Genomic DNA, 72,089 nt, shown 5'->3' with positions numbered 1-72,089 from the left:
TATTAATAACAATAAATAATAAAAGCACATTGGCCATTATACAGGCAGTCTTCAACTTACAACAGTTTGTTTAGTGACCATTCGAAGGTACAATGGCACTGCAAAAAGTGATTTGTAACCATTTTTCCCATGGCCATTTCAGCATCCTAAGGTCTTGTGATCAAAATTCAGAGGCTTGGCAACTTACTCATATTTATGATGGAGATTCCCTTTTGTGACTTTCTGTCAAGCAAAGTTAATGGGAAAGCCAGAATCACTTAACAACCACGTTACTACTACTAATTAGCTGCAATGATTCAACAACTGTGGCGAGAAAGGTCATAAAATGGGGCAAAACTCCCTTGACAACTGTCTTACTTGGCAACAAAAAATTTCAGCTCAGTTGTGGTTGTAAGTCAATAGATCCTAGTTACATGATGCAACCAGAGGTGGGCTTCTACCTATTCGCACCGGTTCTCCTGAACAGGATGTTAATTTTCTGAGCAGTTCGGAGAACCAGTTTTTGGAAGAAATCTTTTCCCACTTTACAGGGCTAATCATGCAAAGGAGGCAGGAAGGAAACATTCTGCTATGCCTGTCTTTCTAGCCTAATTCTTATCTTAATTGCTTTGCTGCTTTAAGTGTTTTCAGAAACTGCCTCTGGGTTAAGCTTGTTACATTGTAAGCCTTATGTCCAGTCTTTCTGTCTGTAGACTGAACTTCTCCTGAGTCGTCGTCGTCCTGTCCCCCCACCCCCAAAGTTTTTTGTGGTACTTTTATTCCTGGGGCTAGACTTTCTTAAAGATTGTTAAAGGGTTGTTTTAAGCTTTTTGGAGTATACTTCCAACACGGCTGGAACAGCTATTTACAGAACAGTTGGCATAGCCATAGAAGAAATGGCTGAGAGGCAGGATGCAAACTTGGCATTCTGTCTGATTTTTTTACTGCCTTTCTTGGAGCATGTGATCTTTCCTTAAATCTGGATGATTACCTAAGGATATCTTGTGAGGTGAGTGAGACCAGCTGGTATCTTCCGGTGGTGCAAATGGATCTAATGATTGTTTCTCCTGGGTGGGAAACTGTGCTTTGTCAATTCACTGAGCAGAGGAGTCTCTTGTCTATGGGGATTCTTCAGTCATTCAGGTCATGGTTGTCTCAAAGGTGCTTTTTTCAAGAGGCAACTGGACTTTCTTGGTTTCCAGAAAGTCCCTTTGCCTCTTGAAAAAGCACCTTTGGGACAGGAGTCTCTTGCATTGCTTCGGCGTGGCCAAGGCACATGATTGCTCACTGATAAAAAGTGGATCCTCCTTCCAATTTGTTATAGTTTGCTCTCATGATAATATGGCACCAATTGTAGAAAGTTAGCACCTACCCCTCTCCTAGAAGAATGAAATATTTTGAGAAATATTAAAAAGGAAGAATATATTTCCCTAAATGAGAAATGGAGAAACATGTTTTCTTAGATGGAGAAAGCAGTCCCCACCTTCCTAAATAGCCCACAGAAGATGTCAGCGCTTAAGAGATAAAGACATAGATAGCTGTATTCATAGGCAAAAATTCCATGCAGCAAGGTCGGGACAAAGGCAGAATGGGATTAGCCCTCACTCAAGATGTTAATTTGTTAATTTGTCTCTTTAGCTCAGCATTTTGTAGCCCAAATATGCCCACCTGCTGGCTCAGGAATTCTGGTAGTTGAGGTCCATAGGTCGTGAAGGGGTCATAGTTGCCCAACCCTGCTCAAATCTATTGTATATTATAATCTTCCATTAAAGAGCACTTTTGAAGAATTCTCCAGTAAGAAGTCCTAGAAAAATGCTGTCAGGCTGAGAAAGTGTCAGATTTGGTTGCAACAATGAAAGCTCTTGCCCCAAGGAAATAATTATGCCTGTGGGTCTTCTCAGCAAGCCTAGATCATAGTAAAAATGCAGCATCATTTGCACTAAGTGCAGGTATTTTTAAAAATGCAGATTCTAAGGCTTAAGACAAGTCTTACTCCATTTCCTTGAGAAACTGATTTCATAGTTAAATCCTTAGGAAATGTAATGGTAACATTCAGTAAGAATCTGCATTTCTGTAACTTGAATCCATTAGTTCAAGTCAGGGATTTTAAAACTGAAGAAAGCCAATTTTGATCTTTTTTTTGGTTGGCATCCTTTGGCATATTTCAAGAAAACCCTGACTAATCTCTTCAGGATTATATAAATCCTGATTTTTAGCATAGTTCTCAGATTCCAGCATACTGGTCATCCTCTCTGGACCTGATCCAGTTTTTCTGAATCCCTTTTCTTGGGCCCCAGAACTGAATCTAATATTTGAAGACTAATGAATAAAATTAAAATTCTTTATATATATATATATATATATTTGTTTTTTCAGGTTTTCGCGGGTGTTTGTATGTAGGTCTTTGGTTATTCGGGTCTTCTCCCACGTAAAATTGGAAGTGTCTTGGCGACGTTTCGACGAAGTCTCATTCGTCATCTTCAGGCTGGTGTTCTCGGCTTCGTGCTTCCAGGAGCAATGTGAGATCGCAGCTGTCTCTTCCTTTTAACTGCTAGTGGAGGTGTGAGCTGATTGGGTGGGAACTTGGCTGTGTTCTGATTGGGTGGAGGTGTGTTCTGATTGGTTAGGGGCTTGGCTGTGCTCTGATTGGCTGGGGTTGTGTTCTGTTTGGGTGGGGGCTTGGTTGTGCTCAGCTTAGTCTGAGTTGCAGGGGGATTTGAGCTGGTGAGCTGCGTTGTTGTTGTTTGGCTTCGTGTTTGTGGCCGTGCGAGCTCTTCATGGTGGGTGTCAGTCTGCTTCATGTATGGATTGGAGGGGTTTAAAGTGGCTAATGATGCGGCTGCGGTCTGGCTTCTGGTCCTTGGTCGTGGCTCATTATCAGTGTGGGTTTGAGTCTGCTTTCTGCGTGGATGTGTGGTGGTGACATCAGGTGTGGCACTCGTGAGTGTGGGTCTGGTGTCATTCGTCGTGTTAGGGACTCGTTTGTCAATAAGGGCGGGTTTCCAAATGGCTGGTAGGCGGGAGGTATCGTCTCGTTTGTTCATGCTGTGTGGGCGTTTTTCTATCTCAATGGCTTCTCTGATTATTCTGTTGTTAAAGTGTTCAGTTTTGGCGATAGTTCTGGTCTTTTTAAAGTCAATATCATGTCCTGTGGCTTTAAGGTGTTGGACCAGGGAAGAAGTTGGTTCCTCTTTTCTGACTGAGTTCTTGTGTTCTTCTATGCGTGCACTTATTCGTCTGTTGGTTTGTCCGATGTATGTGGTGGGGCAGGCGGTGCATGGGATTTCATATACTCCTTGATTTTCTAACTCAATTTTGTCTTTGGGGTTCCTTAGGATGGTGGATATTTTTCGGTTTGTGCAGAATGCTGTCTTGATGTTATGTTTGTGGAGGATTTTGCTTATTCTGTCTGTGGTGCCTTTTATGTATGGGAGGAGGGCCTTGCCGTTTTCTTGTTCTCTGTCTTGGATTTTAGTGGGGGTTTCTTTTTGGATTAGGTTGGTGATCTTATTTCTTTGGAATCCATTGGATGTGAGTACGTTAGTGAGGGTGTGTAGTTCGGTTTTTAGGTGTTGTTCGTCAGCTAAGCGTTTTGTTCTGGAAATGAGTGTCTTGGCTACAGAGTTGATCTGGGCAGGGTGGTGGTGTGAGAGTGCGTGCAGATAGCGGTTTGTGTGTGTTTTCTTCTGGTATATAGTGTGTCCTAGGGAGCCATTGGATTTTCTGTAGACTAAGACATCCAGGAAGGGAAGTTGGTTGTTCACTTCTGTTTCCATGGTGAACTGTATTTTGGGGTGTAGGCTGTTGAGCTGTGTGAGGAAGTTGTCCAGTTTTTCTTTCCCATGTGGCCAGATTATGAAGGTGTCGTCCACATATCTGAGCCAGAGTTTGGGTTTGTGATCGGATTTTTCTAGAGCTTGGGTTTCAAAGTATTCCATATAGAGGTTGGCAATGACAGGTGAGAGGGGTGATCCCATGGGTGCTCCTTCTGTTTGTTTGTATTTCTGTCCATTATAGATGAAGTATGTGTTGGATAGGCAGTGGTTGGTCAGATCTAAGATGTGCTTGGGGGGGTTATATTTGTTTTGGATAACTGTCAAGGCTTCTTTGATTGGTACTTGGGTGAAGAGGGATATGACATCAAAGCTCACGAGTAGGTCACTGGGCTGTAAGTTTTGTTGCTTTATGATGTCTATGAACTGGAATGAGTTTTTTACGTATGAGGTGATGGATTCTGCATAGGGCTGTAGTTGTTTGGCGAGAAATTTGGCTAGGTTTTGTAGAGGTGAGCCTATGGAGCTGACTATGGGTCTAAGTGGGGTTCCTTCTTTGTGTATCTTGGGGAGACCATAAAGCTTAGGGCATATACAAACCCCTAAACACAGACCCCACCACCTACCTGGAAAAAACCACCAGATCCAAAATAAAAGCCTCCCCCATCAGCGAAGAGATTCAGCAAAGAATCATACCCAGAGAGAAATCATCCAGATGCCCTAAGCTTTATGGTCTCCCCAAGATACACAAAGAAGGAACCCCACTTAGACCCATAGTCAGCTCCATAGGCTCACCTCTACAAAACCTAGCCAAATTTCTCGCCAAACAACTACAGCCCTATGCAGAATCCATCACCTCATACGTAAAAAACTCATTCCAGTTCATAGACATCATAAAGCAACAAAACTTACAGCCCAGTGACCTACTCGTGAGCTTTGATGTCATATCCCTCTTCACCCAAGTACCAATCAAAGAAGCCTTGACAGTTATCCAAAACAAATATAACCCCCCCAAGCACATCTTAGATCTGACCAACCACTGCCTATCCAACACATACTTCATCTATAATGGACAGAAATACAAACAAACAGAAGGAGCACCCATGGGATCACCCCTCTCACCTGTCATTGCCAACCTCTATATGGAATACTTTGAAACCCAAGCTCTAGAAAAATCCGATCACAAACCCAAACTCTGGCTCAGATATGTGGACGACACCTTCATAATCTGGCCACATGGGAAAGAAAAACTGGACAACTTCCTCACACAGCTCAACAGCCTACACCCCAAAATACAGTTCACCATGGAAACAGAAGTGAACAACCAACTTCCCTTCCTGGATGTCTTAGTCTACAGAAAATCCAATGGCTCCCTAGGACACACTATATACCAGAAGAAAACACACACAAACCGCTATCTGCACGCACTCTCACACCACCACCCTGCCCAGATCAACTCTGTAGCCAAGACACTCATTTCCAGAACAAAACGCTTAGCTGACGAACAACACCTAAAAACCGAACTACACACCCTCACTAACGTACTCACATCCAATGGATTCCAAAGAAATAAGATCACCAACCTAATCCAAAAAGAAACCCCCACTAAAATCCAAGACAGAGAACAAGAAAACGGCAAGGCCCTCCTCCCATACATAAAAGGCACCACAGACAGAATAAGCAAAATCCTCCACAAACATAACATCAAGACAGCATTCTGCACAAACCGAAAAATATCCACCATCCTAAGGAACCCCAAAGACAAAATTGAGTTAGAAAATCAAGGAGTATATGAAATCCCATGCACCGCCTGCCCCACCACATACATCGGACAAACCAACAGACGAATAAGTGCACGCATAGAAGAACACAAGAACTCAGTCAGAAAAGAGGAACCAACTTCTTCCCTGGTCCAACACCTTAAAGCCACAGGACATGATATTGACTTTAAAAAGACCAGAACTATCGCCAAAACTGAACACTTTAACAACAGAATAATCAGAGAAGCCATTGAGATAGAAAAACGCCCACACAGCATGAACAAACGAGACGATACCTCCCGCCTACCAGCCATTTGGAAACCCGCCCTTATTGACAAACGAGTCCCTAACACGACGAATGACACCAGACCCACACTCACGAGTGCCACACCTGATGTCACCACCACACATCCACGCAGAAAGCAGACTCAAACCCACACTGATAATGAGCCACGACCAAGGACCAGAAGCCAGACCGCAGCCGCATCATTAGCCACTTTAAACCCCTCCAATCCATACATGAAGCAGACTGACACCCACCATGAAGAGCTCGCACGGCCACAAACACGAAGCCAAACAACAACAACGCAGCTCACCAGCTCAAATCCCCCTGCAACTCAGACTAAGCTGAGCACAACCAAGCCCCCACCCAAACAGAACACAACCCCAGCCAATCAGAGCACAGCCAAGCCCCTAACCAATCAGAACACACCTCCACCCAATCAGAACACAGCCAAGTTCCCACCCAATCAGCTCACACCTCCACTAGCAGTTAAAAGGAAGAGACAGCTGCGATCTCACATTGCTCCTGGAAGCACGAAGCCGAGAACACCAGCCTGAAGATGACGAATGAGACTTCGTCGAAACGTCGCCAAGACACTTCCAATTTTACGTGGGAGAAGACCCGAATAACCAAAGACCTACATACAAACACCCGCGAAAACCTGAAAAAACAAATATCCCACCTCTACGGGGAGGAAATCCACCATCTGACCAGGACCTATGAAAAACTCGAAGTCCAAAGAGCTTCCATTTTATGTGACCTTGCATTCCTACGCAACTGCCGAGATCAAAATTTAATCCCCACAGGCTTCCAACTGAAATTCCACTTCAACTCTGCAGCCACCAAACGCATTCTGAAAAGAACAGAACTAGCCCTAATCAGAAATGAACTCCACAGAAAAAGATTCCTCCTAGACCGAATCAACAAAGATCTCCTCACACTTCACCTCAAACTCAGCAACAAGATCCACCCCGCACTTTGGGACAAATCCAAACAACTTGCCGTCTGGAGAGCCGAAACACAGACCACCCTCAAGACAGACACACACACCAACAAACTCCGAAGACTACAAGAACGCCAGAAAGAATCCCCTCCACCCTCACAGCCACCCATGAAACAAACAGTGCATAACATCTCAGATAGGATCCTCACCAAAGCCGAAACCAATGTCCTTTCCAAAGGATTCAACTTTGCAGTCGCTCCCAAAAGCATCCCCACTGAAACCATTATATGCGGAGTTGAAACCAGCCTGACCAAAATCAACCCCGACGATGCAAACAGAATCAGACTCGAAATCACCAATATTCTCTGCACCAGCAAGCCACCCAAAAGTAACTTACCCAAAGAGGAACAGACAGCACTACTTAACCTGAAAGAAGACACCAGCATAATAATCCTACCAGCAGACAAGGGCAATGCCACGGTGGTTATGAACACATCTGACTACCAAACCAAATTAACCAACCTACTCCAAGACTCCATATACAAACCCCTAAACACAGACCCCACCACCTACCTGGAAAAAACCACCAGATCCAAAATAAAAGCCTCCCCCATCAGCGAAGAGATTCAGCAAAGAATCATACCCAGAGAGAAATCATCCAGATGCCCTAAGCTTTATGGTCTCCCCAAGATACACAAAGAAGGAACCCCACTTAGACCCATAGTCAGCTCCATAGGCTCACCTCTACAAAACCTAGCCAAATTTCTCGCCAAACAACTACAGCCCTATGCAGAATCCATCACCTCATACGTAAAAAACTCATTCCAGTTCATAGACATCATAAAGCAACAAAACTTACAGCCCAGTGACCTACTCGTGAGCTTTGATGTCATATCCCTCTTCACCCAAGTACCAATCAAAGAAGCCTTGACAGTTATCCAAAACAAATATAACCCCCCCAAGCACATCTTAGATCTGACCAACCACTGCCTATCCAACACATACTTCATCTATAATGGACAGAAATACAAACAAACAGAAGGAGCACCCATGGGATCACCCCTCTCACCTGTCATTGCCAACCTCTATATGGAATACTTTGAAACCCAAGCTCTAGAAAAATCCGATCACAAACCCAAACTCTGGCTCAGATATGTGGACGACACCTTCATAATCTGGCCACATGGGAAAGAAAAACTGGACAACTTCCTCACACAGCTCAACAGCCTACACCCCAAAATACAGTTCACCATGGAAACAGAAGTGAACAACCAACTTCCCTTCCTGGATGTCTTAGTCTACAGAAAATCCAATGGCTCCCTAGGACACACTATATACCAGAAGAAAACACACACAAACCGCTATCTGCACGCACTCTCACACCACCACCCTGCCCAGATCAACTCTGTAGCCAAGACACTCATTTCCAGAACAAAACGCTTAGCTGACGAACAACACCTAAAAACCGAACTACACACCCTCACTAACGTACTCACATCCAATGGATTCCAAAGAAATAAGATCACCAACCTAATCCAAAAAGAAACCCCCACTAAAATCCAAGACAGAGAACAAGAAAACGGCAAGGCCCTCCTCCCATACATAAAAGGCACCACAGACAGAATAAGCAAAATCCTCCACAAACATAACATCAAGACAGCATTCTGCACAAACCGAAAAATATCCACCATCCTAAGGAACCCCAAAGACAAAATTGAGTTAGAAAATCAAGGAGTATATGAAATCCCATGCACCGCCTGCCCCACCACATACATCGGACAAACCAACAGACGAATAAGTGCACGCATAGAAGAACACAAGAACTCAGTCAGAAAAGAGGAACCAACTTCTTCCCTGGTCCAACACCTTAAAGCCACAGGACATGATATTGACTTTAAAAAGACCAGAACTATCGCCAAAACTGAACACTTTAACAACAGAATAATCAGAGAAGCCATTGAGATAGAAAAACGCCCACACAGCATGAACAAACGAGACGATACCTCCCGCCTACCAGCCATTTGGAAACCCGCCCTTATTGACAAACGAGTCCCTAACACGACGAATGACACCAGACCCACACTCACGAGTGCCACACCTGATGTCACCACCACACATCCACGCAGAAAGCAGACTCAAACCCACACTGATAATGAGCCACGACCAAGGACCAGAAGCCAGACCGCAGCCGCATCATTAGCCACTTTAAACCCCTCCAATCCATACATGAAGCAGACTGACACCCACCATGAAGAGCTCGCACGGCCACAAACACGAAGCCAAACAACAACAACGCAGCTCACCAGCTCAAATCCCCCTGCAACTCAGACTAAGCTGAGCACAACCAAGCCCCCACCCAAACAGAACACAACCCCAGCCAATCAGAGCACAGCCAAGCCCCTAACCAATCAGAACACACCTCCACCCAATCAGAACACAGCCAAGTTCCCACCCAATCAGCTCACACCTCCACTAGCAGTTAAAAGGAAGAGACAGCTGCGATCTCACATTGCTCCTGGAAGCACGAAGCCGAGAACACCAGCCTGAAGATGACGAATGAGACTTCGTCGAAACGTCGCCAAGACACTTCCAATTTTACGTGGGAGAAGACCCGAATAACCAAAGACCTATATATATATATATATATATATATATATATATATATTGATTTTTTAAAATGTATTGTGAACCGCCCTGAGTCTTCGGAGAGGGGCGGCATATAAATTGAATTAATTAAATTAAATTAAATTAAATTATAGAATAAAAGGAACCATTCCTTCACATAATTTGGAAATACTTCAGATTGTTGCTGTCTAAAATTGATTGTTTTGTTTTGTTCTGTTCTGTAACCATTTCACATTACTGGCTACCTCAAATCCGGTTTGTGATAACTATTATTCCAATATTATTATTATAAGTATTATTATTATTATTATTATTATTATTATTATTATTATTATTTAATCTTTAGTGAGATTCACAAGCTTTGAGGCTGGTTAATAGCTCAGCAGCTCGAGTCCTAACCAAGGACCTAGGAACTGTTAAGGTATCGTTGGAGGATGTAAGCTGTTCCGAGTAAGGTGGTTTTTTGTAGAGTCAAAATGTTCAAGTCCGGCAAATTTAGAATTTCTAAATAGCAGGGTAGCCCTTTGGGTATTGCTCCAAGGGCTCCAATTACAATTGGGACAACACACAATTTCTTTTTCCACAGTCGCTCAACTTCAATTTGCAAGCCCCGGTACTTTGTGATTTTTTTCTTGCTGCTTATCTTCAATCCGTGCATCACCAGGTATTGCAATGTCAATGAACCATACTTTTTTCTTTTCAACTATTGTTATGTCAGGTGTGTTGTGGACCAAGTGCCTGTCAGTCTGAATCCTAAAGTCCCACAAGATCTTGAGTTTCTCATTCTCTAAAACTTTCTCAACCTGACGTTCCCAGTGGTTTTTGCTCTACTCAAATCCAAACTTCTGGCACAATTTCCAGTGAATGATCTTAGCAACATGGTCATGGCGTTGTAGGTAGTCTGTTTGTGAAATTTTGCTGCACCCACTGATCAGGTGGTCGACTGTCTCATCTTTCTCATTGCAGAGGCGGCATTTGCTGTTGGTGGTAACATGTTGAATTTTTGCCTTCATGCATTTTTTGGCTAGGGCTTGTTCTTGAGCTGCCAAAATAAAGCTTTCTGTTTCTTTTTTCAGTACTCCTGATCTTAACCAGTTCCAAGTTAGTTTCTAGTCAGCTTTGCCTTCAATACTTTTCAAGTATTGGCCATGCAGAGCTTTGTGTTTCCAATTTTCAGCTCGCTGCTCAATTACTTCTTTCTTATATTCTGCTTTTGCTTTAGTTGTCTTTAAAAGGCCTCCTTTATTTACTTCCTTAATCATTGGTTCTTCAATTTTCTGGATGTAATCATTCAAGCTGCATTTTTCTTCTTCCACAGTCTGCTTTACTTGTAGGAGTTCTCGACCACCCTCTGCTCTTGGTAAATATAATCGGTCAACATCACTTTTAGGGTCCAAGGCATGATTCATTGTCATAAGCTTCCTTGTTTTTCTGTCCAAATTGTTTAACTCCATCTGGGTCCAGTCAATTATTCCTGCAGAGTATCTAATCACAGGTATAGCCCAGGTATTTATGGCTTTTATGATGTTTCCTTCACTCAATTTGGACATTAATATCTTATGAATTCACCGAATGTACTTGGCTGAAGTTAATTTCTTGACTTTATTATGCATTAAGTCAGAGGCTTCTAAAATCCCCAAGTACTTGTAGCCTTCTTCTGATTTTACTGCCTTTATCATTTCTTCATTCTCTAGTTCTATTCCATCTTCTTCTATGATCTTGCCTGCTTTGGTTGCTATTGTTGCACATTTGTCAATTCCAAACTGCATACCGATGTCTTGGCTGAATTCTTTTGTGTTTTCAATTAATAAATTCAGTTCAGCTTTTGTTTTACCAAACAGCTTCAAATCATCCATGTACATCAAGTGCGAGATTTTCAGTCCTTTCTTTGCAAGTTCGTATCCACAGTTCATCTTCTTCAAAATGATTGTCATTGGTAGCATTGAGAGTATAAAAAGTAGGGGTGAAAGGGAATCGCCCTATAAAATGCCTTGTTTAATTTCAACTTCACCCAGTTCTTCTTCATTAGCCATAAGTTTCGTTTTCCAAAGGTTCATTGAAGATACCATGAATTTTTGTATGTTGCTGCTGATGCCTAAGATTTCCAGGCATTTCTCGATCCAGCTATGGGGAACTGAATCAAATGCTTTCTTATAGTCTATCCAAGCCATGAACAGGTTGGTTCGTCTTTTCTTTGAGTTATTATTATTATCATTATTATTATTATTATTAGTAGTAGTAGTAGTAGTAGTAGTAGTAACTTTTATTTATTAAACAAGAAAGTCAGTCAACTGAACATTTAAAAATGTATCACAAACATCATTGACTGGCTCTGATACGGGTTGATATGGGTTGCTGCGAGCATGCTAGGTATCAACCAAGTATCTTCTTAAAATGTATGTTGTTCCAAATGACGATCCATCTGTATTCAAAAGTCCCACAATATCTTCACTGTCTTATTTTCAATAACTTTTTCCACTTTGTGCTCCCATGACTTTTTGGATACTGGTATGTTGTATTTTTTACATAATGACCAGTGGACTAATTTAGCAACTTGATCATGTCTAGCTTTGTAATCAGTTTGCGCGATTTTGCTGCACTCACATATTAAGTGTGAAACAGTTTCAACTTTGTTGTTGCAAAGTCCGCAGTTTGGATTGTCAGTGGATTTTTGTATCTTCACTTTCATGGCATTAGTTTGTAGTGCTTTTTCTTGAGCAGCAAGTATTAAACCTTCCATTTCTTTCTTGATGGTTCCTGTCTTAAGCCATGCCCATGACAAGTTGTTATCACATTTTCTTTCAATGTTTTTCAAGTGCTGTCCATGCAGAGCTTTGGTTTTCCTTCCATTTAACCTGTCATCCAACTGTTTTTCCTTATATTCTGCCTTTGTTTCTGTTGTTTTTGGAATGTTCTCCTTTTTCACAGCCTGCAGCAATCTTTCTGTTCTATGTTCCAAATGTTAACCTGTTGTTGTTGTTGTTGTTGTTGTTGTTGTTGTTGTTGTTGTAGAGACCCAAGTACTGCATGATGGGGTGATATCCTATTCCTGCCCCAGGTCCTGCCAACCTAGCAGTTTGAAAACATGCAGATGCGAGTAGATAAATAGGTACCATTTCAGTGGGAAAGTAACAGCTTTCTATGCACCTCGGCATATAATCATGTTGGCTACATGACCAAGGAAGTGTCTTCGGACAGCACTGGCTACCTGGCTAAGAAACAGAGATGAGCATCGTCCCCTAGAGCTGGACATGACTGGGGAAATCTTTACCTTTCCATTATTCCAAAATTCATAGATTGGGAGTTCCCTTCAACTGCAGTCTGTACAATCCCGCCTGGGAACAAGCCTGACATTATTGAAACTCTTCAGTGTGCATGGCCTGGACCTCTGAAGAGATGCAAGGCCTGGGTCCTACTGCCTGATCAAAGCCTCAAGACCCTTGTGAAGAGGAGGGGAATATTAGGCCAGGCCCATCTCCCACTTTGCAGTGTCCTGCTCACCCTTGTTGGCAAAGGTCCACCTCTCCTGGCCTAGCAGCCCCAAACAGCTGGCCTTGTACCTTGGGCTGCCCTTGAAGTGTTGACTCTCATGAGGGATGCCTTGGGGGGGGTATAAACACTTTAAACTGAGTGGGAGGGGTTGAGGGTTTTCCTCCTCACCGTATTTAGATGCACAGATATAAAAAGGCTCTTTGGAACAAATGAATTTTCCAATTCTGTACAACTGGTGCAAGTATGGGAATCTCATTTTCTGTTGCATCTGGCCACCCTATTACTGGCACACTTTAAAGATGAAGCCCATCCCCAAAAGGAACACCCTGTGCTGAGTCTGGGGTCTCTGTATAGAAATGGGGTCTATAACTCTTCCCAAAATGACAAAACCAGACAGCTACTTAGCCTATGTGTGATTTGGTTTTCACTGAATGATTCCTTTATTTTAAGTATTTGAATTTTAGGAGGAGAGATAGCCACAGAATATCTTGTCCAGAAAAAATAAAAATCTAGCATAGTAGGATTGCATTACAACAGGACAGTGGATATTTCCTTTCATATCATAGTATTTGTTGAGCCTTGGTAGGTTCAGAATGATATCAAAATAGGTGACAATCAACCTCCCCCCTCCCCCCCCAAGTATTTCAAACTGGGACTTCATCATTTTGAAAGATTCTCTCCCAACCACGCACTTACATGGAATTGATAAATGGAAAGCCAAAAGGCCATCAAGCCAAAAGGATATACAAGTTATGAATAATAGTAGTTTTTTAAACCTTAAGTTGTAGTCCTGTAACAAAAGCACATTTTACTAAAGAGCAGGTATCAATATAAAAAGCATCAGAAAAATAAAGCTACCCCCCCCCAAAGAAAATTTATGATTAGCGCCTCAGGCCATCTTCTCTGGAGGGGCAATAAGGGCTGTCAGCAAGGGGCATCAGGTCAGCCTGAGCACTCTTGGAAGTGGGCTTTAACCTGCCAATGTCCAGGCTCACTCCAGAGAAGGTTCAAACAGCTCCAAGCCTCTTCTAGGATGGGAGAGGCCAGGAATGAGGCTTATCGATTCTTTCCTTTGGCTTTGACATCCTATAGCAGGGAATGTCTGCTACCTTGACCCTCCCAGACATTAATGAGCAAAGCAGCTTTTCTTCTGATGATGTACAAAGAATATCTGAGAAGGAATGAGGTGTGTATGGAGATTGTCAATCATCCAGGCCATGGTTGTCCCAAAGGTACATTTTCCAAAGGGCAACTTGACTTTCTTGATTTTTGGTTTGAAAATGTTTTGCTTCTCATCCAAGAAATTTAGAATAACAGAGCTGGAAGGGACCTTGGAGCTCTTCTAATCCAGCCCCCTGCTCAAGCAGAACACCCTATACCATTTCAGACAAGTGGCTGTCCAGTCTCTTCCTAAAAACTTCCAGTGATGGAGCACCCACAACTTCTGAAAGCAAGCCATTCCACTGGTTAATTGCTCTCACCGTCAGGAATTTCTCCTTGGTTCTAAGTTGCTTCTTTCCTTGATTAGTTTCCATCCATTGTTTCTTGTCATCCCTACTGAGTCTGTCCTGCACACAGAACCCACACTGGCTGCTGCTCGGAGCTCCGGTGCTGGTCCCCCCCCCACAAGTACCAGGTCGACAGGCCCAGTGCTGATCTCTGTGTCACCTGACCTGCAATTGGTCAGTAGGGATTTGGGGACTAGCCAGGCCGGCTGAGTGTGCATAAAATGCCGAGGTGGAGACTGGGACTCGGGAGGGAGGTCGAGCCCAGCTGGCTTCAAGCATGAGAGAAGGCACTGTGAGGGAGGCCATTTCCTGTGTTGGCCGGGTGAGGGTCGCCCATGTAGAGGCCGGGCCTCGGGGTGCTGCCCCCAGCAGGCGCTGAGTTGGAGGCAGGGGAGGGTCAGTCCCCTTACCCGGTTGCCCTTCGCTCTGTTTCTCATCAAATGTCTGTGTCTTCTCTCTCACACACACACAAACATACACAGACATTTGATTGCTTGAAACGGACAGGCTGTGCTTTACTTCTACCATAAGCATGCACTTCCCACAATCGTCCTTTTCTCAAGCAGCAGCTACCGGGTAGCTGGGGGAAGCTGATTCCAACAGGCTGCATGGCTTTCTGCCTCATCATAGCAACAGCCTGAGCAACACCTGAGCTCCAGGATTGGCAGAGTGCAAACCGTGATCACCACCTGCTTCAGAGCCACAAGATGAGCTGATGAAGAGGGGGACCCTCAGCTGCAAGGTTGCCTGGCACTGTGGGCAGGGCTGGGGCTAGCAAGAGTAGACTGGAAACATATCCAGGTACCCAGAGAGATAGAACTCCTAGCCCTTGCTGGCTGAGCTGATTCACGGGCCATGGTTAAGGGCCCGAGCAGCTGTGAAGTGACTACGCTTGCTGCCTTCTGCACCTCAAAAAACAAGACCTCCCCGAAAACTAGCCCAAATGCTTATTTTCAAGCCTAAAAGAAAATAGGTCCCGGGGTGTCAGCCTCTATGATGCTTGCTTGCTTTTGGCTGCCATTGTAACGGGAGGGGGGAGGTATTGCAGATATTTGGGAGGGGGGGAATTGAACTGGTGGAGATGTCTCGAAAAAGGGAGGAAAAATCTCACTGTCTTCATAGCAGCTGCAGAAAGAGCTCATAGCTGTCAAGGTCAACTGTTCCGGCATACCAGATAGATGGGGCCGTCTGAAGAAGTACCCTACATGACACCGTGGGAAGATGTCGATTGGACACTCAACTTGGGTCCTTGGGGGGTGGGATTTGGGGATGCTTTCAATATGTAATTTTCACGCCTATTGCCTCAGACTTTGCTTTTTTTTTCACTGCATTCAGTTCATACTCAGTAAAAGTACCTTTCTCTACAAACATGGAGTTGGGGTTTTTCTTTCTTGAGTTTTGAACGGAGGCACACCTGACATTAAGCAAAGTCTGCTTTACCAGCCATCCCAGAGAATACTCCACCATGAAGGCTGAGCCAAGAATGTCTGACCAAGACAGTGTCCAAGAAGACATGGGAGCCACTGGATCCACCCCTCCCCAGTCCAGGTGTGGTGGGGAAGTTTCAGAATTACAACTTGAAGAAAAGCCAGCCAGAGCTAAGTGGTCGCTGGGCATAAGAAGGATGGAACCTCCAGAGGAAATCCCCCCAGGGGGTGACAGTTACTAGATGCCAGTGTGGAGAGGCAGCTTGGCAGGAAGATGACAAATAAGACCTCCTGCTGCTGACTCAAGCCATACAGCTCTTGAAAGAAGCTTTTGAAAGTCATAAAGCCTGCGAACGGTGTGCATTGCCGGGACCAGGGTGGGGGGTGGGGGGGAGACTGAAAGACCCAGGAGGGGAAGCAGAGGCTTCAGTGGGCATAGAAGAGATTCCTAGAGCTCAGCCAGAGAGAGAGCAGGCTGCTGGAGCTCAAGCTGCGGCTGCAGCCAAGACCCTCGGTGTGGGGGGCAGGGACCCGGAAGCGTCAAATTCCAAAGGTTCCTCTGCTTACAGTAAAATACGGGGGAGATCCCAAGGCTTTGGGATTCTTCCTAACCCAAGTGTGGAATCACGTGGAGGAGTATTGAGAGGATTTCCGATTGGAAGCCACCTGTGTGAGATGCATCACTATGGCCCTGGAGGGAATGGCTGCTGATTGGTGGGTGGGCCTCCATGATAAGAATTCTCCCCTGCTGAGGAATTATGACCAGTTTATGGTGGCCCTCCGAGTGCGCTTTGAGAACCCCCTAGCTGAGTGGAAGGCCAGAATCAGGATGAAGTCTATAAATCAGGGGCAGGGATTGGTGGCTGAATACACCCAGGAATTTTGCGAGCTGGTGCGCCACATGAGGCCACTCAGGAGGTCCCAGGAGGCCCTGATGGAATGTTATAAGAATGGCCCTCTAGACCTGCAATGCTGGTATGTGATGGCAGCTGACGTGGAAATTGACATGGCCAGAGATTGCTACCGTGGGGCCCAAGTTTGGAACAAGCCTTCCCTTGCCCCACAGAAAGAAGGCCCCAGAGTGTCCAAAGGGGGGGGTCAACCTCAAAGCCAAAGTGCAGAGCGTGCTTCCGATGTGGGAAGGAGGGGCACCAGGCTGCACCAAGCCGACCCCTGCTGGTGGGAAGAAAGCCGACAAGCCTCCAGCAAAGAATTGTGTGATGGCCCTGAAGGGGGTGAACGTCATTGAGTTCGCTTCCCCAGGCCTGGGGGATTTGGTAGCTCCGACCACCACAGAAGATAGCGAAACCAAAACTGATGATGACCCTTGGGGTAAATCAGTGTGGGGCCCCCATGACCATCCCAGTAGAACTAAGGGTGCCATCATTCAGTCCCCAGGGGAGGATGCTAGCCCTCTTAGACTCTGGATGTATTAGGTGTGTCATCACCCAGAGATGGTGGACAAAAGGGGACTCAGACTAAAAACAATGAAAGTGTCCATCGCATTCTGCCAGTTGGATGGATCAGTAGTTGGGGGAGGGCAGCCCACTTTGTGACTGAATCTGTTGAGTTGTGGATGGGGGACCACCAAGAGATCTTGAGTTTTATCGTAGTCCTTGGTATGGAATGACCCCTTTTGCTTGGACTGCCCTGGCTACAAAAATGGAACCCCCAGGTGAATTGGAGGAAGGGATGGTTACGCATCCATTCCACCCAGCCGCGGAAAGAAGGGGGCAAACATTTTTGCATAGGCAAAGCTGCAAAGGAGTTGGCAGTGGTGGCGAGCAAACACATTGCTGGGAAGGAAAAAATCCCTAAAGAATATTGGGAGATTAGGGAGGCTTTCAGCGAGAAGGCGTCAGATGTGCTCACACCCCATCGGCCCACTGACTGTGGCATAGACATCCTCCCAGGGGTGAAGCTCCCTAAACCAAAGATCTACTCCATGACCCCTCGCAAGCTGGAGGCGCTGCGGAACTTTATCGATAAAAACTTAAACGGGGCTTCATCCAACCAGCGAGGCCACGAGTGGCCGCCCCGGTTTTGTTTCGGGAGAAAAAGATGGCTCTCTTCGCTTATGTGTGGATTACAAAAATGTCAATGCCATTTGCATAGAAAATGTTTACCCACTGTCCCTTATGGAAGACATGTTAGCTCACCTGGCTAAGGGGAAGATTTTCACTAAACTGGATTTGAGAGAGGCTTACTACAGAGTTTGAATTAAGGAAGGGGACAAATGGAAAACTGACTTCAATTGCCCCTTGGATTGCTTTCAATTTAGGGTGCTCCCTTTTGGGCTACAAGGGGCCCCGACAGTGTTCATGCAATTGATTAATGAGGTATTACATGAGCATCTTTACAAGGGAGTTTGGTCTACCTAGATGAAATTCTTATTTACAGAGAGACCATCAACGAACACGTGAAACTGATGTGGTCAGTTCTGAAAAAACTCAGAGCGGCCGAATTGTACGCTAAATTGTCAAAATGTGAATTCCATCAGAGTAAGATTGACTATTTTGGCTACCACATATCACATGAGGGAATAGAAATGGATCCAGAGAAAGTCCGGCCAGTCCTGGAGTGGGCACTCTCCCATGCACCCGCAAGCAGCTACAAAGTTTCTTGGGGTTTGCTAACTTTTATCGACAGTTTATCCCCTCATTTGCACAAATTGAATAACCCATTACCAACCTCCTGAAAACAAAGGAGGCCAAGCCAAAATCTAGTAGGCCGCTCGAGTGGACCATGGAATGTCAGGCTGCTTTTGAGAAACTGAAGCGACTGTTTGCCACCAAGCCTGTCCTAAAACACCCTGACATGGAAGCCCCTTTTGTTGTCCAGGCCGATGCAAGTGATGTAGCTGTCAAGGCGGTGCTACTTCAAGCCAATGCTGATGGATCTTTACAACCCTGAGCCGTCACCTCCTGTAAATTGTCTGAGACCAAATGGAGATGGGCGATTTGGGAGAAGGAGGCTTTTGCTGTCCGTTGGGCCCTATTAACCTGGAGGCACTTCCTCGAAGGGGTGAAACACCCCTTTGAGGTGCGGACAGACCATAAGAACTTAGAAGCCCTAAAAACCCCTCAGAAGTTGTCACCCAAACAAGTCCAGTGGGCACAACACTTTATTTATTTATTTATTTTTATTGAAAAAGTTTTTCGAATACAAGTTTTTCCCCCTTTTCCTCCCTTCTTCCCTAACCCCCCCTCACCACCCATCCCCCCCGTGACTTCTTCTTCACAACAATAAACTAATTCATAATTAATTACATAATATTTTACCATGCCCTTACTCACTCCTCAAAATACTGACCCTTAGCATAGTATTCTTATAACTCCGCTCTTCTCCGCTTTTCACAATCTACCCTTTTTCTCCTCCCCCAAACTTATAAAATAATATTATTATTACAACAACATAACCTTTACTTTTATATATATTAATTTAACATTTCAAAGCAGCCTTCTCCAAATTTAACATTTATTCAGTTCTATCCGATTCTTCCACTCCCCGATATATATAACTTAAAAATCCTTTTTCTTAAACTAATCAATCACTAAACTAACCTATTTCAACCCAGTTTCCTGCAAGATTACCATGCACTACAATTCTAAATATAATCCACTGCCCACTCTGCTAAGATATACATATGTCTATATATACATTCCATTTTATAAAAAAAAGAAAAGACAATAACTTTAAATTTATAATTCATTTAGTATCTTCTTTGATGTCTTTCCACTAGATTGTTAAATCCATCATCCATAATAGGGTAACATAGCATCCTGATGCAACAGTGTATTCAAAATCTTCAGTCATCTTCTGCCCCCATCAATAGTGAATATCCTCATGTATATATAAAAATAAAAACAACCACCCGAGTGACATTATAATTATATTCCATATAGTTGTAATTGTGGTTTTCATCAGGATTATAAATCCCCATCATCTTAGTGGGTAACAGCCAGATCTTCTGCATGCCCCAGCATGACTCTCTTGCCTTGTAACTCAAAATAGATATAATATATTTATCGGTAAAAGAAATCCAAAATAGATAGTTCAAATCCAACAGTGTGAGACTCTTTCCACATCCCAAAATCACGGCATTGCAGAGATCTGCCACTTTCCTCAAGATAGTATTAAACAATAATTCGCCTCCAATATCTTTTCACATATTCATTTATTTTTTTTTAAAATCCCTGGCTTCACTGTTGCTTGGTTTAGAAACTACTATTTCTACGAGATCTGTTTCTTTTCTTTTTCTTTTGCGGGTTGCATTTCCATCCAGATTTCCTTCCTACAAGTTGTGTATCAGCTGTTCGGTTGTCATTCTGCTTTGTAGATTGATCTTGTTGGTTTTGTTTTATTATCTCATATGTCTTATCCATCACTTGTATATCAACTAATTGATTTGCGCACTTGTCTGTAGGTTGATAGTTCATCACATTAGAATCAGATGACACTGCTCTCAAATTTATAGACAGTCCAGCTGGGGTATCCAAAGAGTCCAAAGACAGTTTATCTACCACAGCCTCTGTAATTTGATGTTTTCCCTTTATTTCCAACTCCTTTTGCTTGTCCTGTGTTATGCCTAAAGATGTTAAATTTATTTTTAAAATTTTTTGATAAAATTCTTCCGCTTTTTCGACAGTATTCAGTTGGTATCTTACTCCTTGGTATCTCAATATTAAACCAATTGGGACGTCCCACCTAAATAGAATATTCCTTTTTTTTTAACTCATTCACTAGAAAACCAAATTTCTTCCTCTCCATTAACATCTTGGGCGGGAGTTCCTTAAAAATCCAAATCTTTCTTCCACGAAATTGCAAAGCAGAATCATAAGAATTCTGGACAATATTATTTCTAATTTCTTTGTCTGTAAAATAAATCACCACATCTCTAGGCAATTGCCTTTGTTTTGCCAACCAGGAGTTTATTCTATAAATTCTGTCAATCCTGCAAAACACTTCATCAGGTTGAACCTTTAAAATCCCAGCCAGAATTTCAGAAGATATCTTCCTTAAATCATCTCTATCATCTTCCTGCAAACCTCTCAGTCTAATTGCATATTCTGTAAAATTGTATTGGATCATTAAAACTTCTCTTTCAATCCTCTGTTGTACATTTGTACATTGTACATTTTCTTCATTAACAGACTTTTGATCAGCCTCCATTTTAAGTTTGTCTTCTGAACTATTATCCTGAATGTTTGCCAAATCCTTTTTAATTTTTTGGATCTTGTCATCCAAATTCTCCTCAGTTTCTTTCATTTTAGAGTTAGTATTTGCTTCCAACTGAGTCATAAAGTCTGCTAAGCCTTTAGCTACTTTTAAAATCTTTCGATCCAAAAAGCCAAACTTAGATTTCACCAATTCACCAATTTCTTTGATTTCCAACTTAAATTTTTCAAGTTGCTGATTCACAATCTCATCCCTTCTTACAATCTCCTCAAGAAGAAATTCTATTATATTAAAGTCAGGTTTCTGAGACTGGAGAGTTAAAACTTGTTGATGTAATTTATTAATGGGGGAATCCCCCCCCCACTGCCTGTTTGTCTAGTTTTATAAGTCTCAGTGCCATTTTTCCACGCAGACAAAATTTACTGGAAAAGAGAGAAAAAAAAAACTTTTTTCCAACCAAGATCAATATCAGATCCTCAAAGAAAAGAAAAAAAAGAAAAAAAAAACAGAAGTGAGAGTGAGATTTTGCCTCAGTTACAGCCAAAAGTATTCATTCCGCTACTTTGTAATTGAAAACGGAAGGAGTTTCCCTTTCAGCCTCTCTTCAAGCCGCAGCAGCAATCGCCATTTTAAAAAAAACTTTTTTTTTCCCCTTCACTTCACTTCTTAGGCAAAATAGAATAAAAAGAATACTTGCGCTTCAGGATCAGAGGTCCAACTCATATCTTCTTTAATTAATTTATTTGACAGATTTACAGGCTTGCTTTTGCCCCCTAGCTCTGCGTGAAGCAGAGATTTCCCAGAGCCCGGAGCATCGGCTGGGGATACGGGGAGTCTCTTCCGCTCCCTCCCAAAAGTAAATAAGAAACTTTTGGGATTAGGCAGAGGACTCTACCCACCCCAGCCGGCTCTATCTCCGTTTCCTAATGGAAACGGAGTTTTTTCGAGCCACCATTCCGCTGAAAAAGGCGGCTCTTACAGGCAGTGGGTTCGACGATCCCAAAGGAGCGTCCAGCGGGGACAAGCAGCAAACCGGAAGTCCAACACTTTAATCACTTCAATTTCTCTCTGCACTACCTCCCTGGAGGAAAGAACTTTATGGCAGATGCCCTCTCGAGACTGCCTCAATACAATAGCGCACTGCCAGATGTGATCCGCCAAGTTATCCATTCAAAGCAGCTGGTGGCCCCTGTTGTCAGTTTAAGTGAGCAGTTAAGGGAAGTGCTAAAAACTGATTACTGGTTCATCTCCCATGGCAATGAGTGTACTGTTTGTGATAGTCTCACATGGGTGGAAACCAAGTTGTACGTCCCTGCCAGTCTGAGGGGGGCAGTGTTACAACAATCCCACGATGCAAAAGTGGCTGGGCATTTTGGGTTCATGAAGACTTTACATTTAGTTAAATGACAATTCTGGTGGCCCTCCCTAAAGAAGGACATAGAGGCATTTGTTGCTAGCTGCCCTGTATGTGCTTTGGCAAAGAGGCCACCTGGGAAGTCACCTGGGTTACTCCAGAATGTGGCCAGACCTGGAGCTCTTTGGAAGGAGATATCCATGGATTTTATTGTCGAACTACCTGAAAGTAATGGAAATACACTCATTTGGGTGATTACAGACTTGTTCTCCAAACAGATGCACTTTGTACCCTGTTCCAAGATTCCCTCAGCAAAGATGTTGGGTAACTGTTCATTCAACGTCTATAAGTTACACGGTGTTCCAGAATGAATAATTTCCAATAGAGGGGTTCAGTTCATCTCCCACTTCTGGAGGGAGTTCCTGAGGTTGCTAGGCTCTGCCCAAGGGCTAAGATCTGCCCACCATCCTCAGACCAATGAGACTTGTGAAAGGACTAACTCAGTATTGGAACAATACCTCAGGTGTTATGTAAATTACCAGCAAGATAACTGGGCAAACATACTGCCGTTTGCAGAGGTGGCCTATAATAACTCCATACACAGTAGTACTGGGTTTACACCATTCAAGGTGGTGTCGAGTCTGGACACCACCTTTGTGCCTATCCTGGAATTACCACAGGAAAAACCTCAAATGCCATCCTTGATAGACTGGATCAGCTTCAGGTTATCTGGCCTGTAACTTGTAAGGTGTTAGACGAGGCTCAAAGAACCCATGAGAAACAGGCTGATAAGAAACGGGCTACACCAAAGGATTACCAAGTAGGTGATAGGGTTTTCCTCTCCACTAAGTACTTACAAACTACCCAAAAGTCGAAAAAACGTGGACCTAAATATGTAGGTCCTTTTCCCATTGTACAAATCATAAACCCGGTCACGGTACAGTTAGAGCTACCAAAAACTGTCCAGAGAATCCATCCGGTGTACCATGCTAGTTTGCTGAAACCTGTACATACCTCCTCGATTCATCTGGATCAAACCCCCCTCCAGTTCCCCTTCTCATTGAAGGAGAACAACATTTCGAGGTCAAAGAACTCCTTGATTCCAGAAAACATAGAGATAGAGTACAGTACTTGGTGGCTTGGAAACATTTCCCTTCCTCTCAGTCCGAATGGGTGAGATGAGGTTTCAGAGCTCCGAAACGTTTACAATTATTTCACAGTAAATACCCTGAGAAGCCTTAAATATTGGGTTTTATATGTATTATGTGTATGTTTTGGTTTTTAATCAATTGGGGAATATCAACTCTGTCTATTTTAATTTGTTTTCTTTTTTAGGACTAATCTCTTCTATGATGCTTGCTTGCTTGCTTGCTTGCAGCTGCCATTGTAACGGAAGGGGGGATGTATTGCATGTATTTGGGAAGGGGGAAGTGAGCTGGTGGAGATGTCTCGAAAAAGGGAGGAAAATTCTCACTGTCTTCATAGCAGCTGCAGAGGGAGCTGATAGCCGTCAAGTCAACCATTCCGGCATACCAGATAGATGGGGCCGTCTGAAGAAGTACCCCACATGACACCTTGGGGAGATGTGGATGGGACACTCAACATGGGGTCAGCCACTTGTAGCATAACTTTTTTGAGGCTTTATTGCAATATTCCAAAAGTTTCACAGATCCTTCACAAAGAACCACTTCTAATTTAACTGGAATACATTATTTTCATTCTCAGTTTTTCTGTTTACAGAACAATGGGAAGTACCATGTTTCCCTGAAAATAAGACCCTGTCATATTTTTTTGAACCCCGAAATAAGGGCTTGGCCTTATTATTGGTGGGGGGGGGGTCTTATTATTTTGGTGTTGGAGGAGACAGTGAGCGTGGCCACCTCATGGCTTCTGCTGTGTTGTGCTGCTGTGGCTCGCTCCTCTTGCCGTCTCTTCTTCCCCTATCGCCAGGGGCCGGGGAGATGCGAGACGTGCGTTTTACCTGCCTCGTAGCTCTGTTGTGTGTGGCGCTGTTGTCTGCAGGCAAACACATAGGGTAAAACCAAACTTCTCCTGAGTTCGAGAAGTTTGATTGAACTCACGAGGCTTTTTTTACCCTATGGGTTTGCCTGCAGACAATGGCACCCCAATGGTACTCCAATTCTCCATGCACCCCAATGGTACTGTAACAGCAGCCTGGCTTCTGCCCTTTCCCACCATCTCTTTGTCGAGGGGGATGGCAGGTAGGGTGGGGGAGATGCGTGGAGCATGAAGGGGCTCCTCTTGCAGTCTTTTCTTCCCCTCTCGCTGGGCATGGCAGTGCTTCCTGCCCCTGCCCAAATTGGATGCAATTTGGAGGTGGCAGGTGGGGAGGGGAAGGGTGGGATGGGGCCGGGGAGACATGAGACACACATCTTACCTGCTTTGCAGCTCTGTTGCATGTCTCGCTGTTGTCTGCAGGCAAACACGTTGTAGGGTAAAACCAAACTTCTCGTGAGTTCAAGAAGTTTGATTGAACTCGCGAGGTTTCTTTTACCCTACAACGTGTTTGTCTGCAGACAACGGCAAGGCACGTGATGAAGCTACAAGGCAGGTAAGACACATTTCACGTCTCCCCAGCCTTAGCCCTCCCCATTTTCCACCCCCAAATTGCATCCAATTTGGGCAGAGGCAGGAAGCCCTGCCATGCCCGACGAGAGGGGGAGAAGTGACGGCAAGAAGAGTGAGTCCTATCTTGCTCCAGGAGTCTTGCTTCTCTCCCCCCACCCCCAATGAAGAGCCGGGCACTGTGAAAAAGGGAGCCAGGAGGCACGGGCTTTGGGCATCTGGGGCTGCCAGGAGTCGCCCAGCGGAGAGGCGGGAGCATGGCAGGAGTTTGCAAGTAATCGCTTCCCCTTTGCCTTCTCTCCAAAAAGCGCTCCTTGGGTGCATTGACTTCTGCAGCAGGAGACTCGCACCTCGCACCAGCCTTCCAAAGGGTACCATAGCAGCAGCTATCCACAATTTGTTAACTCTTTTTTCGTCCCGACCCATGTGGCCCAGTACGGTTCGGACAAAATAAGGGTAAAAAAATTGTGGATAGCTGCTGCTACAGTATCCTTCGGAAGGCCGCTGCGAGGCACATGGGGCGCATCACTTGGCCTCTTGCTGCAGAAGTGGCCACAATCCATGGCAAAAATGGCCACACTTGATGGAGGGCTTATTTTCGGGGGAGGGCGTATATTTATGCCTACCCCAAAAATCAGGCTTGGCCTTATTTTCGGGACATTTCCTATCTTTGGGGAAACATGGTATGCTCTTCTTCACTCATCATTTCTCCCTTTAATGGGGAGGTGGGACCGACTAGGTGGTTCCGCCCCAGGCGCCTGATGGATCCTGATAGGTTCCAGATGGAGCTTGGGCCATTTCCTGAGACTGAAGACCTGGTGGCCGCCTGGGACAGTGCGGCCGCTGGGGCTTTGGACTGTGTCGTGCCTTTGCGGCCTCTGACCCAGCACCGAACTCACCTGGCTCCTTGGTTCTCCGAGGAGCTGAGGGAGATGAAGCACCAGAAAAGATGCCTGGAGAACAGTTGGAGGACCAGCTGTTCTGAATCTGACCGAACACTGGTGAGGTCTCATATTAAGACTTACCTAGTGGCGATAAAAGCGGCAAAATCTAGCTATTTTGCCGCTCTTATTGCGTCATCAGATAATCGCCCAGCTGCCCTGTTTAGGGTGACCCGCTCCCTCCTCCATCTGGGAGCGCGGGATGATCCCTTGCAGGGTCGAGCTGAGGATTTTGTGCAGTATCTGCATGACAAGATCGCTCAGATTCGGGAAGGCCTGGCCTCTGACTGGGTAAGTTCAGACAAGATGACTGAGGCAGGTCTTGAGAGTGTTATCTGGGAGGAGTTTGATCTTGTGGCTCCCGAGGACATGGACAGAATTCTGGGATGGCTGAATGCAACCACATGTTTATTGGACCCGTGTCCCTCCTGGTTGGTGCTGGCCTCCCGGGAGGTTACACGAGGCTGGCTCCAGAGGATTATTAACGCTTCCTTGAGCGAGGGTGTCCTACCGGCCGCCTTGAAAGAAGCGGTGGTGAGGCCCCTCCTCAAGAAGCCCTCTCTGGATCCGGCTGTTTTGGCTAACTATCATCCAGTCTCCAACCTTTGTTTTATTGCAAAGGTTGTTGAGAGTGTCGTGGCACGGCAGCTTCCACAGTACCTGGATGAAGCTGTCTATCTAGATCCGCTCCAGTCTGGCTTCAGGCCTGGGTACACCATGGAAACGGCATTGGTCGCGTTGGTGGATGATCTCTGGAGGGCTCGGGATAGGGGATGCTCCTCTATCCTGGTCCTGTTAGATCTCTCAGCGGCTTTTGATACCATCGACCATGGTATCATGTTGCACCGGTTGGAGGGGTTGGGGGTGGGGGACACCATTTTATGGTGGTTCTCCTCCTACCTCTCTGACCGGTCGCAATCTGTGTTGGTAGGGGGGCAGCGATCGACCCCAAGGCGCCTTGTTTGTCGGGTGCCGCAAGGGTCGGTCCTCTTGCCCCTTCTGTTCAACATTTATGTAAAGCCGCTGGGTGAGATCATCCGTGGCTTTGGGGTAGAGTTCCATCAGTACGCTGATGACACTCAGCTGTACATCTTCACCCCAGGCCACCCCAACAATGCCCTTGAAGTCATGTTCCGGTGCCTGGAGGCCGTGCGGGCCTGGATGGGGAGAAACAGGCTCGACTCAACCTTTCCAAGACTGAGTGGCTGTGGCTTCCGGCGTCCCGATATAGCCAGCTGGTGCCATCGCTGGTTATTGGGGGCAAATCATTGGCCCCCACGGAAAGGGCTCGCAACTTGGGCGTCCTCCTGGATACACGGCTGTCTTTAGAAGAGCATATGACGGCCGTGGCCAGGGGGCTTTTTATCAGGTCCGCCTGATACGCCAGTTGCGTCTCTTTCTAGATCGGGACTCCCTACGCACGGTCACTCAGGCACTCGTCACTTCCCGCCTGGACTACTGCAATGCTCTCTACATGGGGCTCCCCTTGGGGTGCACCCGGAGGCTCCAGTTGGTCCAGAATGCAGCCGCGCGGGGGATTATGGGAGCAACGGGGCGCTCCCATGTGACACCTCTCCTGCACGAGCTGCACTGGCTTCCTGTGGTCTTCCGGGTGCACTTCAAGGTGTTGGTGACCACCTTTAAAGCGCTTCATGGCTTAGGGCCGGGGTATTTACGAGACCGGCTTCTGCCACCAATAGCTTCCCACCGGCCAGTTCGCTCACACAGAGAGGGCCTCCTCAGGGTGCCATCAGCCAGACAATGTCGGCTGGCGACACCCAGGGGGAGAGCCTTCTCTGTGGCGGCACCTGCCCTCTGGAACAACCTACCCCCAGAGATAGGCACGATACCAGAACTCTGGACATTTCATCGGGCCCTGAAAACACATCTATTCCATCTAGCCGGGCTGGCTTGACCCATCCTTACAGTTTTAACTTTATAATTGGTTTTAATTGGGTTATTTTAAATTGATGGCCAAAAGTATTTAATGTTTTTTAAATTGTTTTTAAATGTTATATGTTGTGTTTTTACCATGGCTGTTCACCGCCCTGAGTCCTATTGGAGAAGGGCGGTATACAAATTAAATAAATAAATAAATAAATAAATAAATAAATAAATAAATAAATAAATAAATAAATTAATAATAATTATTATTATTATTATTATTATTATTATTATTATTATTATTCTAGAGAAATTCTAAAAAAGTTCTAGAGAATGAGAAACTCAAGATCTTGTGGGACTTTAGGATTCAGACTGACAGGCACTTGGTCCACAACACACCTGACATAACAATAGTTGAAAAGAAAAAAGTATGGTTCATTGACATTGCAATACCTGGTAATGCACGGATTGAAGATAAGCAGCAAGAAAAAATCACAAAGTACCGGGACTTACAAATTCAAGTTGAGCGACTGTGGAAAAAGAAATCGTGTGTTGTCCCGATTGTAATTGGAGCCCTTGGAGCAATACCCAAAAGGCTACCCCGCTATTTAGAAATTCTAAATTTGCCGGACTTGAACATTTTGACTCTACAAAAAACCACCTTACTCGGAACAGCTTACATCCTCCAACGATACCTTAACAGTTCCTAGGTCCTAGGTTAGGACTCGAGCTGCTAAGCTATTAACCAGCCTCAAAGCCTGTGAAACTCACTAAAGATTAAATAATAATAATAATAATAATAATAATAATAATAATAATAATAATAATAATAATACTTATAATAATAATATTAGAATAATAGTTATCACAAACCGGATTTGAGGTAGCCAGTAATGTGAAATGGTTACAGAACAGAACAAAACAAAACAATCAATTTTAGACAGCAACAATCTGAAGTATTTCCAAATTATGTGAAGGAATGGTTCCTTTTATTCTATAATTTAATTTAATTTAATTAATTCAATTTATTTTTTTTTTGTTAAACTTTATTGAGGTTTTCTTTTAAAAAAAAACAAACAAACAAAAGACAAAGAATAAAAACAAAAGAGAAATAAGAAGAAAAAACAAACATTCAAACAATAACATTGTCAGCACTCCAACTTATGCTCTCTTCCAGTGCTGTCATGAAGACCAGAAGCGCTGAATTATTGCTGAGATGAACTTTTACCTAGTTTTCTGCATGCAAGAGATAGGGTTTTCTGGGGGATGAGGGTGGGGGTCACATTCCTGTGAGAAGTACGTGCCAGGACGGAGAGATGGATTGGCTAATGGCCAATGAGAAATCGGGTTGGAGAGCGGAAGAGGAGGGGGTTGGAAGGAGGGGCCAGTTGAGCTGCAATTAGCCTCAGAAATGTCGGCTATTTCTGTTCTTAATAAAGAATGATTCATTAGAGACTGCGCTTGAAAATGAAACTTATTTTAAGACAGAACCGAAACCTGACAGACAGCTCAACTCTCCTCCAAATCCAGGCTGGCTGAGTTTAAATCATCCCGTTCCCTCCCACACAACTGGTCGGACGGACTATGGCTGAAGCCAAGCTATCGGAGGAAAGCCTGCTTCAAGAAACGGGAGGAGCAGAAGCGGTCGTGATTCCAGCCAACTTGGAAAATACAAAGGTTCAACTTTCTCCACCTTCCCCCCCCGCAGAACTTCAAGCAAAGAAACGTGAAGCAGATAAGTACCCGGGGACTGTGCCAAAAGCCTTAAAGGCTGAATCCCCTTTTGCAAAGTTAAAAGATAAAGAAAAACCCCTAAGTGAATTGGGAAGGGCGAGCTGGGGATGGGAATGGCAGCGAAGCCCAGACAAGGCAGCACCTCCCCACCCCAGGATGAGAGGCGAGGCAGAGGACTATCAACACCAGGGCTGGCCCTCCAGAGCTCAGCACAGAGAGGAGAGGGCAGAGAGGGAGGAGCCACCCCAGTTCAGAGGGAAGTTCGATGGTGACCCAGACAACCTCGCCCAATTCCTCGATTCAGCTGAGATATACATAGAGCGGTTCGGACACCTCTACCCTTTCCCCAGAGCCCTAGTGAATGCTATCAGGGAAGGGCTGGAGGGAGAAGCAAAGAGGTGGTCAGCATCACTCTACAAATACAGGGCCCCCCAGCTACAAAATGCGGATGGGTTCTTGCAACTATTGAGAGCCCGTTATGAGGAGGAGGAGGAGGACCCCTATGTGGAAGACGAACTCAGAAACCTAATGCAGAGGGGGAAGCCTATCAGAGAGCATATCCGTGAATTCAGGAGAGTCATTGGGACACTGCCTCCCCTACCAGAGCGATTGCTGGTGTATTTTTTTAGAACAAGCCTAGATAAAAGAATTTCCCAAGTGACTGCCTATCGTGACATCCCAAACCGACTCGCTGAATGGTTCCGGGTAGCGATAAAAGTCGACAGAGGGCTGCGGGCGACTGACACGTCAAAACCACCAGAGGGAAAGGAGAGAGGCCGACCAGACCAGGGGCCACTCAACAGACGAGAAACCCCAACATCACAGCCCTCCTACAGACCAACTGCCCCACGGAGCCCACTGAAATGCTACAGATGTGGGGGAAGCGGCCACATAGCAGCAAGATGTGGAACGCCTAGACCGGGACCAGCTCCACCGCCCAAAGCACGACCGGAACGAGGGCCCAACCGCGTCACCCACGTACCGCAGGAAACTCCCCAAATCCCTGAGTTTTTCGCTCATCTGACCGAAACCAGAGGAATCCCAGATGAGGGAGATCAGTTCCCCGAACCCTATGACACGGAAGACGAAGGCGAGGATGACCCGATAGTGAGTGGACCCGTCCATCCTTTTCTTTTCCCCATACGCCTAACAGCCCCCAAAACAGGGGCCCAAGAGACTTTCCAAGCCCTAATAGACTCGGGTAGCACACGGTGCCTAATCAACCTACCCACAGTTCTAAAATTGGGAATCCGAGCTAAACAGCTCAAACAACCAATTCGCTTCGAGCAAGTTGATGGGTCCCTAGTGGGAGGAACATATGCCACACATTTGACTGAACCCGTGAGACTAGAACTCGCAGATCACTGGGAGACGATCCGCTTCATAATAGCCCCCAAGATGACAGAACCAGTCATATTGGGACTCTCATGGCTCGACAAATGGGGCCCAATCATTTGGTGGCAAGAGGGAACCCGCAGGCTGAGAATAGCAAAGGGGCCCCAACCCCTGCCGCCCCGACCAGAAGAATTCCCTCCCACGCTGAAACCCCAAAGCAGCCCTCCACTACAGAAGAAAACACCACCAACACAAGGGTCCCTCCCAGAAGGTGCAGCAAAACAATTGGCAGCCGCACCCACCACCGCTTGTAACGCAAACCAGATCCCAAGGGAGTACCAAGACCTTGCAGGGGTATTCAGCGAGGCCGAGTGTGACATCCTGCCCCCCCACCGCGAGACCGATTGTGCCATCGAGATTATCCCAGGAGCGAAACTACCCAAACCTAAAATGTATGCTATGACGCCCCGAGAAATGCAGGAAATGCGGGACTACATAGACAAAAACTTACAAAGGGGATTTATTGAGCCAGTGAAACCAAGGGTAGCGGCGCCGGTCATGTTTAAAGAGAAAAAGGATGGCTCCATGAGACTGGTGGTCGACTTTCGAAATATCAACGCTGTTTGCGTACACAACTTGTACCCCCTCCCCCTCATGAAAGACATGTTAGCCCACCTAGCTAAAGGAAAGGTTTTCACCAAACTAGACCTTCGAGAAGCTTATTACCGAGTACGCATAAGGGCAGGAGATGAATGGAAAACAGCATTCAACTGCCCCCTGGGCAGTTTCCAGTTTAAAGTAATGCCTTTTGGATTGCAAGGAGCCCCGGCAGTGTTTATGCAGTTAATAAACGAAGTCTTACATGAACACCTTTACAAAGGGGTCCTCGTCTACCTGGACGATATTCTTATCTACACGGAGACCATAGACGAACATATACCCCTCGTCCGCCAAGTACTGGAAAAACTGCTACGGGCAAACCTATATGTCAAACTGCCAAAATGCAATTTCCACCAATCACGGCTAGACTACCTGGGCTACCGAGTATCAAATGAGGGGATAGAGATGGACCCAGCCAAGGTCCAATCAGTTCTACAATGGCAGCCCCCTCGCACCCGCAGACAATTGCAAAGTTTTCTAGGTTTTGCGAATTTCTACAGACAATTCATCCCCTCGTTTGCGAAGATTGCCAAACCTTTGACAGACCTCCTAAAGACAGGAAGCCCAGCGATGAAACCTCGCCCGGGACAACCCCTACAGTGGGACCTGACCTGCCAACAGGCATTTGAGACGCTAAAAGGACTGTTCGCGAAAGAACCTGTCTTAAAACACCCGGATCCAGAACAGCCTTTTGTCATCCAAGCAGACGCAAGTGATGTGGCAGTAGGAGCTGTGTTACTCCAAAAGAACAACCAAGGGGATCTACAACCCTGCGCCTACACCTCCCGCAAACTCACCGATACGGAAAGGCGATGGGCGGCGTGGGAGAAGGAAGCGTTTGCAGTAAGGTGGGCCTTGTTGACCTGGCGGCACCTTCTAGAGGGAGGCCAGAAACCATTTGAAGTCTGGACTGATCATAAAAACCTAGAGGCCCTAAAAACCCCACGAAAACTGTCACCCAGGCAAGTACGGTGGGCACAATACTTCAATCGTTTCAATTTCGAGCTTAAGCACATCCCAGGTGGGAGAAATTTCCTGGCTGATGCCCTCTCCCGGATGCCCCAATACAACAGTGAGCGGGAGCAGGTAGTGAATGCCATCATCCCCTCCACCCAAGCTGCGGCCCAAGTGATCACCAGACGGCAACGACGTGACCAGCAAGGCCAACTTGCAAGTGACTTAACTGCAAAATTAAAAAATGAAACGCTGACAGACCCCTGGTATCGAGACAATCAACATCTCTTGACAAAAAGAGATGAACTAGCATGGAGGGGGACAAAGCTCTATGTGCCACAGAGTTTACGCATCCTGATTCTCAAGAGGAGCCACGATGTTAAACCAGCAGGACACTTCGGGTTCCTAAAGACTCTGCACCTAGTACGGAGGCAGTTCTGGTGGCCACATATGAGAAAGGACGTAGACAGTTATGTAAAAAGCTGCACCATTTGTGCCACGATGAAGACAAGGCCAGGGTGCCCGCCTGGATTGTTGCAACCAGTAGCTGAGCCAACAAGACCATGGGAGGAGATTGCAATGGACTTTATAGTAGACCTACCGAGGAGTAGTGGAAATACAGTGATCTGGACTGTAATAGACTTATTCTCCAAACAGGCACACTTCATTCCTTGTAGTGGACTGCCTTCAGCCTGTCAGTTGTCCAAACTGTTCCTGAAACACATTTACCGCCTACATGGAGTCCCCAGGAGAATCATTTCCGACAGAGGGGTCCAGTTCACAGCAAAGTTCTGGAGGGAGTTTCTACGATCCATAGGTTCATCCCAAGGGCTCAGCTCAGCATTTCACCCGAGTACCAATGGGGGGGCAGAAAGACTGAACGCTATGATAGAACAGTATTTAAGATGCTACGTCGACTACCAGCAGTCCAATTGGGCAGACCTCCTATCTTTTGCGGAGGTTGCATATAATAATGCTGTCCACAGCAGCACGGGGCTAACCCCGTTCAAAATAGTGAGTGGCATGGATTTTGTTCCCATGCCAGAATACCCGAGGGAGCCCCCTTCCTCAGTCAGTTTGACCGACTGGATGGCAATGTTGAGACAAACTTGGGAAAATGTTAAGAGGGCGCTGGCAAAGGCGGCTCAATCTTATAAGGACCAAGCAGACAAGCACCGAACTCCCCAAAGACCATTTCAGCTGGGAGAGAAAGTTTACCTCTCCACCAAGTACTTGAGACTTAGACTCCCGAGCAGGAAATTGGGCCCAAAATTTATAGGACCATTTCCTATAATAAAAATAATCAACCCCGTTACGGTGCAATTGCAGTTGCCACGGCTTTTGGGGAAAATTCACCCCGTTTTTCACAGTAGCCTTCTAAAACCTGTAGTGGGGTCTACTTTAAGGCCAACACCACGTGAACCCCCTGGGCCCCTGGTTGTTGGGGGCCAAACGCATTATGAAGTGCAGCGGATTCTCGATTCAAGATGGCACAGGGGGCGCCTTCAGTACTTAATTAAATGGAAGGGTTACCCATTGTCAGAGGCTTCCTGGGTGAAGAGCGCAAACATCCAAGCTGATCGCCTTATAGCAAAATTCCATGCAGACCACCCGGGAAAGCCGGGAGGGGGGGGTGCACAGCCAGGGAGGGGCTGATGGGACTAATCTTCTTGTGTTTTCCCTATGGGATAGGTGATGTCGCAGAAGTGAAGGGAGAGGGGCCGGATGTCAGCACTCCAACTTATGCTCTCTTCCAGTGCTGTCATGAAGACCAGAAGCGCTGAATTATTGCTGAGATGAACTTTTACCTAGTTTTCTGCATGCAAGAGATAGGGTTTTCTGGGGGATGAGGGTGGGGGTCACATTCCTGTGAGAAGTACGTGCCAGGACGGAGAGATGGATTGGCTAATGGCCAATGAGAAATCGGGTTGGAGAGCGGAAGAGGAGGGGGTTGGAAGGAGGGGCCAGTTGAGCTGCAATTAGCCTCAGAAATGTCGGCTATTTCTGTTCTTAATAAAGAATGATTCATTAGAGACTGCGCTTGAAAATGAAACTTATTTTAAGACAGAACCGAAACCTTCAATTTGTATCGGATGTGCAGTGTTTTAACTATTTCCATAGATAATACTTGGTGACATTTTAACTCACTTTTAACCATTATTTAACACACCTTTAGATCTTTCTTTCATTCTATCATGCAACCACTTGTACCACCTTTCCCACACCATATAGTAAACTGACTTTTCATCATTTAATTCATAGGTTAATTTAGACATCTCTGCGCACTCGAGTATTTTCTTAATTGTAAGCTCTTCTGGTGGTTGAATTTTCTCTTTCCAATACTGTGCGTATGCCAATCTAGTGGCTGTAATTATATGGATCATTAAATGCATCATTTCCTTTCTATATGGCTTCTTTATTATTCCCAGGAGGAAAATCTCTGGTGTTAATGCAATATCTTCATCGGTTATTTCATATAGCCATCTCCTAATTTTATTCCAATATCCTTTTGCTTCCGGGCATGTCCACCACATGTGAAAGAAGGTGCCTTGACCGTGGCCACATTTCCAGCAATTGGGATGTATATTGGGATATATCTTCGCTAGTCTGGCCGGGGCTAAGTACCATCTATGAAACATTTTGTAATGGTTTTCCTTATATGTCACCGCTCTAGTCAATTTAAGATTTCTGTTCCATGCCTCCTCCCATTCCCCAAAATTTATATTGCGCCCTATATTCTTCTCCCATGCAAATATTTGATTCTTCGTGACCTCTTCGAACTTATCCTCGTTTAATATATAATTGTATAGTTTTGCCAGAATCTTTTTGTTTGTTCCCATCAAGACTTTATCTAGTCCGTTTGATCCCAGTTCTAAACCATATTCTTTGTCTTTCTGATATCTGGATTTTACTTGTGCATAAGTCCACCAATCTAAAGTTATTCCTTGCTCTCGCAAGATATCATTTGGTTTAAGCCACCCTCTTTCATTTAGAATATCTTTATATCTGCCCATTTTCTCCCTCTCCCACCTATTTGGGTGGGTCAGGGCCTCCATCGTTGAGAGCCAATTTGGGATTTTTTTGTAATATTTTTGCCTAATCTGGGTCCATGTTTGTATCAGGGAATCTCTAATTTTGTGTCTATGAAAATGTGTCTTCCTTTTCTTCTCCGTTTCCCAGATGTGGGCGTGCCAGCCTTTTTGCAGGTCATGGCCTTCTAAGGTAAGAATTCTCTTATTTTCCAGGGTGATCCAATCTTTTATCCATACTAGCTTGGCTGACCTGTAGTATGTTTCCCAGTCCGGGAGTCCAAATCCACCTATGTCTCTTTTGCCCCTTAAAATTTTAATGGAAAATCTCGGTTTTTTCCCCTCCCATATGAATTCTCTAATAATTTTGTCTAGTTCTAAAAAGAATTTTTTATCTAAATTTATGGGTATATTTTGAAATAAAAATAATATTCTGGGGAGGATGTTCATCTTAATTGTGGCTATCTTGCCCAAAAGTGATAGTCTTATTTTTTTCCAGCAATCTAGGTCTTGTTTTATTTTCCTGATTAGGGGAATATAATTGTCGTCTTTCAAGGTCGAACATCTTGATGTAATCCAAATTCCTAGGTATTTAATTTTTTTGGCAACCTGTAACCCTAATTAATTCAATTTATATGCCGCCCCTCTCCGAAGACTCAGGGCGGTTCACAATACATTTTAAAAAATCAATATATATATATATATATATATATATATATATATATATATATATATATATATATATATATATATATAAAGAATTTTAATTTTATTCATTAGTCTTCAAATATTAGATTCAGTTCTGGGGCCCAAGAAAAGGGATTCAGAAAAACTGGATCAGGTCCAGAGAGGATGACCACTATGCTGGAATCTGAGAACTATGCTAAAAATCGGGATTTATATAATCCTGAAGAGATTAGTCAGGGTTTTCTTGAAATATGCCAAAGGATGCCAACCAAAAAAAAGATCATTTTGACTCTACAAAAAACCACCTTACTCGGAACAGCTTACATCCTCCAACGATACCTTAACAGTTCCTAGGTCCTTGGTTAGGACTCGAGTTGCTGAGCTATTAACCAGCCTCAAAGGCTGTGAATCTCACTAAAGATTAACCAATAATGATGATGATGATGATGATGATGATGATGATGATGATGATGATGATGATGTTTGGATGTACTTGCAAGAAAAGGAAGCATTTAACTTTGGAACTGCCTGGGTGAGGGCAGCCTGCCGCAGTCATGCCTGGCTGTATCCCACCCGAGCAGCGATCCCAGTCCTGGCCACCACCACCACTCCTCGCCAGCCAGCCAGCCTAGCCTGAGCCCACTGGGTGCTCCTGGCCAGTTTCCCAGGGACAGCACATGAAGGGACAATCGCCCCTGGCCCCACATCACCTGGAGAGGCCAGTGGGCAAGGGCTCCACGTCCAACAAAGGGGACGGGTGGGGGACTTCCTCCCCTCCCTCTTTTGGACAGATTTACAAAGAAAGGGCTGGGAACTTCAAGCCAGGTGCTCTCCACAGCCCCTGCCTCACCCACCCCCGCCAGCAGCTCTGGGCTGGGCTGCAGTTCAGCTTTCCTGGCTAGCCGAGACCTCCCTCCTATCCCCATCTGCCATTCCCTTCCTCCTGCAGCTGGTGACTCAGGCCCCTCCCCCAGCCCATATGTCAACACTCCCCATGAAGACTCTCCGCAGCTGCTCAGCCTCGCCTGCTGCAGTCGGGGGGGGCAGCCAGGGACCGCAAAGCACCGCACCTCCGCCTGCATCGCACCTCCACCAGCTAGTCCTCCTTCACCCACCCAGTCAGGGTGGAGTCTGGGATTGCCTGGCCACCCAGTCACCTGGTAAGGTGTGAAGCCGATGGTGGGGGAGGGAGACCCTCTCTGGGCCCGCCACACTCAGCCAAAGGCCACTTCGGGTGGGGAGGAAATGACATGGTGAGGCTGAGCTGCCTGTAGGGCCCGGTTCTCGGCTTGGCTGCTCGCCTTCCCCGCCGCCTCAGGTCCCGCATCCAGCGACACACCACTTCCAGGCCAGTCCTGGGAGTGGGTGGCCCTTGGGGGAGAGCGCCATGCTGGGGCTGAGGCCACTGCTCCGCTTGTTGCAGCGATGTGTGCGGATGCAGACCCAGGACATCCGCCTGCTTGCTTGTTAGGAGTGCTGCCATCAGGCACTGGCCCCATTGGGATCTGAAGGGCAGTGCGCTCAGGCCACCAGAGGCGCATGGAAACTCTGAAGGCCCCTTGAGGCCTTTGGGATGGATCAGGTCATTCAAGGCTTTGCTCCCAGGGAAGGGCTCAACCAGGCGGTTTCTCTCAGGTCTCCCACTGGAGGCTCCATGGAAGCCGAGCACCAGACCCGAAAGGCAGCTGAGCCTCACCATGTTCCCACCTCCAGGAGGCCCTTCGGCCGAGCGCAGCAGGCCTGGAGCAGGTCTCCCTCCCCCACCATCGGCCTTACCTTCTCAGGCCAGGCAAGGAGTGGCTGGGAGTGGAGGGGTGAGGGATGGGGCCAGCCAGTGGTGGGATCAGCCGGTTCACTGAACTACAGAAAAAGTTAGCTAGAAGTTGTCCCAAGCCCATGCGAACCAGCTGAATCCCACCCCTGGGTTTTGGACAATGGTGCTGTCCATTTTGCCTCTGCTATGTGGATAGTCCTCAATTTACAACAGTTCATTTGGTGACTTCAGTGTTACAATGGCACTGAAAAAAAGTGACTTATGACTTTTTTTCACACTTAGAACTGTTGCAGTATCCCCATAGTCACCACAATTTGGATGCTTGGCAACTGACTCATATTTATGATGGTTGCAAAATTTGGACACTAGGCAACTGACTCATATATATAATGTGATGTCCCAGGGTCATGTGATCCCCTTTTGCGACCATCTGACAAGCAAAGGCAATGGGGAAGCCAGATTCACCTAACAACCGTGTCACTAACTTAACACCTGCAGTGATTCACTTAACAATTGTGGCAAGAAAGTTCATAAAAGCAGAACTCACTTAACAAATGTCTCATTTAGCTACAGAAATTTTGGGCCCAATTGTGGTCATATGTTGAGGATTACCTGTTCTTGATTTCCTTGTAGGGAAAGATTTCAGTCAGCCCGGGGGCTCCTGCTCAGGGCCTAGCCGGGGGAGGAAAAGGCACAATGTTCTCTTCAGACAGGACCCTTTCTCGTTTCAGGTAACCACAATAACCCCCACATTGCCGCCGTAGCAGAACAAAGGTTCAGGACGCAAGACTGAAAACCACAAAAAGGGAACCGTTCACACAAAGGAGGTTCTGCCAGCACCTGGGTATTCTGATGCTTAGACATTGCAAATGGATTACAGGTAGTCCTCAACTGACAACCACAACTGGGCTCAAAATTTCTGTTACTAAATTAGACAATTGTTAAGTGAGTTTTGCTCCATTTTACGACCTTTCCTGCCACAATCGTTCAGTGAATCACTGCAGTTGTTAATAACACGGTTGTTAAGTGAATCTGGCTTCCCCATTGTCAGAAGATCATAAAAGGTGATTACATGATCCCAGAACACTACAACGGTCATAAGTACCGTTGACACTACAACGGTCATAAGCCAGTTGTCAAGTGGGCGAATTTTGACCACGTGACTATGGGGATTCTGCAACAGTTATATGTGAAAATGGCCATTTTTTTCAGTGCCATTATAACTTAGAAAGTCACTAAACAAATGGTTCTAGGTCAAGGACTACAGTACTGTCAGCCTCCGCTTTTACTGCTTTGGCTGCCATAGGAACCGGGAGGGGGGAGAGCTAGGGAGCTTGGGGGGGAAGCGTGCTGGAGGAGGGGCGAGGCTTTGGAAGAAACGAAACTGAATCCTTGGAGTGGCTATCGGGTAACCGTCGTGGCATTCCTGATTGATGACACTGCCAAACATGCTTCCACCTGACCCTGGAAGACCTTTGGATTGGATGATTTACGATGGACAGTGGGAGGGGATGCTTTCTATATGCACTTTTCGCACCTATTATTTTTTTTTTATTGCAAAAGTTTTACAATTACATTTTCACCCCTTTTTTCACCCCCCCACCACCCTCCCACCCTCCCCAAACTTCCCATCCTCCCTAACCCTCCCCAACCCTCCCCCCCCAGACTTCCCTATTACATACTCATAACTAATAACACTAATAAATAAACCTGAACCCATCCCTCCCCCTATATAATTTTTCCTCTTTGTCTCTTTACATTAAAATATTTCTAATACATTATTTTCAAATAAAAGCTATTTGATACTTTCTAGTTTGGTATTTGTTCTGAACATATTCTATCCACCTTTTCCATTCCCATTCATAAGTCTCTTGTGAACAATCTTTTAAATACGCTGAAATCTTCGCCATCTCTGCAAAACTGGCCATCTTCAAAGTCCATTCCTCGATAGTAGGCAAAGCTTCATTCTTCCAGTATTTACCTATCAACAATCTTGCTGCTGTTATCATATACAATATTAGTTTTATTTCACCCCGTGTAAAACCCTTAACTATACCCAATAAAAACAATTGTGGAGAAAATTGAATTTTTTTCTTCAAAACATTCTGCATGACCCACCAAATTTTTATCCAAAAAGCCTTAACTTTCCTACAGGTCCACCATACATGATAATACGTAGCATCCAAACATTCGCATCTCCAACATTTTGGCTGAACATTAGGGTACATACATGACAACTTTTTAGGATCTAAATGCCATCTATAAAACATTTTATAAAAATTTTCTCTCAGGTTTTGCGACTGTGTAAATTTAACATTCTGAACCCAAATTTTTTCCCAAGTTTCCAGCATCACTGGTTCTTCAAAATTCTGTGCCCACTTAATCATACAATCTTTAACTAATTCCGTTTCTGAATCTCTTTCTAACAAAACATTATAAAGCCTTTTAATATGCATTGGACCTTTCTCTCTTATATGTCTAACCAATTCTTCCTCATGCAACATAATACCAGTTTTTTGGTCCTCTTTCCATCTCATTTGTAATTGATTATATTGTAACCAGGTTAAATTAATCCCTTCGTCCAACAGTGTCTGCAATGTCTTCAGCTGCCATCTGCCCGCATCTGTAAAAAGAACCTCTTTATATAAAAACCCCCCGAGTGACATTATATTTGTATTCCACAAGGTATGACCAAGATCCAGCCATAACGGTATTTTATAATCCCATTTGAGTCGGTGCTTCTTCCAAACTTTCATCAAGGAGTCTCTAAGTATATGACTTTTAAATACTTTATCCACTTTATTTTCATAGAATAAGTAAGCATGCCATCCAAATTCAAGATCAAAACTTTCTGCATTCAATATTCCAGCCTTTTTATTTCCAAACCAGTCACTTGTTAAAGTTAAAGCTGCTGCATCATAATATAACTGTAGGTTTGGGAGTTTAAGGCCTCCTCTTTCTGGAACATCTTGCATAATTTTCAATTTCACTCTCGGCTTTTTCTCGTTCCAGACAAACTTATTCACACCAGACTGCCAGACTTTCAGTTGTTTGTCACTTTTAAGCACCGGAATCATTTGGAACAAAAACAGAAATCTTGGCAAAATATTCATCTTAACTGCTGCTATTCTTCCAAGTAAAGACAGTTGCAGCTTTTTCCAAGTCTCCATGTCTTTCTGAACCTCTCGCCACAACACCTCATAATTATTTTGAAACAATTTCATATTTGATTCTGCAACCTGAATTCCAAGATATTTTACCTTAGGTACAATTTCAAAACCTGCCCTCCTTTCAAGCTCGTGTTTACGATCTTGTGTCATATTCTTAACTATCATTTTAGTCTTTTTTGAGTTCAGTTTAAAACCTGAAACTCTACCATAGTCTTGTATAATGTCGTTCATCAGGATTATTGATTCCATTGGTTGTGATAGGGTAACAACCAGATCATCTGCAAATGCCTTTATTCTATAATCCTCTTGCCTTATCACTATACCTTTCAAAATTTTTGAGTCCCGTATTGTATTTAGCAAGACTTCCAATGTTAATATAAATAAAAGTGGGGACAACGGACATCCCTGTCTTGTTCCTTTTTCAATTTTAAACTCTGTCGTCAAACTTCCATTAATAATAATCTGTGCTTTTTGCTCTTGATAAATTGCTAAGATCGACTGTATAAATTGGTCCCCAAAGCCCATCTTTTTTAAAGTCTTTAGTAGAAAGTTCCAATCCACTCTATCAAAGGCTTTCTCCGCATCCAAAAAAACCAGCACTGCAGAAATCTGTTTATTCTTATCAAGATATTCCAATAAGTCTATTACTTGCCTTACATTATCCTTCATATATCTGCCCTCAATAAATCCCGCTTGGTCCTCATGAATTACTTTTTGGATTACTGGCATCAACCTGTTGGCTAATACCTTCGCATAAATTTTATAGTCTGTGTTCAAAAGAGATATTGGTCTGTAGTTCTCTGGTTTTTTAGGACCAACTTGTTCCTTTGGTATCAGAGATATATAAGCAGTTGTCCAAGATGGGGGTATTTTACCCCCTTGTTGAATATTGCAAAATAAGTCTCTAAGTTGTTCCACCATTTCAGCTTGTAAAGTTTTGTAATACACTGCAGTCAAACCATCCGTGCCAGGAGCTTTGGCTGTTTTTAGCTGCTTAATTGCTGCTATTATCTCCTCCTCTGTTATAGGATAATTCATTCTTTCCTTTTGTTGATCAGTAATTTTTGTAACTCTCTTATCCTTTAAATATTTTTCTATAAGTCCATTCTGCACCTCTTCTTTGGCATATAATTTAGTATAATAATCCACAAAAGCTTCTTTAATTAATTTTTGTTGAAAAATTTCTTTCCCTCCAATGTTAATACTATCAATAGTCCGTATACTTTGTTTTTTCCTCAGTGTGTAAGCCAACCATCTGCCCGGTTTATTGGCATTGCAAAATGTATTATGCTTCGCGTATTGTAAACTTGTTGCAACTTGTTCCGCCATAAGCATTTGAAATTGGTCTTTCAAGAGTTTTATAGCACTTCGTATTCTTTCATCTGTTGGGTTTTTAATAAGTAATTGTTCCTTATTCTTTATTTCCATTTCCAACTCAGATCTTTTCTTTTGTCGGAACAGTCTATGTTTAGAATTCATGTAGATAAGTACCCCTCTCATATAAGCTTTACTAGCGTCCCAAACAATTTCAATTGGGGTACCTTTATTCAAATTTATCTCAAAAAATTCTTTCAAATGCTTTTTAAGTTCTATTGTATTTTTTTCATATCTAAACAAATTCTCATTTAATCTCCAAGAACGTCTCTCAACCTTATCCATCTCAATTTCTATCCATACAGGGCTATGTGTCAGCGTTCCAAATTAGGCTTTCTTCCAGCGCTGACATAACAAGTTGAAGCAGAAAGAGCGGAAGCTTGATTTATTGCTGAGATGAACTTTTACCTAGTTTTGTATATACAGATAGGGTGTCCTGGGAGACGAGGGTGGGGGGCTGCATTCCTGTGAAAAGAACGTGCCGGGATGTAGAGATGGATTTGTATGATGGCCAATGGGACGTTGGGGCTGGAGAGCGGAAGAGGAGGGGGTTGGAAGGAGGGGCCAGTTTGGCTGCAAATTTGAGTCAGAAATGTCGGATTCTGCTATGCTTAAAAATAAAATGTTTCATTAGACAGCTTGTGCTTGAGAATGAAGTTTATTCAAGATAGCACCGAAACCTGACACTATGGTCAGTCAAAGTTCTTGGAAAAATCTTTGTTCTTTTTGTCTTAATAAGTAGATCATTTGACAACAGGATAAAATCAATCCTAGAAAAGGATCTATGTCTATCGGAAAAGAAAGTGTAATCCAATTCATTCGGATTATGTATTCTCCAAACATCTTTTAGTTCCATATCTTCTTTCAAATCAAAAAAAGTCTGCGGTAGTCTAATTCTAGACTTTGCCAAGCTCTTTTTGTCTAATTTAGAATCAATTACTCCATTCCAATCTCCCATAAATAAAATAGATCTATAGTCCCATTGCACTATTTTAGTATGTAACATCTTGTAAAAACAATCCTGTTGTTGGTTGGGAGCATAAATTCCAATCAAAAGAATTTGACCATTTGCTGTAAGCAATTCAATTGCTACAAACCTACCATCTTGATCTACTTCTATAACTTTTGCTGTTAATTTTTTATTTACATAAATAACCACACCATTCTTTTTCTGCGAAGTTGAAGATATATAATGTACTCCTAATTTTGAATTTATCAGATATTTCTGATCTTGAGTTGTAATATGCGTTTCTTGTAAACATATTATATCATTATTAAATTGTTTCAAATATGTAAATAGTTTCTTCCTTTTCTGTGCTGAATTCAACCCATTAACATTCCAAGATAAACACTTAAGGGTCATCGGCCTGTTTCTGGAGCGCAGAGCAAAATATTTGAAGTTCATCCAAGAGCTTCGATCTTGCTCCTCCCATAGCTCCACTCTCTTGTGGGGTACTCTTTGCTGCCTTCTTGTCTTGTCTTTCCTGTTGTTGTTGTTGCTTTTGTTTAAGTAATTTGGATTGAGCTCTAGTTATACGTTGATCTTTAACTTCAGTCAACTGAATCAAATCCAAAATTGGAGAAGAATCCAGCAAGGGCTCACTCAGAAAACCTCCTTCTGCACCTTGCACATTTTCTAATTCCTGCTTAGGCTGTTCTTCCAATTGCCTCTCTTCACTCTCCTTAATCTCCAAAACTGTAGATGTACGTGGAGATGGTGTTCTTTCCTTAAGAATAGTACTATAAAAATGTTGTGCCTTCTCCACAGTATTCAATCGATATCCTTCTCCCTTATATCTAAAAATTATCCCAGCTGGCGCGTCCCACCGGAAGGGTATCTGTAAGTCTTTCAATTCCTTAACAAGAAAACCAAATTCTTTTCTAGCTTTCAGCATTTTAGGAGGTAATTCTTTAAAAATTACAAGTCGTGAGCCCCCCACTTGTACAGAGGTGTGAAAAGATTTTTGGAGGATTTCATTTCTAATTTCTCTCTCAGTAAAATATATGACCACATCTCTAGGCAGTTGTCTTTGTCTGGCCACCCAAGAGTTCACTCTGTAAATTTTATCTATTTTGTGAAATACCAGATCAGGGTTAACTTGTAAGATCTTAGCCAAGGCTTCAGAGCAAACTTGTCTCAAGTCCTGTCTCTCCTCCTCTCGAATTCCCCGAAGCCGTATGGCAAATTCCATCGCCCGGAATTGTATCATGACAATCTCATCTTCAATTCTCTGCATTTTATTATCAGCTTCTTCAATTTTATAGTCATTATCTTTCATCCTAACATTAACTTCTAATTTGAGTTCTTCAACTTTAAAATCAACTTTCCCAATAAAATTTGCCAGGCCAGACGCCACTTCTGATATTTTTTTGGTCACCATATTTTGATTCTGCTTCACCATATCTTTAACTTCATTAATTTCCTGCAGAAATTCCTCATGTGATTTTTGAAGTTTATGATCTATTTCCTGTTGAGATTCTTGAAATTTTTCATCCAAAGTTTTAGAAATAAAGTCTTTTAAATCTCCCACATCAATTTCTTTTTTCTGAGTTTGTAACTGTTGAGCAGGGGGAAGTTGCGTTTGATGTTTATGTGTGGGGGATCCCCCCCCTGATGCCTTCCCTTCCTGCTTCTTTGAAGCCATTGTGCCACGTAAGCTAATTTTTCTAAAGAGGGAAGTTCTTTTTCCTTTCCCTCTTCCACAAAAGCTTCTAAAAAAGTCCCCCAGATTTAATCAAGTGAAGCTGAAGTAAAACAAAGTCAAATTTTAGAAAAAGAAATTTTTTCTTTAGATAGAGCAACTTTGTAGCAGCTTTATAACTTTGTAACAAAGCAGGAAGGCTTCACAAATCCACTTTCATTAGCTCGTTAACTCAAATGCTGGGCGCCATTTTTTTTCAAATCACTTTCACTCACTCACTTTCTCTTTTAAATTAGAAAGTCAACAAAGCACTGATACTTGCAGTTTTCAAGTTTCTGGATTCAAGTTGATATTTCCGTTGATTGTTAAAATTAGTTCCTTTCGCTTTAAGAGTTTGCTGCTGCCGGCTTGTTCTGCTAATTAGCAGAAACGTCCCACGCCGCCCGGAGTTTCAGCAGGTTGGAAGGGAGCCACGCCTGTTTCCTCCCCAGAAACAGTTCCCTGGGGGGTTACAGGGGCTCAACCTGTACCCTGCTATCTCTTCTCCTTCAATCTTCAAGATTTTGGAGTTTTCGAGCCGCTCCTCGATCGCGGGGCGGCTCTACAGGCGGCGGGGCTGGCGGTCTTTAAAGAAACACCGCCGTCGCCGAGGCTCGCAAACCGGAAGTCGCACCTATTATTTTTAATTTCATCTTAGCCATGGTTGCGTTCACTTCATTTCTAGTAAAAGTACCTTTCTCTATAAAACATGGAGTTTGGGTCATTCTTCCCTGGATTTTGAAGGAAGCACACCTGACAAGTACCTGTACATTTTCAAAACATGAATGTGTCCTATGAGCTCTGGGCAAGGAAAAGAAGATAACCCATGACTGCTTTCTGAGCATGGGTGGGAAGAGTAAAGAAACAGGGAACCCAAGAACTGGGGCTGCCTGCAATCCAGCCCACAATTCATAAATATTACTGTGGCTGAAGTGGAGAAACAGGATGAAATCTGGAATGGGATTTCTTAAATTGGCTTCATTCCCAGAAAGTTCACCCACAGGAGTCAAACAGCTCCAGGCAGTGGTGTCAAAGAGCCCACTGAATCAACCTCAGGAGCTGAGGCCTCTGACCTCCTTGCCCTCTCATTTCAGCCCCTCACCAGATGCCGCAGGAAGCACCTGCTAATCTCAGCACTGCAAATCAAACAGTAGGACTCTGTCCATCACCTCCAGGCTCTTTTCAGGCCCCTGTATCCCTTCCAGTTTGTTTGGTTTTTTTTTTTTTATTTTTTTTTTTTTAATTTGATTTATATGCCGCCCTTCTCCGGAGACTCAGGGCGGCTTACAATGCGTTAAGCGTTAAGGTTTTGAAAACTTAAATAACTATAAGGAATAACATTGTGTTATTTCAACTTTGTACTAATCCAGTAAGGGCCAGAGAAGTAGACAGACTTCAGTAAGGAAATAGACCACAGCCTACTTCTTGGTAATTGGAAATTGTGAGTTACCATCACCACCAGGTGGATTCATAACTGGCTGACCAACCACACTCAGCGTGTAGTCCTTAATGGAACTACATCTACATGGAGGGAAGCATGCAGTGTGATACCGTAAGGGTCTATCTTAGGTATCCTAATACCATTCAACATCTCCAGAAATCATTTAGATGAGGGGATAGAAGGGGAACTCATTAAATTTGCAGATGACGACAAGCTGGCAGGAATAGCCAACAGATAGGCTCAAGATCCAGAAGTATCTTGGCAGAGTTGAACAATGGGCCTTATTCAACAAAATGCAATTCAGTACTAAGAAAAGTAAGGTTTTACATTTAGGTGGGAAAAACCAAATACACAGGTATAGAATATGTGGTACCTGGCTTAACTGCAGTAACTGTGAAAGGGAGTCCTAATGGACAACCACTTAAGCAAGATCCAGCAACATGCTTCAACTGCAAAAAGGCCAATGCAGTCCTAGGCTGCGTCTATAGAGGGATAGCAGCAAGATCACTTGAAGTGCTAATACCACTTTATACCATACTAGTCAGGCACACTTGGAATACTTGCATCCAGTTCTGGTTAGTATGATACAAAAAATGTTGAGACTCTAGAACAGTGGTTCTCAACCTTCCTAATGCCGCGACCCTTTAATACGGTTCCTCCTGTTGTGGTGACCCCCAACCAGGGGTGGGTTCTAAATTTTTTTACTACCGGTTCTGTGGGCGTGGCTTATTTTGTGGGCATGGCTAGCTGGTCATGTGAGTATAGGGACTACTCAGAGGGCTGAAAATAGTCATTTCTGACAGGTCCTCGCACTTTTGACTGGTCCTCACACTTATGACCATCCTCACATTTATGCCCGTGCAGCATTCTTAACAACCGTGTCACTCATTTCACAACTGCTTCTCTTCACCATGGTGACAAGATATGGCAAAAACGTAAAATGTGAGGACAGTCGTAAGTTCGAGGACTGGTCAAAAGTGCGGAGGACCAGTCAAAAATAACTTTTTCAGCCCTCTGAGTAGTCCATATGCATAAAAGGATACAGCAATAGAGAGGGATGAAGGAAGGGAAGGGAAATTAGAGTAGGAGTGAGGGTAAGAGAGGGAGGAAGAGAGGAGGAGAAGGAGAAAGGAAGAGGAAGTAGGGAGGAGAAGAAGAGGGGGGGAAGAGAAAGTAAGAAGGAAAGAAAAGAGAGAGGTGGTAGGTTTGAGGAGAAAGATTGCTGTACAATAAAAAAGATGAAAGGGAAGAAAACCAACCCCAAACAAATATGAAGATATTAAGATAAAGAATGAATTGTTAAACTTTAAAGAATAAAAGAGAACAAATATGAATAAATAGCAATAATTAGAAACACACATACAAACATACAATGTATTTTCTTTGAACAGAGTATTTGGCCGGTTCACAAATTTAAACAGTGTTTAGTCATTTCAATTAAATTTATAATTTCTATATTTCCTTTTTGCCATATTTATTCCTCATCTATTTTTTAAAAAAACCAATATTACCCTTCATCCTTGTAGGAGGTTAGCACACACCCCTTTCCTAGGAGAATGAAATATTTTGGGAAATATCGATAAGGTAGAATATTATGTTTCCCTGGATGAGAAATGGAGACACATATTTTAAAGCAGCTCCCATCTTCCTGCCCCCACCCTTTGTCAATGGGCCATTAAGGCCTGGGCCAGTCTATTCTACATAACAAAGATCTACCTCCTTCAGGCAGAGCCATAGTAGAAATTGCCAAAGATCCAACAAAGATACGATTAGCCCTCTACCCATCTAGCAACAGAAGCTCACCACATGGCACCTGGGAAGATTACATCAGCCAGCAAGGCTAGCTAAGACCCCCACCCCCTGGGAGTCTGACAACCAATCAGGATACTCTTCCTGTGCCCCAGGAAGTTCAGAGCCAGGGAGAGCATAAAAACCCAGGGACTCACTGTATCTGCCCTTTTCTGTTCAGGAACTCAAGCCATGTGATCCTGTCCACCATTAAACCATCTTTCCAAGCAGTCTCCATGTTTCCAGTGTCTTTTTCCCCACTTGGAGCAGAACCAGAAGGAGATTTCTTCCAACATCCTCATCTCTAATCTTAATCAAATTCAACTTTTCCCTTCTATTCTATATTATACCCCTTCACATTGTCATCTATTTTTATATCCATCCTCACATTGGTTAATTATGTAATTATGTAATACAGTTGTTTAATACAAATTCAACATTTTAATATAAATCAATTAGTTATATAACTATCTTTTTTGTATATTAATCAATATGAACATGAATATTCCAATTATTTCCATGCAATCCAATTTCTTACAAATCAATTAATTATATTTACCAATAATAATAAACCAAATAATTTCCCCCATATATTCCTCCAAACTACAACTTAACCATTTTTGCTTTCAACACAATATACAATTAATAGTATCTCAATTATTACAATTCCCTAGTTAAATAGAGCTTTTTTTCTTTTGTGTTTTAAAATCTTGAACCTCCTTTTTTGCCCTAAATTTCCCTGTCAGGTTTCGGTGCTATCTTAAATGAGTTTCATTTTCAAGCGCAATCTCTCTAATGAAACATTTTTATTTAAGAACATAAAAAAGCCGACAATCCTGATTTCATTTTTGCAGCCAAACTGGCCCCTCCTTCCAACCCCCTCCTCTTCCGCTCTCCAACCCCAATGTCCCATTGGCCATCATGCAAATCCATCTCTACCTCCCGGCACGTTCTTTTCACAGGAATGTAGCCCCCACCCTCGTCTCCCAGGAAACACTATCTGTACATACAAAACTAGGCAAAAGTTCATCTTGTTATGTCAGCGCTGGAAGAGAGCCTAATTTGGAACGCTGACATCCGGCCCCTCTCCTTTTCCTCTGGTGGTTTTGACGTGTCACTCGCCTGCAGCCCTCTGTCGACTTTTATCGCTACCCGGAACCATTCAGCGAGTCGGTTTGGGATGTCACGATAGGCAGTCACTTGGGAAATTCTTTTATCTAGGCTTGTTCTAAAAAAATACACCAGCAATCGCTCTGGTAGGGGAGGCAGTGTCCCAATGACTCTCCTGAATTCATGGATATGCTCTCTGATAGGCTTCCCCCTCTGCATTAGGTTTCTGAGCTCGTCTTCCACATAGGGGTCCTCCTCCTCCTCCTCATAACAGGCTCTCAATAGTTGCAAGAACCCATCCGCATTTTGTAGCTGGGGGGCCCTGTATTTGTAGAGTGATGCTGACCACCTCTTTGCTTCTCCCTCCAGCCCTTCCGAGATAGCATTCACTAGGGCTCTGGGGAAAGGGTAGAGGTGTCCGAACCGCTCTATGTATATCTCAGCTGAATCGAGGAATTGGGCGAGGTTGTCTGGGTCACCATCGAACTTCCCTCTGAACTGGGGTGGCTCCTCCCTCTCTGCCCTCTCCTCTCTGTGCTGAGCTCTGGAGGGCCAGCCTTGGTGTTGGTAGTCCTCTGCCTCGTCTCTCATCCTGGGGTGGGGAGGTGCTGCCTTGTCTGGGCTTCGCTGCCATCCCCATCCCCAGCTCGCCCTTCCCAATTCACTTAGGGGTTTTTCTTTATCTTTTACCTTTGTATTTTCCAAGTTGGCTGGAATCACGACTGCTTCTGCTCCTCCCGTTTCTTGAAGCAGGCTTTCCTCCGAGAGCTTGGCTTCAGCCATAGTCCGTCCGACCAGATGTCTGGGAGGGAACGGGATGATTTAAACTCAGCCAGCCTGGATTTGGAGGAGAGTTTGGCTGTCTGTCAGGTTTCGGTGCTATCTTAAATGAGTTTCATTTTCAAGCGCAATCTCTCTAATGAAACATTTTTATTTAAGAACATAAAAAAGCCGACAATCCTGATTTCATTTTTGCAGCCAAACTGGCCCCTCCTTCCAACCCCCTCCTCTTCCGCTCTCCAACCCCAATGTCCCATTGGCCATCATGCAAATCCATCTCTACCTCCCGGCACGTTCTTTTCACAGGAATGTAGCCCCCACCCTCGTCTCCCAGGAAACACTATCTGTACATACAAAACTAGGCAAAAGTTCATCTTGTTATGTCAGCGCTGGAAGAGAGCCTAATTTGGAACGCTGACATTCCCATTGTTTGCAGTTTTGCACCTACCTTTTTTTGGTGAGGAAAAAGAAAAAGAAATATCTCTCTGCCTCATTTTGTCACGTTGCAGCAAAGACCCTGCTTTACTTTCCGTTTCGCTTTTTCAGCATAGCTAGGGGGAAAAAAATCTGCTCCAGATTTTTTTGCAGCTAGCAACAGAGCCCTCCACAAAACAGCTGAGAGCCAATCAGCTGAGAGTCAAGGCTGATCTAATCAATTTGTGCTAATTAACCTATCCTGAAGCTGAAAGGGGCTGTTTTTTCTATTTTTGCAGGCACCGGCCTACTCATTTGTTTTCTTTTAACACTGATCAGCTGTAGGGCGGCCCTTTGAAGCCCTGCGGCAAGAATTTAAACAGGTTTTTTCCCTCTAGCCATCAGCTGGGACTCAGGAGGCAGCAATAGATTGGGAGTGGGTGGGGTAAGCGAACGGCCGGCGATCCAACAGAGCAGAGAGTGAGGGTGAGTGAAGGCATGGGGGGATGAGAGAGGGCTTTGGCGGCCTCTTCTCCAAAGCACTGAGGGCCAGTAAAGTTGGAAAGTTGTCAAATGGAGGTCCAAAGGTGCTTTTTCAAGAGGCAACTGGACTTTCTAGTTTTTCTTTGATGATGTTTCGCTTCTCATCTAAGAAGCTTCTTCAGCTCTGGATGTCTTCAAAACGTCTTCAAAGAAAAACCAAAAAGTCCAGTTGCCTCTTAAAAAAGCACCTTTGGGCCAACCATGACCTGGATGACTGAGAATGTCCATAGACATTTATCAAGCAGAGATCCAACCTAGAAATAAGGAAAAATTTCCTGGCAGGAGAACAGTTAAATGTTGGAAGGGCTTGCCTGCAGAAGTTGTAGGTGCACCATCATTGGAGGTCTTTAAGAAAAGATTGGACAGCCATTTGTCTGAAATGGCATAAATTGGACTAAGAAGACCTCCAAGGTCCTTTCCAACTCTGTTACTGTTTATGCCTGCCAGCTCCTTCAGAACCCTGGAATGTAATTTTTCATTTTCATTTTCATTTTATTAAATTTGTATACCGCCCTACTCCCGAAGGACTCAGGGCAGTGAACAGCCATAAGATAAAACATGTAGATACAAAATTTAAAATAGAGATAAAACTAATTAAATAAATTTGGCTGAGACATTTTAAAACCCCAATAAATTAAAACCAAATTTAAAATTCCATTTAAAAGAGGAAAAGTTTAGGTCAGGGCAGCTTGATGGAATAAAAACGTCTTAAGCGCGCGACGGAAGGTACGCAGATCGGGAATCCTCCGTATCTCGGGGGGGAGCTCGTTCCAGATCGTAGGTGCTCCCACAGAGAAGGCTCTCCCCCTGGGGGCCGCCAGTCGACATTGTTTGGCCGACGGCACCCAGAGGAGCCCCTCTCTATGGGAGCGTACTGGTCGGTGGGAGGCTATTGGTGGCAGCAGGCGGTCCCGTAAATAGCCAGGTCCTAAGCCATGGAGTAATCTATCTAATCCTGGCAATTTGAGCTCATCTAGAGTGGACAAGTGTTTTCTTACCATTGTCTTGCCTATTTTGACTTGTATTCCTAATCTGCCTTTTACAGTTCTGCTTTTGATAGGTTGGACCATTTTTTTCTTTTGCATAAAGACAGATGCAAAGAATGAATTAAGCAGTTCCACTTCATCCCTCCAACCCATCACCTCCCTGCCATCTTCTCCACATTAGGGGACTTCACCTCCAGGTTTTCATGGTGACATTTAATATATTGCAATGGCTCCTCCCATTGCTACAGATTATACAGTTTGCAATAAACAACTCTGCTATCTGTCTGGCTTGCCTAAACTTCAGTTTGTGGGAGATGAGGTTGATAAAGCAAGAGGCCAGCGAAATTATCTCCAAACAAATCTTAAATCACAGCCTGTAGAAAACCACATGCCAAATTACAGTGCTGAGTTTTACAAGCTACACGTAAATCACCTTTAAGATGTTGGCAGTTTCGATTCGACTGGAAGCGTCGCAGCGAGACAGTCGGGGAATTAGCAGGCTCTGATGAGCTCCACTAAAACCTGGACTGACGAACCACTGCTGAGGGGTCTTCGGACCAGAACCATCCTGTAGGGATGGGGAAGAAGGACAGGCACCTCAGAAGACCAAGAGGTACAGGCAAGTTCCTCGAAGGTCAGAGGAATCTCTCTCCGATTCGGCGGGGGCGGCAGCCATTGCTGCTGTCAAGAAGCTGAGGCAACCGGACTAAGTAATGAGCAGGAGCAGTGATTGCAATGGAGTTTTTGAAGCCAGGTGAGTGACAGCCAACCCACAGGTGAAATAACAACAACAAAAAAAATTAAACCTGAAAAAAACCCAGCGTAAAATTAGTGGCTAATGAGCATGGGGGGAAGAAAAGAGGATGTAAGCTGAATTTAAAGGGACAAAAAACCCGAAAAGAAAATTGACTTTTGAATAAAACTATCTGGAAAATGTTAAGAATTAGAAGTAACCCCAAAATTGGTTAAAGGATTGGAAAGAAAATAAATAGATCCCTTTTCTTGAATATTAAGAAAAATAAAAGAGAATTGGACATCAAGCCCTGCAACAGAAGTGCTATATACCTAAAGATAAATAAAAGAAAAAAAAGAGGGGGAAAGTATTGTTTAATTTGGACTGGACTATAAAATTGATTTGGTATTTTCAAAGTTAAAAAGAAGAAAAAAGAAGCTAGTAAAGATTGTTAACATGGATTGATACAAAATGGATACTTTGCTAGACAATTAAGAGGAATTGTGGATTGTAGAGAGACATCTTCAGGAGAAAAAGGATCATTGCAATTTGGAAACTTTGTTTTGGAAAATTTTGAACTGCATTAGTGATAATAGTCGTGAGAACTTTTGGGGAGGATTGCTTTGTCTACAAGCGGCTTGACTTTGGAAAAAAAAAAGGAAAACAATGAAACTTTTAAAACTGGAACAATATCAACACAGAAAGAATAAAATGGCCCAGGAAATTAGAGAAATGATGGAAACTTGTCATGGAAAGCAGAAATAAGAGGAATAATTACAATGTTACATGGAGTATTGAAACTTGAGGATCCAAAAATTGAGATAGAGCATGCTCAAGTTGACAAGGAAATAAAGACGGAAAAGCAAGACACAGAGACTGAAAATAAAGAAGATAAAGACAATGAGATTAATTTTGGAAAATTAATTGAATATGTGGACAGTAATAATAAAAAGGAGGTTTTTAGAGATTACATTGGGATTAACAATGGAAAAAACAGAAAGAGCGGAAAGAGACAAAGAAGAAAAGAACGGTGGACTAGAAAGAACATAAAAAACTTAAATGATTACACTGGGATCAACAGTGAAAAAATAAAAAAGAGAAGAAAAGGATGGAAAACAACAGGAAATGCAGGGCAAAATAGAAGAGTCCAGGTCTGTGAAATACAGAATGATTACACTGGGATAAACAGTGGGGAGATAAGAAAAGGAGAAAAGAGATGGGAAATTTAGGGCAAAAGAGGAGAGTTCAAGATTTTAAAGCACAAAAGAAAAAAAGCAAAAATAAAAATGGGAAGGGAGAAAAAGAAAAAAATGAAAGAGAAGTATGCTATATATATTTAGAATTGAAATATGAATTGTAGTAAGAAATAAATGGGAAATCATGATTGCAGAAATGAAATGAATAATAATTGGAATATCTTTATTTGTATCTTTAAAATGTAGATAATGACAAGGTTTTTTTGTTTTTTGTTTAGAAATATGAATAAGTTTAAACTATAACAATTGAGATACCTTTTATGGTATATGGTGGTGAAAGTAGAAAGGTTAAGTTGTGGCTTTGAGTAATATACGGGGAAAGCTTTATGATTAGAGGATAATAGCTAGAACATTTTAAAATTTAATTAGGGAAACTAATGATTGAAATATTTTTAATTGTATATATGTAATGAAAGCAGAAATGATTAAGTCGTGGTTTGGAGGAACATATGGGGAAAACTATTTGGTCCATTAGGAGAGTTTAAGATTTGAAAATGAGTAATATATGGGGAAAGCTTTATTTAACTAGGGAAACTAATAATTGAAATATTTTTAATTGTATATTGTGGTGAAAGCAGAAATGGTTAAGTTGTGGTTTGGAGGAACATATGGGGAAAACTATTTGGTTTTTTATTATCATGTAAACATAATTGATTTGTAAGAAATTGGATTGCATAGAAATAATTGGAATATTCATGTTCATATTGATCAATATATAAAGGGGAAAAAAGAGATAGTTATATAACCAACTGATTTATATTAAAATATTGGATCTGTATTATCAAAGGAAATGTATGTTATAAAATAAGTGGGTTTATTATTTCTATAAGAATTGAACAATTGTAACACTACATAATTAACTAATTTGAGGATAGATATAAAAATAGATAACAATGGGAAGGGGTATAATATAGAATAGAAGTGAAAAACAGTTGCGACAACTGTTTCCTACCTGCCTGAATGACATTTGCACATGTTCACCCCTTTCTTCCCCCATTTCCGTTCACGCTGAGAGTGCATTCCCTCAGGCAGAGGGCCTGCATTAGGGCTGGCCGAGGAGATCCAGCTGCTTTTAAGGGCAGTGAGTGAATCTACAGCCTCTTCCATTATTCCTCTCATGCCACTCTGCTGGCAGTGGGTTGGACTAGATGACCTCAAAGGTTCCTTCCAACTCTGTAATTGAAATGGCCCAGAATTATTTCCAGGATCTGCCCCACATATAGGTAGTCCTCCACTTACAACCACAATTGACCCCAACATTTCTGTTGCTAAGTGAGTCATTTGTTAAATGAGTTTTGCCCTGCTTTGTGACCTTTCTTGCTACAGTTGTTAAATGAATCACTGCAGTTGTTAAGTTAGAAATAGAGTTGTTAAATGAATCTGGCTTCGCCATTGATTTTGCTTGTCAGAAGGTTGCAAAAGGTGATCACGTGGCCTGAGACTCTGCAACTGTCATAAATATGAACCATTTTTCAATGACTTGTAATAAATTTTGAACATGTGACCACGGGAATGTTGCAATGGTCATAAATGTGACAAATGGTCATAAATCATTTTTTTCAGTGCTGTTGTAACGTTGAACAGTCACTAAACAAAGATCACCTGTACCAAACTGTCTGAGGTCAGCTCAGAACCTGACTTTAGGTATTAGATGCAAGGCATGTTGGAATGGATAAAAATATTCCTAGTTAGCAGTGAGCCTCCTTTCACACATCCATACTCGGCCCCTTGTCTTGAGAACAGAACTGCAGTCTAAAAATATCAGGCACATGATCTGCATATTATTCCAACTTTTTTGCATATTTTTTCATGTTGTCAGTACAGCATATGTTCAGCTTGTTCTCCCTCCCTGAATAGTTTCCCCATTTTTAACTACAATATGCTAACGTGTAAGAATAAATGCTCAGAGAAACCTGTGCGCTGAAATTTCAGATCTCCTGGCACCCAAGCACAACGCTCCCACTGAGCAACTCTTCCTATTTCCAAAATAAAGAAAGAGAATACTTGGAAATGTCGAAGTAAACTTCATTTTGCTTGATCCAAATTTATTAGTGCTGGTCACAAGCATGTTGTATTGATTGTTTAAAACCTAAAACCCTGTCCGTGTTACATGGGTAACAACTTAAAAAACCATTTGAAGAGAATTGTACAGACATACATATTGGGAACCAAGTGTCGCCTCCCCTCGCTCTGGAGACTTGGAAAAAGCCTCCCCAGAAGATCATAGGGAACAGCCAGATTCCGGTCAGCATATTGATGAGACTTCACCCATTGCAGCAGATGTCCTCACCGAAAGGCTTCACGGAGATGTTGAACAGGAGCAGAGAATATACCGAACCTTGTGGGATCTCTTGTTCCTAATAGCAAGAGCACTTAGACTTATATACCAGTTCACCGTACTTTTCAACCCTCTCTAAGCAGTTTACAGAGTCAACATATTGCCCCCAATGATCCGAGTCCTCATTTTACCCACCTTGCAAGGATGGAAGGCTGAGTCAACCTTGAGCCCCATCAGGATCAAACTCCAGGCTGTGGGCAGAGTTAGCCTGCAATGCTGTATTTTAACCACTGTGCCACTTAATCCACACACACTGGAACCAGTCCCAGAGAAAAGAGGAGAACCAGCATAGGATAATGCTGTGCACCCTCAACTCCCATGGCTGCTCCAGAAAGACATAATGATTGATGGTATTGAAGGCTGCCATCGGGGTCCACCAGTCCACCAGGACCATATTTGTCAAAACTGACTTGGAGGGGAAAAAATGGGAAATGAATGAGAAACAGGAGGAGAACCAGCCATAAAAGTTAACGTAATTACCGACAGTATTGTTATTGTAGTTGCTAACTCCAACTTCATTTTCAAATATCTTCCATAATATTTCCCATATTGAAATGTGAAGAATGTGGGACTACAAATGACAGGCCAAGAGGATGATTTGGAAATGGATATTTTACTAGATAAATAAAAGAAACTGGCTGAACTTTTAAAAAATAAAAGGGAAATAGAAAAACAAAAGCATGACCTGGAAAATGTTTTCTTATTGGATTTACAAAAGAGGCTTGTAATAAACCTTGGAAGACATTTGTGTAATGGGATTAAAAAAAGAATTGAAGAGAAATCAAACCCTATGATAGTATTTTATTTAATTAGAGATTAAGACTGTTAGAAGTAAAAGTTGGTTGATTAGAGTATCAACAATTCTGGGAGGCAAGTTGTTCCATTGCTCCACCAGATCACCAGATATCTTAAGACTAGAAGCTTAGTTGGGAAGCCAATCAAAGTTACAACATGCCTTACCCCAGAAGGCATGAATAGTGTTTCCAAGAAAACCATTTATATGTGTTCCTGGAATCACCAGAAACTCAAACTGATGTTCTGCTTAATCTTTCTGTCCTTCTTTCCCTGTTTTCCATATCCCTGGCCTGAATCCAAACATGGTGTGCTCCAATAAACTGGTGCAATAGCTTTCTTTCTTCCCACTTTCCTTTGGACAGAAGACTTTGCAAAGAGAGCAGGTCTTGTGTAGTGATAAAAAGCATCAGGCAAGAAACCAGGAGACTTGAGAACAAGTCCTGCCTGAGACACAAAACCAGCTAGGTGACCTTGGACCAGTCTTTCTTTCTCAGCCTTAGAAAGAGGAAGGCAAGGGCCAAATCATTTCCAAAAATCTTGCCCAGAAAACTGGCTTGTTCAACCACCAAAAGCTAACACTTATTTGAGGGCACACACAAATACACACAACACAATACAAACAGCTCCCAGCTCAATGCCATCTTCAAAGTGTCCCTCCTTCAAACATTTTCTGCTCCCCTTGAACTTCTAAAATACAGAATAACAGAACTGAAAGCGCTTTGAAAGATACGAGTCAGTGGTTCCAAGATCATGCCTGCCAACCTTTGGGTGTAATCAGTGATGCGATTCAGTCAGTTCACACTTCTGGAGAACCGCTTGTTAACTTTCTGAGCAGTTTAGTGAATTGGTTGTTGGAAGAAATCATTAGGGCAGAGAACCGGTTGTTAAATTATTTGAATCCACCACTGGGTGTAATTCCTCTGGTCCTGGTGATTCAAACTTGTCTAGGGTGAACAAATGTGGTATTTCCATTTTCTTGCTTGTTTTGACTTACCATATTTTTTGGTCTATAAGATGCACTCCCCCCCCCCAAAAAAAAGTGGGTGGAAATGTCTGTGCGTCTTATGGAGTGAATATTGCGGCAGGGGGAGGGGGTTGGTGTGGCAGCGTTTGCCACCACCTGTCGCCACTGCTGCAGCCATTCGCCACTGTGGGGGAACGTTGGAGCCTTTGCTGCCAAGCAGCTGATTGGCGGTTGAAATTGCCTCCCGGAATGCCACCAATCAGCTGTTCTAGGTGGTGGGGATTGCTGCCGCCGCCTATCGCCACTGCTGCTGATCGGCGCCACCAAATAGCAGCAGCAGCAATAGGCAGTGGCAAACGGCGGCAGGGATCCCCACCTAGAACAGCTGATCAGCAGTATTCCAGGAAGCCAATTCAACCACCAATCAGCTCCAGTGTTCCTGGTGGAGGCAGCAGACACAGAGGAGAAAGCAATGGCAACATTTGCTGCGGGCGGCGACGCGGGGCGGCAGCCATGGATACGGAGGCGGAGCCGACTAAAATGACACTTGCAACTACGATGTTGACAGCAACAGCAGCAGCAACACCGGGAGGCTAGGCTATGAGGATGCCCTTTCTAGACAATGGAGAGGGCTTTGCTGCAAGCAGTTACCCCCCCTCGATGTAATGGGGAGGGGGCCTGGACATTCACTTAATCACCTGAATTCAACTTAATCACCTGAATGGCCCTATCTGAAAGAGCATGGTAGTGGTGGGGGCTAAAAACTGAAGACATTTTTTATCTTCCCCTGTCTGCTTCTCCCCCCCCCCTTACTAGACCTAGGCCTAGTTTGGCCATTCAGCGGGAAAAAAACAAAAAACAAAAACTTGCAGCTGTTCGATCAACTTATAGCCTTTTTTAAATATCTTTTCCTCCTTGACTATCCTAATTATCCTGATTATTTGATTTCATCTCTTCCACCTGGATGCTCCACTTTTGCTTTTTTCAACCTTATTTTCTGATTTTTTGCTGGTATCAGAAAGGGAGGAAGCATAGACATCGAGAGCCTTGAACAATTTATTTGTAATATTTATACAAGTGGATGGGACGGACCATCTTCTCCTTTGTTTCTGTAACTCTGGACTGGTCGCCGTGAGAGGGCGGTCATTGTGACTCTCATCCCCTTTTTTATGACTAACTTATTTTAATCACAAGACTTTCCCATCACTGTAAGAGGGAGATGGTATTCCGATGTTCTATTATATTAGCTTCCTTGTACAATTATCTACTTTACCCTTTTTGTCTTAACCATCTGTTTTAAACCATCTTTAACACCTTAAGAAGAAAATGGCCTTTCATCGCCTCCAATTCTATCTCACCTCCGATGTATTCAATAACAGAACTCCTAGCACTGCGAGATTCCCCCCTCTCGCAAGTTTGGCCCTCCCAGTTATCTAGGGCCGCCCTCAAGGACGGGTTTTGGAACCCTGAGAGGTGGTATGCTAAGAACCGGAAGCTTTGGGGTTTTTTAGATAGTTTTTCAAATTCTATTTTAAGGGGATCTGGGAGGAGGGTGGTTTCCAATGTAAATAATGAGGCTGGGGGGCCTCCCGGGAGGGGGGTGGGTTGTATGGGTTCAGGGATTAACCCGCGAGGGACGGGGTCTAGTCCATCTGAAGAGCACGGCGGAGGAGATGCAGAATCTGGGGCCAAGGAGAGGGTTAGAGCTTGTGCTGTTGATACACATTACATCAGTACTGTAGGTGGGAGGGGCAGATATGGCGGGAGTAGGGGGCCACATCAAGTTGCGGGAGTGCGCGCTCGCTGTCTTCAAGCGGTGGCACGCTCCGGCCCCCAATGCTCTTCTCGTTCCCCAGGTGGCACAGACCCTCAGGCCCTGGGCCTTCGGCTGATGCTATGCAATGCCAGGTCCGTGGTAAATAAAGCCCCCCTCATTTGTGATCTTGTTCAGGAGGGGGGAGCGGACCTGGTGGGTATTACGGAGACCTGGTTGGGCCAGGAGGGGGGAGTCCCTCTCATAGAGATGTGCCCACCCGGTTTCCGGGCATTTCATCAGCCAAGGTCACAGGGAAGGGGCGGAGGGGTGGCAGTTATCATTAAAGAGGGTCTTAGTCCGAGGGAGGCCACTGTTCCTCAGACGGCCGGATGTGAGTCCCTCCTTGTGAAGTGGGGTCATGGGGTGCAGATGGGCCTGCTGGTTACGTACCTGGCTCCCTGCCACGTGGCAGCGGCCTTGCCTGAACTACTCAACGTTATAGCCGCGGTGGCGATTGATACCCCTAGACTTATGGTCATGGGGGACTTCAACCTGCCATCCGTCGGTGAGGCGTCTGAGGTGGCTCAGGAGTTCATGGCTTCCATGACGGCCATGGACCTGACCCAATTAGTTCATGGCCCTACTCACACGGGGGGAAACACGCTGGACCTGGTTTTTGTCTCTGGTCAGTGGCTGAGTGGTCTCGAGATAGGGGATATAGCGATCGAGCCCTTGTCATGGTCAGATCACTCCCTCCTTCGCTTTGACCTTCGAACCGCCACACCCCGCCGCAGGGAGGCGGAACCGATGAGGTGGTTCCGCCCCAGGCGCCTGATGGACCCGGATAGGTTCCAGACGGAGCTTGGGCCATTTCCTGAGGCTCTGGCACACGGCTCGACTGAAGACCTAGTGGCTGTCTGGGATAGGGCGGCCGCTGGAGCTTTGGACCGGGTCGTGCCTTTGTGGCCTCTGACCCGGCGTCGATCTCACCTGGCTCCCTGGTTCACCGAGGAGCTGAGGGAGATGAAACACCGGAAAAGACGCCTGGAGAGCAGTTAGAGGGCCAGCCATTCTGAATCTGACCGAACACTGGTAAGGTCTCATATTAAGACCTACCTGGTGGCAATAAAAGCGGCAAAGTGTAACTATTTTTCCGCTCTTATTGCGTCATCAGATAATCGCCCGGCTGCCCTGTTTAGGGTGACCCGCTCCCTGCTCCACCAGGAAGCGCGGGAGGACCCCTTGGAGGGTAGAGCCGAGGACTTTGTACAATATCTGTATGACAAAATCGCTCAGATTTGGGAAAATTTGGACTCTGACTGGGTAGATTCGGGAGGCAGGATGGAGGCAAGTCTTGAGAATATTACCTGGGAAGAGTTTGATTCTGTGACTCTGGAAAACGTGGACAAGATACTGGGCAGACTAAGCGCGGCCACATGTTTATTGGACCCGTGTCTCTCCTGGCTGGTGCTGGCCTCTCGGGAGGTTACACGAGGTTGGCTCCAGGGGATTATAAATGCTTCCTTGAGAGAGGGTGTCTTCCCTGCCGCCTTGAAGGAGGCGGTGGTGAGGCCTCTCCTCAAGAAGCCTTCCCTGGACCCAGCAGTGTTGGCTAATTACCGTCCAGTCTCCAACCTTCGCTTCGTTGCGAAGATTGTTGAGAGTGTGGTAGCGCGACAGCTTCCTCAGTACTTGGATGAATCGGCTTATCTAGATCCGTTCCAGTCGGGCTTCAGGCCTGGATACAGCACGGAAACGGCATTGGTCGCATTGGTAGATGATCTCTGGAGGGCCCGGGACAGGGGTTGCTCCTCTATCCTGGTCCTATTAGACCTCTCAGCAGCTTTTGATACCATCGACCATGGTATCATGCTGCACCGGTTGGAAGAGTTAGGGGTGGGGGGCACCGTGTTGCGGTGGTTCTCCTCCTTTCTCTCTGATCGGTCGCAGTCTGTGTTGACAGGGGGGCAGAGGTCGACCCCGAGGCCCCTTGTATGTGGGGTGCCGCAGGGGTCGGTTCTCTCACCCCTTCTGTTCAACATTTATGTGAAGCCGCTGGGTGAGATCATCCATGGTTTTGGGGTGAAGTATCATCAGTATGCTGATGATACTCAGCTATACATCTCCACCCCGGACCACCCCAATGATGCCCTTAAAGTGATGTCCCAGTGCCTGGAGGCTGTACGCATCTGGATGGGGAGGAACAGACTCAGGCTCAACCCATCCAAGACCAGGCTGTGGTTGTGGTTTCCGACGTCCCGATATAGTCAATTGGTGCCATCACTGACTATTGGGGATGAGTCATTGCCCCCCACGGAGAGGGTTCGCAACTTAGGCGTCCTCTTGGACTCACGGCTGTCTTTAGAAGAACACTTGACGGCTGTGGCCGGGAGGTCTTTTTATCAGGTTCGCCTGATTCGCCAGTTGCATCCCTTTCTGGATCGGGACTCGTTAAAAACGGTCACTCATGCCCTCGTCACTTCACGCCTGGACTACTGTAATGCTCTCTACATGGGGCTCCCCTTGAGGAGCACCCGGAGGCTCCAGCTGGTCCAGAATGCGGCCGCGCGGGTAGTTATGGGAGCAGCATGGCGCTCCCATGTGGCTCCCCTCCTGCGCGAGCTGCACTGGCTCCCTGTGGTCTTCCGGGTGCGCTTCAAGGTCTTAGTTACCACCTTTAGAGCGCTCCATGGCTTAGGACCGGGGTACTTACGAGACCGCCTTCTGCCACCAATAGCCTCTCACCGCCCAGTACGCTCCCATAGAGAGGGGCTTCTCAGGGTGCCGTCAGCCAAACAATGTCGACTGGCGGCCCCCAGGGGGAGAGCCTTTTCTGTGAGGGCACCCACCATCTGGAACGAACTCCCCCCAGAGATACAGAAGATTCCGGATCTGCGCACTTTCCGCCGTGCCCTCAAAACATTCCTGTTTCAGCAGGCCGGCCTGGCCTAACTTTCCCTTTATATTGCTTTTTGATTTTATTTTAAACTGGGATGTCTTGAATTATCTAGGACCAGAATGTTTAGTATATTTTAATTGGTTTTTTTTTTATTTTTTTTTTATTATTAACGTTTGTATTACATGTATTTTTATCGTTCGCTGTTCACCGCCCTGAGTCCCTTAGGAATAGGGCGGTATATAAATTTAATAAATAAATAAATAAATAAATAAACATTTCCTGTTGGCCAGCCCACTGATCAGTGGGGCTATGGGAGATCGGGATCCAGTTGTCGCTCAGCTGACTGGTGGTGGGTGCAATGGAGCTGAGCCCTGAAGAGCCACATGCTGGGGCTACGATAACGTGCTGAAGCTGACCAGGCTGTTTGCTGTTTGCTGCAAGGATACTAGCCAGATGAATACTGGATAGATGCTGGGAGGCAGAGGCAGATTTTGTTTTGTTTTGTTTTCCTCCTCTAAAGCTAATGTGTGTCTTATGGTCCGGAGCGTCTTATAGACCAAAAAATATGGTACATTCTTAGTTTGTCTTTTATGGTGCTGCTTTTGATAGGTTGGACTATGTTTCCCTTTTGCATGAATTAAGCAGTTCTGCTTTCTGCCTCTTAACTGAACACAGAGTGGGAAGGGACCTTGGAGGTCTTCTAGTCCAATCCCCTGCTTAAGCAAGAGACCCCATGCCATTTCAGACATTGTCCAATCTCTTCTTTAAAAATTTCTAGTGATGGACCACCCACAACTTCTGGAGGCAAGCCCTTGCTCTGATTAATTGTTCTCCCTGTCAGGAAATTTCTCCTTAGTTCTATGTTGCTTCTCTCTTTGATTACTTTCCATCCATTGTTTCTTGTTTTGTCTTCTGGTGCTTTGGAGAAGAGGTTGACCCTCTCCCTCTTCTTTGTGGTGGCCCCTTAGATATTGGAACACTGCTATCATATCACCCCAAGTCCTTCTTTTCATTAAACTAGACATACCCGCTTTCTACAACCATTATTCATCTGTTTTAGCCTCCAGTTCCCTAATAATCTTTTTTGCTTTTCTCTGCACTCATTTTAGAGCACGGGTGTCAAACTGCCGATCTGCGGTCTGGATGCATCACATGCAGGCCATGCCCACCCCGGCTCCACAAAGGCAAAAACCCGTTGCGATACATCACGATATGTCACATGATGCGATTGACACCCATGTTCTAGAGTCTCAGCATCCCTGCTACCATCTTCTCCAGGGGTGGGTTTCAAAACCCGTCGCTACCGGTTCGCTCGTGGGTATGCTCACATGTGCGCACAATGTTTCTGCGCATGCGCAGAAGCATCCAGGCAGATGGGTGGAGCCTTCTGCCGCTGCCAGTACCGGTTCACCCAATCTGGGGCGAACTGGTAGCAACTCACCATTGATCTTCTCCCATTAGTGGACCAATTGTTTCCTTGACCTTTTCTTGTTAAGATGCCTGACTTTTCCTTGCTTATCTGAGTACTGGTTTCATTTGTCATTTTTTATGGAGTACCACTCTTCAGGACTACCTCATGAATGTTACCATCTATTTTATGGAATGATTCCCCCAGTGCCAAGATGTACTGTTGAGGGTAAACTGCCCTCTGCAGAGTAGAGCGACGGACCAGACAGCGTTGCAACACAGGTACTCTCAGACTCTGAACGTTGTTAGAAAAATAAATAGTCTTTACTTGTTGTAAAACAAACAAACCTGGCTTCTCATAAACAAAGATAACACTTTCAATACAAAACAAAGTTTGCTTACAGTTCTAGTTCCGTAACACTGACACAGTATCTCTCTAGCAGTAAATCACGAGCAGGAGTGAGAAGGAATGAATGAACTTCCTGCCTTCCTTTTATTCCTGTTTTAACCACTTAATCAATTAGTCATCTTGTAGCAGTTAAGTAACAGTACATATTATCTACCCAACTTTAGGATAAGGATCCAACATGTACAAAAAGAGAATTTGCAGGAAGATGAGAACTTGCTTCCATCCAACCTACTCACCGGTCACCTTCTGGGTCACTCCGCTTCTGCTTTGCTTCATTTTCTTCCTTTTCCCTGCATCCCTCAGAACCCTCCACATTACAGTGGCCCAAGAAATGGCTCAAGTTGTGCCTTTTTCTTGTTGGGGTGTGTGGACAGCTTTATCAGGGGCCCTTCCTTGCTCTTTGCTTATTCACCTTGCCAGCACTTTGCCTTTAAAACGGCCCGGCCTGCCTCCTTTGTCTCCTAGAAAGAGGGCCTACTGAATGATTGACAGCAGACAACCGTGCCCAGATCACAGGAGAAGCAGGCTTTTGCATAAAAGCAAGCGGCTTTGTTTCAGCCTGCCAAATGCCATTAATCCAAGAATAAGGAAGGGGGGAATTGACAAGGATATTTAGCACTGGAACAATGTTTCATTGTGTTTGTATGGTGTTCAACACAACCCAGCAAGCTGTAATCTCTCCTGGTTCCTATTCAACAGCTCCCCAGCCATCAGGTTGCTGTACTCTTTAAGTTGTCTCATTAATAATCTTGCCTCAAGCAGAATAGGGGCTTCTCAGCTGCTCTGTTCTTTACCTGGAGGACTTTTGCAAAGACAAATACAAGCCAAACTCAAGGCCAAGATGATGCAGTTGAAAAGGATCCTAGGATGAAGCCAGCCCAGTAATAATGGCATCCCTGTTCCTCATCCCAAATTCATCCTCTTCCATTCCTCTCTTCTTCAGCATTAAGGCACCTTTATGCCCTGCAAAGACCTTATCCAGTTGTGCAGGAGAATAATCCTTCCTTTGGGTATGTGATGAGGGAGCGCATCCTGAGGCCTGAAACACAAGGAGTATCTTTCCTCAGGATCTCCTCAACTGGCACATATCAGAGCCTCTTTTGCAGCAGGCAGTTTTCATGGGCAGAGCACCTGTTTGATACCACAATTCAAACTCCCAAGCAAAGAAATCAAAGTCAGCTTGTGTTCATTAAGTATGCAAGAGTTATAAAACCCAAAACAGAATGTCTAATAATCCTGGGTGGAAATACTGTCACTTTCTGCTTTTCTTCGGCCTGCCTGCTGCTAACAATGTTTTTGGAGCTGTGGTGGCGCAGTGATGGTGCAGTTGTTAGAATGCCATATTGCCAGCTGACTGTGCCCACTGCCAGGAGTTCGATCTTCACCACCTCAGCATTGACTCAGCTTTCTATCCTTCCAAGGTTGATAAAATAAGGTTCCAGATTGTTGGAGGTGATATGCTGAGAGGGCTGTAAAGCATTATGAAATAGTATATAAGCCTTAGAGCTAGTGCTATAGTACTATTGGTGTGCTTATCTCTCAGGTTGCATATAATTTCTGGGCCTTCAGGAAAGACGGGATGGGTAGGTGGGGGGACAGGAACAAGAGAATGCAGGCATCAGTATCTTGCGACAACAAGAATCAGAATTCTTTCCCAATAACACCCAACTATACTTTGCTGCTTTTAATGTTGAGATTGCAACTAAATTCCGATTATAATGACAAATGTTTGTATTTGTATTTGTATTTATTGAATTTGTATACCGCCCTACTCCCGAAGGACTCAGGGCGGTGAACAGCCATAAAAATAAAACATGGAAATACAAAATTTAAAATAGAGATAAAACAAATTAAATAAATTTGGCTGAACCATATTTAAAACCCCAATAATATAAAACCAAATTTAAAATTCCCATTTAAAAGCGGAGAAGTTTAGGTCAGGCCGGCTTGCTGGAATAGGAACGTCTTAAGCGTGCGACGGAAGGTACGCAGATCCGGAATCCTCCGTATCTCGAGGGGGAGCTCGTTCCAGATAGTAGGTGCCCCCACAGAGAAGGCTCTCCCCCTGGGGGCCGCCAGTCAACATTGTTTGGCCGACGGCACCCGGAGGAGCCCCTCTCTATGGGAGCGTACTGGTCGGTGGGAGGCTATTGGTGGTAGCAGGCGGTCCCGTAGATAACCAGGTCCTAAGCCATGGAGCGCTCTAAAGGTGATAACCAAAACCTTGAAGCGCACTCGGAAGACCACCGGGAGCCAGTGCAGCTCGCGCAGGAGGGGCGTTACATGGGAGCGCCACGTCGCTCCCATCACCACCCGTGCGGCTGCACTCTGCGCCAGTTGGAGCCTCCGAGTGCTCCTCAAGGGGAGCCCCATGTAGAGAGCGTTACAGTAGTCCAGACGGGAGGTGACGAGGGCATGAGTGACCGTGTGTAACGAGTCCAGATCCAGAAAGGGACGCAACTGGCGGATCAGGCGAACCTGATGAAAAATCCTCCCGGTCACGGCCGTCAAGTGCTCTTCTAAAGACAGCCGTGAATCCAGGAGGACACCCAAGTTGCGAGCCCTCTCCGTGGGGGCCAATGCTTCGCCCCCAATAGTCAGCGATGGCACCAACTGACTATATCGGGACGTCGGAAACCACAGCCACTCGGTCTTGGATGGGTTGAGTCTGAGCCTGTTTCTCCCCATCCAGATCCGTACGGCCTCCAGGCACCGGGACATCACTTCAAGGGCATCGTTGGGGTGGTCTGGGGTGGAGATGTACAGCTGGGTGTCGTCAGCGTACTGATGGTACTCCACCCCGAAACCACGGATGATCTCGCCCAGCGGCTTCACATAAATGTTGAACAAAAGGGGCGAGAGGACCGATCCTTGTGGCACCCCACATATAAGGGGCCTTGGGGTCGACCTCTGCCCCCCTGTCAACACAGACTGCGACCGGTCAGAGAGAAAGGAGGAGAACCACCGTAATACGGTGCCTCCCACCCCAACCCTTCCAACCGGTGCAGCATGATACCATGGTCGATGGTATCAAAAGCCACTGAGAGATCTAATAGGACCAGGATAGAGGAACAGCCTCTGTCCCGAGCCCTCCAGAGATCATTCACCAACGTGACCAATGCCGTTTCCGTGCTGCACCCAGGCCTGAAACCCAACTGGAACGGATCAAGATACGACGTTTCATCCAGGTACTGGGGAAGCTGTCACGCAACCACACTCTCAACAACCTTCGCAACAAAGCGAAGGTTGGAGACTGGACGATAATTAGCCAATATTGCCGGGTCCAGGGAAGGCTTCTTGAGGAGAGGTCTCACCACCGCCTCTTTCAAGGCGGCGGGAAAGACACCCTCACTCAATGAAGCATTTATAATCCCCTGGAGCCAGCCTCGCGTCACCTCCCGGGAAGCCAGCACTAACCAGGAGGGGCACGGGTCCAACAAACATGTGGTCGCATTCAGTCTACCCAGAATCCTGTCCACGTCCTCAGGGGTCACAGAGTCAAACTCATCCCAGATAACATTCTCAGGACCTGCCTCCGTCATCCCCACTGGATCTACCCAGTCGGAGTCCAGATCTTCCCGAATCTGAGTGATTTTGTCATACAGATACTGAACAAAGTCCTCGGCTCTTCCCTCCAAGGGGTCCTCCCTCGCTTCCTGGTGGAGCAGGGAGCGGGTCACCCTAAACAGGGCGGCCGGGCAGTTATCTGATGACGCAATAAGAGCAGCAAGATGAGTACATTTCGCTGCTTTTATCGCCACTAGGTAATTCTTAATATGAGATCTTACCAGTGTCCGGTCAGATTCAGTGCAACTGGCCCTCCAACTACTCTCTAGGCGTCTTTTCCGGGGCTTCATCTCCCTCAGCTCCTCAGTAAACCAAGGAGCCAGGTGAGATCGGCGCCGGGTCAGAGGCCACAAAGGCACAACTCGATCCAGAGCTCCAGCGGCCGCCCTATCCCAGGCGGCCACTAAGTCTCCAGTCGAGGCGTGAGCCAGGACCTCAGGCATTGGCCCAAGCTCCGTCTGGAACCTATCAGGTTCCATCAGGCGCCTGGGGCGGTACCATCTTATCGGTTCCGCCTCCCTGCGGCGGGGAGCAGCGGTTCGAAGATCAAGGCGAAGGAGAGAGTGATCCGACCATGACAAGGGCTCGATGACTATGTCCCCTATCTCGAGATCACTCAGCCACTGTCCAGAGACAAAAATCAAGTCCAGTGTGTTTCCCCCCGTGTGCGTAGGGCCATGAATTAGCTGGGTCAGATCCATAGCCATCATGGAAGCCATGAACTCCCGAGCCACCTCAGACGTCTCACCCATGGACGGCAGGTTGAAATCCCCCATGACCATAAGTCTGGGGGTATCAACCGCCACCGCGGCGATAACGTTGAGTAGCTCGGGCAGGGCTGCTGCCACGTGGCAGGGAGCCAGGTACGTGATCAGCAAACCCATCTGAACCCCATGACCCCACTTCACAAGGAGGGTCTCACAACCGGCCGTCTGAGGAACAGTGGCCTCCCTCGGCCTAAAACCTTCTCTAATAATAACCGCTACTCCCCCGCCCCTCCCCTGAGACCTCGGTTGATGGAATGCGTGGAAGCCTGGTGGGCACATTTCTACCAGAGGGACCCCTCCCTCCAGGCCCAACCAGGTCTCCGTAAGCCCTGCCAGGTCCACTCCCCCCTCCAGAACAAGATCACAAATGAGGGGGGCTTTATTTACTGCGGACCTGGCATTGCACAACATCAGCCGAAGGCCCGGGCCCTGAGGGTCTGTGCAACCTGGAGAACGAGTGGAGCCTTGGGGGCCGGAGCACGCTACCGCATGGAGACAGCGGGTGTGCGCTCCCTTAATATGGCCCCCTGCTCCCGCCATATCTACCCCTCCCCCTCACAGTACCGATGGTAAAAACACAATCTGGACAAGCTTGACCCCCCCCATTTCCTCCGGAACTCCCACCCCCCCGCCGCGTATAGTGGCCAGGCCTGACCTTCCCCTTGGTGGGTTATCCCCCAAACCCACTACCCTAGTTCCAATTTTACCTCCCCCCCCCGGGACCCCTTAAAATTTTTTCCAAAAATTTACATAAAAAACCCCTCAACCCCCTCTTCGCCGCATGCCACCTCTCTGGGTTCCAAGACCCGTCATTGAGGTAGGCCCTCGATAACGTAGAGGGCCAGGCTTGCGAGAGGGGGGAGTCTCGCAATGCAAGAAGCTGTGCCCTTCGGTACATCTAAGCTCTGAGGTAGTGATGAGGTATGGCCCAGGGCTCCATGATAGTCCAAATTGTCCTGAAAAAGGCAGGTTGACCATAAGCGGAAGAGTCTCCACTGTCCTCTCACGGCAGTGGAGGAGTCCAATGTTCCAACCAATTCGAGGGTAATCGTCCAACCAGCCTCTCACGATGGTTGGACAACTCGCCATGGGGAAGATGGTACATCCCATCGGTAGTGAAACAATGATAGAAACCGGCTCCGTTTGTCCTCCTGTAAGCTGCCATTTTTCATTGGGTTCATTTTTGTTGGGTTTTCAAAGGATCCAAATAATAATTCTTTTTATGTCTAAAGTAGTGGTGGGTTGCTACTGGTTCGCCCCAGATCGGGCGAACCAGTAGTGGCGGCGGGAGGCTCCGCCCACTTCTGTGCATGCGCAAAAGCATTTCACATGAGCGCATGCCTGCCCATGAGCCAACTGGTTTTGAAACCCGCCCCTGGTCCAGAGTGGTACATATTCAACCTCCTTTTCCTTAAAGCATAAAGAAAACCAGTCAATGAAAAGAAATGAATCTGTATGCCCAATGATTGAAATTGGGAAGGTTAAATCCCGTTTCCAAGGGAGCCATAATTTAGAAAGAGAATTGTAGAGTTTGGCTATTTGTTAAATATATATATATATACTTACTGATTTGTCTAAAATAGTTAAGTTGAATTAAAATGAGTCTATCTCTTAAAACCAATCATGAAATTAAACTATTTTTACCATGTTTATTCATTTATATTTCCTCAGGAGGGCATTAAGATCACTATTTGATTTTACATTTTTGACACCCAAATCTATTCACCAAGATATTTTTCATTAATTATTTTCAGACTCTTAAGAACATTCAGACCAGACACCCCCTGCTGCAGTGGTAAAATCCATTTTTTTTTTACTACTGGTTCTGTGGGCGTGGCTTGGTGGGCGTAGTGTGGCTTGGTGGGCATGGCAGGAGAAGGATATTGCAAAATCTTCATTCCCACCCCACTCTGGAGCCAGCCAGAGGTGGCATTTGCCGGTTCTCTGAACTACTCAAAATTTCCACTACCGGTTCTCCAGAACCTGTCAGAACCTGCTGGATTTCACCCCTGCCCTGCTCCCATCACCCTTTCAGATGTTTCCACATGATCGGTTTTTTCTAATGCTGCTGTTCCAAGCGCTGCTGCTTGTAGTCTGGATAAATTCCCTCTTGCCTGTCCTGGCTCCTGCGGCCAGATCTTTAGCACCAATAATGTTCTCTGACTCTGGACAGATCAGCAGATGGCACTTAAGAGGAGGGGCTCACTGCTCTGCCCATTCCACCCTCCAGCGCTCTGCTCTGGTGGGATCAGCTGAGCTCGGCCTCAAAGCTTAGCCCTGGAACAGGATCTTGTAGGGAGTCTTCGGATTATTTGTCCTATTCTGCTTAGAAAGGCTAACAATTCACTTTCCCCTTGTTCATTGCAAGGGGTCTATATGTTACCCCTAAAATAGTTTATCTTCAATCTGCAGGGTGGGAATCTTGGGCCGCAAATCTTGCCCATCAAATAAACCAGTGAGCTCCCTGAGGTGACATTTCTCATAAGAACATTTTGTGTGTTGCTTACATCCCTTGAGGGCTTCTGGGTGATTCACACAATAAGGATTTCATCCACAAGATCCCCTAATCCAAATCTACGGCTAGAAATATGCAAAACTGTTTGGAAAGCACCAGATTCCTTCCTCTTCTCAAAATGGAGTCTTGGGATAGTCCTGCTTTGCCAGCAAGGGAGTCCTCCCTCCTCTTCCAAGTCAGCCCTTCCACCCCACACTATTTTGCAACAACTATGCACAGCAATGGCCAGCAATAAAGTCCACTATGTGAGAATAAAACAAAGAGTTGGGGGCACAGTGCCAAAAGAAATTGTATGTAGCCATCATGAAGCTTACCTTCAACTACTCAATTTAGCAATTTTCCCCAAAGACAAGGAGTCCTCTTTCAGTACTGATCAATTTGCAGTGTTAGCTGCAGCTTCCAAAGCTACCTTGAGATGATTTTTCTTCTTCTTCTTCTTCTTCTTCTTCTTCTTCTTCTTCTTCTTCTTCTTCTTCTTCTTCTTCTTCTT

Source organism: Pituophis catenifer, unplaced genomic scaffold, assembly GCF_029215685.1.
Source record: "Pituophis catenifer annectens isolate HBS135680 unplaced genomic scaffold, rPitCat1.0.hap2 SCAF_9, whole genome shotgun sequence".
Classification (NCBI taxonomy): domain Eukaryota; kingdom Metazoa; phylum Chordata; class Lepidosauria; order Squamata; family Colubridae; genus Pituophis; species Pituophis catenifer.
The sequence above is the reverse complement of the archived record's forward strand: the minus strand, read 5'-3'. Positions refer to the sequence as shown.